The sequence below is a fragment of the Narcine bancroftii genome, chromosome 3, assembly GCF_036971445.1.
Source record: "Narcine bancroftii isolate sNarBan1 chromosome 3, sNarBan1.hap1, whole genome shotgun sequence".
In the NCBI taxonomy this organism is placed as follows: domain Eukaryota; kingdom Metazoa; phylum Chordata; class Chondrichthyes; order Torpediniformes; family Narcinidae; genus Narcine; species Narcine bancroftii.
This window is the reverse complement of record NC_091471.1, coordinates 347,265,772-347,326,719: the sequence shown is the minus strand read 5'-3', so window position 1 is coordinate 347,326,719 and position 60,948 is coordinate 347,265,772. Positions and strand designations below refer to the sequence as shown.

The following is a 60,948-nucleotide window of genomic DNA, read 5'->3' as shown; positions in this document are numbered from 1 at the left end:
GCATTGTCCTGCCTTTTGTAAATGACTTTTCTGCACTCGTCGTGTATGTATTCCATTCCTTGCGCACATGGCCTTTGAATGGCTTGTTCTAGCAGACATCAAGAGGTTGCAATAAAGACTCCAAACCACCTGGGATAGCCGCCATGTAAGAGTTATTTTCTCCTAATCTAGTTTAAGTGTTCTCAGTTAAGTGACATATCCCAGACCATCACTGTTCCTTGCACAAACTGCCTGGTTGCCTGTTCCACACATTGTCTATCCATAGTTCTACACCATTTTCATCTATCCATCCTTTTTTCATGAAAATGTACAAAAAAATACCTGCTGGGAATTTTAGGTTGAATTTTGCATTTGAAGATTTCCATGGGCCCTAACTTTTGGGGGTCGACTTGTAGGCCGACAAATGCCCAACATCTGAGGCGTCGTGATTTTTGGACGTAGACCTGTATGCCCAATATATGATAAGATTCTTAAAATGAGGTTGAAAAAGTGTGTGTGTGTTTTGGGGTGGGGTGGGGTGGGGGGGGGGAGGGTCGAAATATACGGTATTTCTTTTCTGCGATGTTTTTTGCTGCTTGCTTGAGGCTGCCAGTTGCTTGAACTCCCGAAAATGGGGATTTTACTGTGCAACTTGTTTTTTTTACCAATTCGTGATTTTAAATATTGACTCTGTCTTTCCTTCAGTTGCTGCTTTACCTGCATTGTGCTCAGATATCATCCATCAAAACAGGACAAACAGCCTTCTGTAATGTGGTAGGGGTCGGTTTATTCTTCCTACTATGTTTTAATATTATAGCTATGGTGAAGGAAAGGATGTTAACGTAAATAAAGAATTGTTCCCGTTTCAATCTTTAGTTTATGTCATTAAAATCAATCCTGAAGAGTTGCCGCATTGGTACTTTTGCTCACTAGATGTCAGTGCATTGACAAAACTACTGTTGCTGCCATTAATCTTCTTCTTCTTCTTTGGCTTGGCTTCGCGGACGAAGATTTATGGAGGGGGTAAAAAGTCCATGTCAGCTGCAGGCTCGTTTGTGGCTGACAAGTCCGAGGCGGGACAGGCAGACACGGTTGCAGCGGCTGCAGGGGAAAATTGGTTGGTTGGGGTTGGGTGTTGGGTTTTTCCTCCTTTGACTTTTGTCAGTGAGGTGGGCTCTGCGGTCTTCTTCAAAGGAGGTTGCTGCCCGCCAAACTGTGAGGCGCCAAGATGTACGGTTTGAGGCGATATCAGCCCATTGGCGGTGGTCAATGTGGCAGGCACCAAGAGATTTCTTTAGGCAGTCCTTCTTTGGTGCACCTCTGTCACGGTGGCCAGTGGAGAGCTCGCCATGACAAAAATACTGTTGCTGCCATTAATAGTAACTGACAAATCAGGTTTACGGAGTGCAGCGTGAGAGCTCAGGTCCAAAAGTAAAATGTTTCAAATAATTAAAATCTGAAATGAAATTATGAATATTTTATTTGGCCAGGCACCATCTGTCAATAAAAATTCTAGAACTGGGAAAAGCTGTAAAATGCTAATATGAATGCTGCATGACCTGCTGAGTTTCTCCAACACATTTGTGTGTTGCACATGCCCTAGTGTGTACAGACTTGCTTATTTAATTTGCTTCCAACAGTTCTCAGTTCTGAGGATGTTCATCAAAAGGAAACCAACTTATTGTTTTCTTCCATTCCTGTTGTTTCGCCTGCTCAGTAAGAGCTGGCATTGATATATGGCTGACTCTTTGTAAGAATGCCATTTATCACAGCAGCAAGAAGAAAAGGCATGTCAGAAGGGCGATGTTATGGTAGTCATGGGGGATTTTAACAAGCAAGTAGATTGGGAAAACTACATTGAGACTGGATCACGAGAGAGAATTTGTAGAAAGCCCACGCGATTACTTTTTAGACCAAATTTTTAGAGCCTACGAGGGGATTGAGTGTATAACATTGGGTGTTGTGTAATGCACCAGAGAGGATGAGAGTTTAGAGTAGAGGAACCATTGTGGGACCGTGTTCACAATGTGATTGTGTTCAACTTGAGGTTTAACAAGGAGTAACTGAAGTCAGAGGTGTAAAGGGAATTACTGTGGCATGAGAGAGGAAATGGCGAAAGTAGATGGGAAGGAGGCACTAGTAGGGAAGATAGCAGATCAGCAATGGTTGGAGTTTCTGCAAGAAATGAAGTGCAGGATGAATACATATCGAAAAAAATGGAAAAACATCACACTGTGGCTGACGAGGGAAGTCAAACCCAATGTAAAAACAAAATTAGTGGGAAGATGGGGGATTGGGAAGCTTTTTTTAAAAAAAAAATGTTGCAGAAGGTTATGGGAAAAACTCATGAAGAGGGAAGAGATTATGTATGAAAGTTAGCTAGCAAATAATATCAAACAGGATACGAAAAAAGCTTCTTAAATTATATAAAGAGTAAAAGGGAGGTGGGAGTAGAAACAAGACCACTAGAAAGTTATGCTAGAGAAATAATAATGGGAGACAAGGAGATGTCAGAGAAACTTCACTGTGGATGTCAAAGGGTTTCAGGGAAGGAAAGTGAGTGCGTTACTATTTCAAGGGAGAAGGTATTTGGAAAGCTGAATGGTCTAAGGGTGAATAAGTCTCCTGCAACAGATGGATTTGTACCCTTGGGTTCTGACAGAAGTAGAGGTGGAGTTTGTGGAGGCATGGGTCATGCACTTCCAGGAATCAATAGATTCCGGAGGACCATAAAATCATAATGTCACCCTACTATTCAAGAAGGGGGAAGGAGACAACAGAAAAGCAATTATAGACCAGTTAGCCTGATGTCAGTGGTTGGGAAGATGCTGCAGTCAATTGTCAAGCATGATGTTACAGAATACCTGGAGGCACATGAAAGGAAAATCTTGCTTGACACACCTATTAGAATTCTTTGAAGAAGGGGCAAGATAAGAGAAGCAGTGAATGATGTGTATTTTGATTTTCAGAAGGCCTTTGACAAGGTGCTACACATAAGGCTATGTAACAGGATAAGAGCCCATGATATAACAGGAAACATATTCGCGTGGGTAGAGCATTGGCTGATTGACAGGAAGCAGAGTGTTGGAATACAGGGATCATACTCTGGTTGGCTGCCAGTTTCCGCAGGGGTCGGTGTTGGGGCAGCTTCCTTTTATGTTACATATTAATGATTTGGATGATGGAATGAATGGCTTTGTGGCCAAGTTTGCAGATGTTATGAAAGTTGGTGGATGAGCAGGTAGTGATGCAGAAGGACTTAGACAAACTAGGAGAGTGGGCGGAGAAGTGGCAAATGGAGTACAATGCCAGAAAGTGGATGGTCATGCACTTTGGTAGAAGAAATAAGCGAACAGATTATATTTTATATGGGGAAAGAAAATTGAAAATACCCAGATGCAAAGGGACCTGGGAGTCTTCATACAAGAAGAAGGCATTCATTTCAAGAGGAATAGAATATAAATGCAAGGATGTGATGTTGAGGCTTTATAAGACACTGGGGAGACCTCACTTGGAGGATTGTGAGCAGTTCTGGGGTTCTCATTTAAGAAAGGATGTGCTGACATTGGAGAGAGTTCAGAGGATGTTCACAAGGAATTTGGGAATGGAACGGTTATCATTATGAGGAGCAATTGACAGTTCTTTTTTGTACTTGTTGAAATTTAGGAAAATGAGAGGGATTGCGTTGAAAAACATTGAATGTTGAAAGGCATTGACAGAGTAGATATAGAAAGGCTGTTTTCCAGAAATAAAACACAAAAGACTTGCAGCCACTATAGATGAAAACACCATGTTGGAGAAACTCAGCTGGCTAGCCAGTGTACTTCGTGCAGCATTCATACCTTGATGAAGGGCTCAAGCCTGAAATGCTTTGCTACATAAAGTACACTGGTTGACCAGCTGAGTTTCTCCAGCGTCGTGCTTTTACTGTTTCCCATGGTGGGAGAGTCTAGGCCAAGAGGGGACAACTTCAGGATTGAAGGGCATCTGCAGAGAACTCAGATTTGTTGAAATTTCTTCACCCAGTGGGTGGTAAATCAGTGGAATTTGTTGCTTCAGACGGTTGTGGAAACATATTACAATAGTAATATTGTAAATTCAATAGAACACCGAACATTACAGTACAATGCAATATTGTCAATTAAAATGACAATGGAACTTGCTATCAAGTCCCTTCCTTTCTGGTTTTTCCTTCACAAGCTCTACTTAATCCAGAAGTCCATCTTATTGCTTCTGCACTTCAGATGCCAAGATTCTAATTTTGAGCTCAACTCCAAATCCTAATCACTGAGGTGGCAATTCTTTGTGTCATTGTGCAAGGCCTTGACATTTAGGATTGGAATGAATCAAAATTTGTTGTCATTGATCGTCTCACAAAATTGGATACTTTATGGAAGCAGTGCAGTGCAAATATTGCTAAGTTGCATTTAAAAATAAATAAATAGTGCAAGAAAATAGGATAAAGTGAGGTAGTTCCTGTGATTAATCTGATGGCAAAGGGGAAGAAACTGTCCTTGCGCTGCTGGGTGCTTGTTTTCAGGCTTCTGTACCTTTTTTCCTGATGGTAGCAGTGTGGGTGGTGGGGGTCCTTGAGGATTGAGGCTGCTTTCTTAAGTTACCACCTCTTGTAGATGTCCTCGATGGAGTGAAGACAAGATGTCGCCTGCTGAGTTAACAACTCTCTGGTGTATTTTCCTGTCATGTGCATGCAATCAGCCAGAATGCTCTCCACGGTACACCTGTAGAAATTTTCAAGAGTCTTTGGTGATATACCAAATCTTCTCAAACTCTGCACAAAATGTAGCTGCTGGTGAGCCTTCTTCGGGATTGCATTGACGTGGAGGTCCCAGAACAGATCCTCAGAGATGTTGACACCTAGGAATTTGATGTTCTTGACCCTCTCCACTGCTGACCCCTTGAGGAGAATTGGTTTGGGTTCACCTGATTTCCACAATCAGCTCCTTGATTTTGCTAACGTTAATTGCAAGGGTGTTGTTGTGACACCTCTCAACTAACTGATCTATCTCCCTCCTGTATGCTTCCTCATTGCTGTCTGAGCTTCTGCCAACAACTGTCGTGTCATCAGCAAATTTGTAGACGGCATTTGTATTGTGCCTGGCCACACAGTCATGGGTTTAGAGTGACTAGAGCAGTGGGCAGAGCATGCATCTTTGAGGTGCACCTGTGTTGATTGTCAGTGAGGAGGAGAAGTTGTTTCCAATTCGTACTGACTGTGGTTTTCCGACGAGGAAGGATCCCGTTGCTGGGTGGGTGGGGGTGGTGGTACAGAGGCCCAGGGTTTGGAGCTTGTTGCCCAATACTGAGGGAATGGAGTTGTTGAAGACTGAGCTGTAGTCGAATGACTGGTGAATCTGGAAAAAAAAGTCACCACAAAGCTTTCCTTGAATGTGTATGGATTATAGCTGATGTTAAATTCTAATCTATTGTCTTGCTCATTCCCCTGAAACTTATTAAGCATCTATTGGTTGTATTGTGTTTTAGCTCTTCCTGTAAACTTTGTACCTACCAATCCCCAGTGCCTAATATCCTGTTGATCCCTTGACTCCATAAAGTCCTGTTAGATGCTTTTCTCAAGGATTGGCACACGATAAATGCAATGATATTGGACATAACAAACTGTTAAAATTATTAAACAAACACATTGCCAACCTGTTGAAAGCAAGAAAGAAAAGGTGAGAAAATCTTGTTGGTGTTGAAAATAATGGAAAGCAACCTCAAATGGTTTAGCCCTGTTTGAAACATTTGACAACCCTTTGATTGACATAACATGAAAGGGAACATGCTACTACTGGAAAGGGGAAATGAGAGGCTGTGATGAGGATAAGTAAAAGGTTCAGAAGAAATGGTAACATGAGAAACATTGGATGAAAGAACAGACTTCATAGGAGCCATTGGACTTTGAGGCAATTGTTGGCTTGGTCTGATATCAATGGGTGGTGGAGTGGGCTCTGATGTTCTACCATGTCAATGACCTCCACAACATTGTTTACTATTTTTTTTTCTCTGCAGTTTCCTGCAACTGTGGAGACTTCTGGGTAAGAGGCCTGTGTTGATAATGTTGGCAAATGTCAGGTTTGACATTTGAGGGTGGTGAGTTCTTCAGGTGATGTGGGCATTGAGCATGCTGCCCTTGAGGATGTTTAGCAAAGAGAGGGAGTTGAGGGCTACACCAGCAGAAGGAAGGGGAACATCTTGGACTTCGATGGACCGTCCTGGTAATATGGAGCCTTTGAACTCTTAGGCATGCTGACCCCTCAGGATAAGTGTTCTTGCAGGTTTGGAGGGAGGATTTTGCTCTGTATTACCGCTATTACTTTCCATCTTCAGCTTAGATCTGAACTTGACTGTCCACGTCCCAAATGTTGAACATGCCAATTTAGAAGGTACTGCAATAGGAGCTTGGCTTTATTTCAGGAGATTTAAAGGCACAGTGTTCCTTCAAGTAACGATTAGGCAACAGTGCTGTCCAGGGAAAGTTGAGTGAATGATTAAATAATTCCATCCCTCCTGGGTTCAGATGGCTTTCCTTGCATTTTACCCCGCTTCAGGCAGCCACCTCAGCAGAAATGCATGAACCAACATCATACTCCACACGTTTAAACGTGAAGCAATGCCCCAGCTGGAGGTTTCATGTCATGGGGCACTACTTTAGATGCTTAGGTCAGTGGGTGTTTTTTCCTCCTCTCTAAAACCATTTGCGATTCTGAATATAAAAGGTGATGAAAATCGTGGCCCAAGCGACTTGCAAATGAGCAGAATGAAACTGATGCTTGGCGGTGACCATCAGTGGAGGGAACAGCACAGCCGACCATTCGATTTGCAATTTCTATCAAAAAGATATTTTTAAACTGGAGAACAGAATCGTTGCCAAGAAACCCTTCCCTAAGCGACAACGCCGTCAGAATCCAGCAGGTGTCTCTGAAAGTCGGCTCGGTGCGTCCACCTCCCTGGGCAATTTCCGAACTCCACACTCAGACCGGTCCAGCCCTCGGGCTGGGGCTTGGGGGGGGGGGGGGGGCGGCTGCTGCTCGGCCACTGAAGTGAAGCAACGGGGAGAAGGGTCGCCTGCCGGAATCCCGAAGGGTGCTGACCCGTAACAAGGCGCAAGGGTTGGAGTGGGGGGCAGAAAGTGCAAGTGCGGTGCTGTTTTAAAATTTACTGAATCATGGAGAATGAAAAACCATGCGCAAAACATTACGGATCTCTGGGATCAACTACGTGGAGTGCAGACGCTGGAAAAGGTAAATGAAAAGACCAATTCGAGCCTGGCAGCTCTGCACCCAGGTTGGAACGATGTTCAAGTCACCGCGGGAGGGGCTTCATTGGGTTTGGTGGCAACGTGAACACTGGGGCTTCTTGCAATTTATTTGAGGTTATTTATTGCAAGCGTTTGTGCTGCATTTAAAAAAATTGCTGCAGGACACCAAACCTTGAGTGTCGGGATGCAGGTGAGTTAATCTCCTTCATCGTTACTTGAAGGAACACTGAGCCTTGAAATCTCCTGGAACAAAGCCAAGCTCCTATTGCAGTACCTTCGAAATGGGCATGTTCAACATTTGGGACGTGGACAGTCCCCTTCGGAGCGGGCATCCGAAGCCCAGAGTCGCCCAGGTGTGCGGAAGAAGCCGCCTGTCACCCTCCGGACTGCGCGGATGGGTTGGCGGGGCTGAGCGGCCGCGTCCATCATTGCCAACCTGGCACGTCGACGGAGCTTCCCGGGTCTCTCAAGGCGGTCGGAGAAGGAGAGAGGTCGAACCCTCGAACAAGGGCTGAAATCCCTGCTTGCTGCTCAGTGGCGTCAACTCCTGGCGTCCCCTCCCGAGCCAGAATCTTTCCTCCTGGTTTTTGTACTAATGCTACTGGTAACCATATACAGCACAGAACAGGCCAGTTCGGCCCTACTAGTCCATGCCAGAACAAATCCCCACCCTCCTCCTCCCACTGACCAGCACCTGGTCCATACCCCTCCAATCCTCTCCCCTCCATGTAATTATCCAGTCTTTCCTTAAATGTAAATAACGACCTCCGCAGGAAGCTTATTCCACATCCCAACCACCCTCTGCGTGAAGAAATTTCCCCTCATGTTCCCCTTATAATTTTCCCCCTTCAATCTCAAATCATGGCCCCTGGTTTGAATATCCCCCCCCCCCCCCACTCTTAATTGAAAAAGCCTATCCACGTTGACTCTGTCCCTTTTAAAAGCTTGAACACCTCCATCAAATCCCCCCTTCAATCTTCTACGCTCCAGAGAAAAAAAAGCCCCAGGCTGCTCAACCTCTCTCTGTAACTCAAACCCTGACATCCTGTCAACATTCTGGTGTGAGTCGTAATTCCCGTCTATCACTAAATGTAATGACAATATTAGTGAGAGCTGTGGCGGATTAACTACCCCCTCCCCATTGAATAGAATAAAATGACTTTAAATAACTTGTATTAGAGATTCTCGCGGGGGGGGGGGGGTCATTCAGACTATCCAAGGGGTCGATAGAATATTAGATTCAGAGGTTCCTGCTCCTGCTGCCCCTCTCTTTGTGCCCCCCCCCCCCCACTTAAATCTACTCATGGTTAATCTGCCACTGAGTGAGATAAATAACTGGCAAAATTAAAATCACACCTTTAAATATCATAAGCTCAGCCTAAATGTATTTATATTTACACAGTTGTATGCAGTTAAAGTGAAAATTTGGTAAGAAGATGATAGAATTCAAAATAAAAATGTTTAATTGCGACTTAATTCTCAAAAAAGTTATTGGCATGCATTCACGAATACTGATGACCACAATATTGTAGCTAAAACACCAGAAAAATTTGTTGAAAGCAGCGACTATAAAAACACCAGCAACAACAAAAACAACCACGCGTGCTCGTTGCGCGTGCAGACAAAACCACATGATTTGAAGCACCATTGTAATTGGGTAATGATGACAGCTCTGACCGGAGCGCATTCGAGGTTCAGAAAGTAAATTATCATCGAGTTTTAGCCTTTTAGGTATATTGATACATGTAAACTAGCTTTACAAAAAAAATGTTTTTGCCATTGTGGGATATTTTCATAAAAAATAATAAATTTCTGCTGAAAACTGAACAAAAATTTTATAGACAGTCATTTTGGTGTCAGCCTCCTCTGATGGTGTCACCCAGTGCGGTCCACACCCCCCTAGTGACACCAGTGCTGTTACTCAACCTTGATTCAAATTAGCTGTTAAGTTCCAAGATGTATATAAAAGTAATTTTTTTTTCGGTATCAATTTGCTAGTCACATTGCTTTTATAATTGTAGAAATTTTGGAAATGGTTGTTCACAGAATGAGAACTGGGTGCTTGGATCAAGGGCGTTTTCAATGTGGGAGCAACAAGATATCTGCACTTGGCATTGAACTTCATCTGTTTGTCGTCTATATTTTTTGGCAGGAAGTGGATTGGATTTGAGTTTCAGAGGAGCTTTTGAGATCTTGTGTGACAATATCTATTGGTAAGGGAAAATACTGAACACCACAACAAATTTCACATTCTCACTTAAGGGTCCCTTTGTAAGGATGAAGCTTGACTGCATGCCTGGCTCAGCTCGAACCAATCTGGTTTCTCCTGAGATGTACTTGCTTCATGCCACCGTGGTACCATCTTAAAGTTTGATGATGCAAGAAAATGAATTTAATTGTAAATTCACTAAATTAGATCGATCCTTGGAAATCATTGCCCTTGAATACATGTCATAGGCCTGCTTCATGCATTGTTGATTGATTATGTTATCAGGAATTTATTTCCAAATATTTTTAACATTGAAAAACATACAGAATTGCTCCTATATATAAATGCTTTTTTAAAATCTGATTGCAATCTGCTTCTATCCTGATTTGCAGGACCATCAACTGCATCATATCCAATACAAGTGATAAAATCATAAACAGCATTTAATTCAGTAAAATCAACGATCAGGATTGAGCAACAGAATACTATCTATTGAAACTATCGTTCAAAAGGCTCACTGTCTTCATTTGGCTGTAAACATTCTCTGGAGGAGTGAACATCCTCTTGATCATAACCAATGCATTGACATAACGTAGATAGCCTTTTGCACCTCGATGCACTGACTAACCTAATTTTAGTTTACTCGTTGAGTTAATCAGACTCTAATTTGCAATATGAATGTTTTTACTTTAAAAAAAAAACTTTGTAAATTTTAAATGAAAATCTGTATGTCAATTTATGTTAAATTTAAAAAAAATATAATTTTACCTCTGGTCTCCAATAAAACAGATATTCCATAAAATTATTTTGACCAACTGCCATAGAATGAGTCAGGTCAACACATATTAGTTCGATCTCTATTTCATGACTTAAAAAAAACCTTGCCCCCAGGATCACTTGAAGTAGCTACGTGATTTGGTTCTCAAATTAATGTTCAGTGTATGAGAGATGGAAAGAAAGGTGCAAACAATTGGATGAGGTTGATGGATTAATTTAAAAGAGCTTTGAATTATATTCTTCTAACTGTGACTATTGACAGGTTGGATTGAACAAGTGGGATTTTTGGCTGTGAAGATTCATTGGAGATTTGATTGGTATGCTTAAAACCACCAAGGGTAAATAAGGAAAAACTGTTTCCAGTGAGTAAGCAAAACGCGTAAATGTGAAGTCATAGCCAAAAGCCCCAGTGAGAACGTGATTTTTTTAAAAAATGAATGCACGTTGAAACTGCAAAGCACCACCAGAAAGTGTTGGAAGCAGATTCGATAAACTTCCAGAAGGGAACAAGATCTATATTTGAAGAATAATGCAGTGGTGGGATGTGTGTCTGTCAGCTGACATGGGAATGATGAATTGACTGGCCTTTCATCTGTTCTCAATGACTCAGTGAAAATATAAAGAAAACAACACTAGCAAGCTTGAGCAATCTACTAAAAATATTTGCTTTTGCGTGCATTCTTTAGAAAGGATAGACCAGTACTCATTCATTATGATAAAACTGATCCACATTTGTAACATCAGTCAGTTTGTGAGAGGAAAACAGAGTACTGAAAGAGAGAAAAAGAAAACTTATGTTTTCTGAAAGGAACTGTCCGTTTCAGTTCTCTAGACTTGAGTATATTTGTATGATTTGTTTTCACCAGTGATATCTGCACAATTCAAGAAGATCTGATCAAAAATAACTGTCACAAAACATTCTAGATTTTTGATGAAGCATATTATTATACAAGAAACTTGAATTGTGGTAGAACCCACTTAATTGTATCACATTTTGAAAACAATCTCTCAGTTAGGCTCAAAATATAAAATGTGCACCCAATTCCTTGTATTAAGCTATTCCGTTGAATTCATTACCTCAAGAATAACACACCACTAAACTACCTCAGCATTTACCAGCACCTAACCTGTCAAACCATTAAAAAAATTTGCAAATTGCTTAACTTATACTTTTCTATCATTTTGCTTTTCTGCTGTCCATAATGAGCAGAATAAAAATATTGTTGAATTTTCATGATATAAGTTCAAAGTTTGGATTTATTGGCATTCACCCTGGGATTCTTTGTCCTGCAGGTGAGGCAGAATTACCATTTATTGGTAGTGTAAAAAAAAACTGACCTCGAGAAGATATATACACATGTAAATAAATAAAGAAATGGAAACAAATGTTGCAATGCAGAGAGAGAGAGAGAGAGAAAAAGCATTTTCTTTCACTTTTCTCTAAACTTCCTTTCTTCTGTCCCTATTGTTACCTGCTGTATTCCATGTGACCCTTACTTCTGAGAGAAACTGACTTGGTGAGCCACTATTGATGCCAGGACTTGATGGTTTAATATCAACACATTGGGTACCAGTTATTTTTTTCCTTTTGACTTACCCACGGGATGCATTTTAATTGTGGCATTACATCACCGCATACCAGTTTCAAATCGACACCTGCAGCTCGATAATAATGTTTGGCACTTCTGTTTTCCTTCAAAATATATTTTATTTTCTGTGGTGATGTTGAGAAATTACTTATTTGTTTTCAGAGGATTAATGTGTCAAATTAGATCATTAAAATATCTACCATTTAAAAATATATTGGGAGAGAACATCCTTTTAATATTTTGTTTCAATAGTTTTTCCTTCCCATTTCTTGCCCTCTTGCCATTCATTTATCTTTCCTATAACTATCTTCCCTTTATGAAAAATTCATTTTGGTTTAAAGGTAAAATCATTCTATTTACTATTGCATATGCTTTGTCTGTCTTCTTGGGGCAAGCGGGGAGGGGGGTTATAATTCCTTCCATACCCAGTCTCTCCTAACAGTTTTTTGATGCTCGGTTTGGATACTGACAGACCACTGAAAAGCAAAAAAAAATAGGAGCATTGTTTTATCCAGCTGCTTGCACAGTCCGATTAAAATATAGACTCTCCCCAACATTGTGAGTCACAGAAGAGAAGTGAATAATGACGGCAACCCCTTTTAAAATAGGAAAAGTTTATGAATTTATAGGCAAGATTTTAATTAGCTGATCTTGCATTGATTTGGCAAGTGTTGTTCCAACTGTCCATAGTGGAGAAAAGCCAAAGGTGGATTATTTATTTTGTTAGAATTGAGATCATAATCTTATTCAGGTTGGTACATTGGTGGGATTTATCTTGGGATACTAGAAGAAAGAGTTGATGAAAGACATGATGGTTATCTAAAGAGCTGTTGAACCATGGGAAAGTGCCAGCAAATTGGAAATGGCCCTATCTGATGTGATGGAGTAGATGTTGGCAGTTAAAGAATTTGCAAGTCTCAAGTGTCTCTTAATTGAATTAGTTATTGGAAATAAAGTTTAGGATTATTTTAAGGTAATATCATTCAGGAACTGAGTTAGAAGATCCTACATGGGGTACACAAATATTATCCTAATAGTATGTGTTTGAAAAGCTGAATTACATTGAGCAATTCCTTTACCACCCCTCTCTCGTATTCCAACCTCTCCTCTTCAGAACAGTCTGTTATCCGCCACAATCCCAGCCTCACCATCAAACCTGCAGTCATGGGTGGTGAAGTTATGATCTGGCACACTGACCTCTACCCTGATCTCAAACTCACCTGGTTCATCTCTGATAACACTTTTCCCTTCCTGGCTCTCTCTGTTTCCATCTCAGGCGACAAGATTTCCACTGACATAAGCTACTAACCCTCCACAACTACCTTGACTAAACTTCCTCACACCCTGTCCCCTGCAAGGGTTCTATCCCCTTCTCTCAATTTCTCTGTCTCCGACGCATCTGTTCCCAAGGTGAGGTATTCTAGTCCAGATCTTCCAAAATGTCTGCCTTCTTCCACAAACATAACTTCCCCTTCACCACCATCAACTCAGCCCTCACCCACATCTCCTCCATTTGCTCCTCATCTTTCCTGGCTCCCAGACTCAAGCAACATAGAATCCTCCTCATCCTCACCTACAACTCCACCAGCTTCTGCATTCATTATCTACCAAAATTCCCACCACCAGACACATTTTTTCTCCTCCTCCCCTCTCGGCCTTCCGCAGGGACCCTTCCCTCCGTGATTCCCTCGTGCACTCATCCCTCCCCACCCTTCGCACCCCCGACACCTTCCCCTGTGTCCACAGGAGGTGCAACACTTGCATCCATATCTCTTCCTCACCTCGGTCCGGGGCCCCAAAAAGGCCTTTCACGTGAAGCAACACTTCACTTGTCCAGTTCTGGCCACCTAACTACAGGAAGGATATCAGTAAGATTGAAAGGGTGCAGAGAAGATTTACTTGGATGTTGCCAGGTCTTCAGGAGTTGAGTTGCAGGCAAAGATTAAACAGGTTAGGACTTTATTCCTTGGAGCGTATAAGAATGAGGGGAGATTTGATAGAGGTTTACAAAATTATGAGGGGTATAGACAAAGAATAGGCTCTTTATACTTAGGTTAAGAGAGATAAATACAAAAGGACATGGCTTTAAGATAAAGGGAAATTAGGGGGAACATAGAGTGGTGGGAGTGTGGAACAAGCTGCCATCTGATGTGGTAAATGCAGGCTCAGTCTTAAAAGATTTAAGAATATATTGATGGGAGAGGTCTGAAGGGTTATGGAATGGGTGCAGGTCAGTGGGACAAGTGGAATGATATTTTGGCACAGACTAGAAGGGCTGAAAGGCCTGTTTTCTGTGCTGTAGTGTTTTATGGTGAAGCGGTGAATGACTTGTTCTTCTAATTGTTTTCAGTGCACACAATGTCTAGTCTGCATTGGTAAAGCCATATATAGATTGAGTGTGCAATTCCCAGAACCTCTCCCCTTTAATTCTCCATCCCAGTCCTACTCTGACCTCTCTTTTCCAATCACCGACACTCAAAAAAAAAAAGCCCCAAAGCATGTGTGAAGAATATAATTTTAATCTTCATATAGGATTGGCATGGGGGGCATGGTTAGCGTAACAGCATAGCTATTACATCGCCGGCGACCCAGGTCCGAATCCGGCGCTGTCTCCAAGAAGTTTGTATGTTCTCTCATGTTGTGTGGGTTTCCTCTGGGCGCAATGCTTTCCTCCCACTGTTTAAATGTACCGAGGTTGTAGGTTAATTGGGGTATTGTGGCAGTTCTCCGGACACCATATCGTTTTTCAGTGAACCATGCTTTCCAGTTTCTGTCGCAGCTGAGCTGCTGGGTTTTTTGCAGCATTCACTTTTCATTCATTTTTCCAACAACTGCAGATATTATAATCCATGATTCCAGCATTGTTTCTCTCTCATGTTATTTGTTTCTTCCTCCACAGTCAGTGGCCAAGCTCCCGGAATGTTTTCAGCAGTTTTAGTCATTATTTCAATTCCTTTGATACCTTCCTTTGTATTGCAGAGACAGATATAATATCAATGGCAGATTCTACCATAACTGTGGATGACATTGAGGATGAACTATTTAAAATTGAAAGGATAAGAGATATACTGGTTCGAAGAGAATCTGAACTTCGATATATGTGAGTAGAAGAGATTTACTTGATTTTAACATTCACCGCAGGGACAGCACATGTCATGGTTATTACAGAGCCAGTGACCCAGATTTGAATCTGGCATTCTCTGTAAGGAGTTTGTATGTTCACCCCATGTGCACGTGGTCCAAAGATAGACAAGGTCAGAAGGCTAATTGCTTACATGGTTGTATTTGGGCTTGTGCGCCAGAAGGGCCTGCGACCCTGCTGCATCTCTGAATTAAAATTTTTAAAATCATTGTTGGATGCATTAAAAATGTTGGAGCACATGAGGTTTCCTCTTTACCTTTGCAGTTATTCTAACTGAAGAAGTAACAATGGGAGATAGTAATGTCTACCTCTTCTTTCCTTCTTGTACACATACTCTGTCAAAATTTCAAGGTAAATGATTGAGGCCTTGAAATTCCACCTCACATGAGATGTGATGAAACGGCATTGGGTCATGGAATTGTACCGGTCTCCTCCAGGTCCACTGCTTCAAGTGATTTTTTTTTTATTGTGTGTGCACGTCATGTCTATTTTGTGTTCCTGCTGACATGACAAACAAACAGAAGTGGAACAATGATCAGAACATTGAAGATAAATGACTGAAAAGAGTTAGCTGGTCAAGGACATTCTGTGGTACACTCAGTTCAAAAGGAACTCTGCCTGTTGAAAAGGAAATAAATCCATTGAAGTGCGCGTCTAAAGAACCAAAGACTTGTTGATCCAAACCAAGGCTTTTATTAACTAAAAGACTGGAGCATATCACAAGTAGGTCGACCAGTCCAGAATGACCTGGTCTGGCTAGGAGCAATCTTTTAAGACCTGCCAGTAGGTGTGGCTACACTCTCAGCCAATCACAGTCATCCTACACTTCCATCTGTACATGTACACATTGGTGATAGAATCTGTACTATCATATCCATACAAACCATCAATTATGTATGAAGAATACCTTGAAGAAGGGCTCAGGCCTGACGTTGGTTATATATTTTTACCTCATGAGGGCGCACTTCTGCGTTTTTTACTATAATCACAGCACCTGCAGATTTTCGTGTTTCATTCATATATATAATATAAAATGTTAAATTTTTACCTATGTATGCAAAGCTCTAAAGTAAACCGGATATTGAAGGCCCTCCATATTGTTTAGGACAGAGACATGTTTTTCATTTATTTGCCCCTGGGCTCCACAGTTTTAAATTTGTAATCAAACAATTCACATGTAATTAAAATGTACTGGTGAGCTCAGTAATTGCAAAGGGCCTGGTATTCCAAGGAAGACCTCCACTACTGATAACAGAAGAATTCTCATCAAAATGAAGAAAAATCAGACAGATCAGAAACATGCTTCAGGAGCCAGGTGCTGTTAACTAGCAGGAGAAAATATTTCATTCCAATAAAAGCAATCATCTTGTGCCCTTTGGAAAAATGGGTAGCTACAGTATGAATCCTGCCACCGATGTCCTGAACTCAATGTTCTGATCATTTCTAGGCCAGTTCACATTGAATCTGACCGCTCTGTCCTTGTAGTAGTTCCCATATACAGAGGGTTCAGACCCAAAACGTTGATGACTATTTCTAACTGCAGATGCTGTCTGACCTGCTGAGTTCCTCCAGCAATTCTTTTACTGCTCAAGATTCCAGCACCTGTTTCTCTATTACCGGAGTAACATTTTTAAAAATTTTGCATTTTCAATTTAGAGATGTTCGAACCTGTGCCGCCAAATTTCACCCAATTGGCCTACAACCCTGATATGTTTTTGAGGGTTGGGGGAGGGGGGGAAACTGGAGCACCCAGAGAAAACCCATGCAGACACTTTATGAAGGTGAGGATTAATCCTTTCCACTGAAAGACGAAGCTTAATGTTGCGATAGAGAAATGTGTCCTGAAATTTTCCACAGTGTGGTTGTAGGATCACAGGTAGTCATTTGGCCCATTGACACTATGGACACACATAACTGAGCAATTCATTAGTTCTGTTTGCTGGCTCTCTCCAAAATTCTCTATGAAATCTCCATGCAATTTCTTTTTGAAACTATTGATTGTTTCCACAGTGCCTTTTGGGAGTGAAATTTAGATTGTAACTATCATAAAATGTTTTTCTCTCATTCTCATTTGTCTTTTGCCCAAATTTTTGTCTTTGGTCTTTGAACCATGGGAACAGTTTCCTTCTACAGACTTGCCTGATGCATTATTAATCTTGTACTGTTCTAACAAAAATTCTTGCTCCAAATAAAACAACTTGCATTCTCTAAACTAACCTGATTGTTGAAGATCCTCATTGCTGGAACCATCTCTTTTGTGAATCCTCTTCAGTATTTTGCATCCTTTCTAAAATTGGGGGTCCAGAACTTGACATAATCTCGATTTGTGGCCAAACCAGTTTTAATGCAGGTTCAATGCAATGCTCATCCTGTTAAGACTTTGTGTATCTCAATCTCTTATTGACCACTATTAACCCGCTCTGCTACAGGATTTACAAAAAACTTGGCTTTCTGTTCGTACCCTTGTAAGCTACTTTATTTGAACTTCATTGTCTCTTTATTATTTCTCTCATAAAATAATTTCCTCATTTATTCTAAATTCTAGTTGCCACTTGTTTATTATTTATTCAACCTATTTTGTCTTCTTGCAGCCTGTTGTTATTAGTCACCCTCTATCTAATATTCAGTTGTTGAAATTCATGAGACAATTCCCTTTGAATGCGCTGACATGCCACAAACCCTTCTCTGATTCCATCAGACTTTCTATGATCATTATGTTATTGATTTAGTTAACTCTACATCATGGGAGTTTCAAGTAAGCTATATGCTGCTATAAAATGTATTATATGTCACTGGGCTTGGAAAGCACAATGCCCCCGAGAAAGATTTTGTTACACAGTTGCACTATCTCGCCCCTGAAGCTGACCTAATTCCTGCCCACGTTACCAATTCCAGGCATGGTTCATTCACCTTTCATGGCCCTATAACACTGGTTTTATTTGGATTAAATTTCCATTTAAAAACTCCATGGAATTCACAATGAGATCCATTGTTTCTGTTAAGTTCTGTCCCCATTGCTGCACCACTAGAAATACTGCCCTTCGTATTTACAAAGAGCGAGGAACTAAGAGCAGGATCTTTAAATCAATGTGATTCCATTTGGAAAAGGATTAGTCACAGATGTTTATCTCTAAATTTGTTGATAGGCCCAGAGAAATTTTGTAAATTTTAGCTCGTACTGTTAAGTTTTTTAATACTTTGAGTGGAGCTATAAATGCATAAAAACCATATGGATGTAATGTGCAACAATTGTAAAAATAGTGGAATGAAATATTTTTTATGAGATAAAAATTCCACAAGTGGAGTTTAGCTCATACAACATTGGTGGAATGTTTACCCATGAAAGTACTTGCAGTTGTCCAAGAATTCCCCAATCAGTTACAAATGTCCCATATTTTTCCTTCACACATTGTAACAAATAAATAGGAAAACAAAATGTTTCATCAGTTCAATTATGCATTCCGTCAATGACAACTTCAAAACCAACGTTCTTCAGTTGCATCCACATGATTTGGCTGCAGACATTTTTCTCCTGGAAATGTAGAGTGGCCTGATTTTTTTGTTTTGTATGAAATTGCCATTACCTTATCACAGTGAAACATTTCATGCACTGGATATCTTGGTGAAATTCAACACGTGACTGAATGCAATATTACTTCTTCCACTCTCTGGTAACTCTTTTGCTCCTAGGAAATGATCAATCAGAATTCCTATTCAGTAACCCTTGGCCAAACTAATAACAGATTAGAGGCAGGTAGATCTTACCTGTTTTCACTCTAAATATGAATCGGTAGAGCCCACGATAGCCTCAGGAAAAACAAGAATGCAGTACGGGTCCTGATATAAGGTCGTGCAGCGCGGATGTGCAGTAATAGAGTGGATACTGGGGTGAAGAAAGGAATGTAAAAGCCCTTTTCCTTCATGACTAATTGCCTGAGGAGTGCAGTGGAACAGAGGGATCTGGGAATACAAGGTTTTCAACTAGGACCATAAAAATCCCAAAAAAGTGTTTACATTTCCTGAACAAATATTTTGTGAAATGTTTTTGCGTTGTATATTGTTCAGTTTCAGTCCAATTAAATTTAGTTCAAGAATTTCCTTCAGCTGCCTGTGACGTCCTTCTGGAACTGTGTATACAGATTCTAAGATCATAGTGAATGAAAACACCCATCCTAAATGAATTTTTGTTGTTGGTTTCATTATCCTCTTTTGAAAATTGTTTCCAAAAATACGAGATGGTTTCAGCAATGCACTTGCTCATTTTCATGCTAAAAAGTTAATGAAACTGACAATTATCATCTGTCTAACTATTGAATCATTACTAACAATTATTGGGAAAGCTCCATTGACCACATTGTCAACAGTGTGATTTCATAATGTAATCTTTCAATTGAGCTATGTCAGCACATTTGCAAGACATCAACATGTTGCCGGTGTTTTTCAAGCATTGTGTGATTGATATTTCTATTTGAAATGTAATTTGCAACTTCACCACACTTATCCACACTAATTCGGTTAGATAAATTTTTACATGATAGAGGAATTAGGGGATATGGGGAGAAGGCAGGTAGGTGGAGTTAGGTCATAAATTAGATCAGCCATGATCGTATTGAATGGTGGAGCAGGCTCGATGGGCCATTTTTGGCCTACTCCTGTTCCTACTTTCTATTTTCCTATCTAGGATGGATACCTGCTCGTTATCCTTCTCAGCTGAGGCAATGCTTCATGGCATTGCTAAATGGGACATTCCACTACATTTTATATCAGTGTTGGGCCTCAACAATTTGTCTTTTAAAGCTCATAAAGAGAGCTTGAAGGGATGGTTGAGAATCACTGCTCTAGACCAATTGTTACTGAAATATTTTGCTTGAGAAAAATTGTCATTGGCTCATTTCCTTTGGAGGTATGAAACGGTGCACATAACGAGTCAATGAGGTATGATTAAAACAGTGGTTTTCAAACTTTTTTTATTTTCACTCCTAATAATCCCTTACTAATCACAGAGCACTTATGGCATAGAGATTGCTTAAGGTGTATTGTGAGTTTAGGGGGCAGTTTGAAAACCATTGATTTAAATAATAGAATCATAGATTTAAATGAACCAAGACTAAATTATCCTAGTGCAAGAGATTTGGGGGTTCCTTGTAGTTGAACTAATTAAGAAGCTTATAAAATGTTGACCTCTATTGCAAGGGGCATGGAATATAAAAGCCATGATGTTTTATGGAACTATTGGTGGGGGGCATTGGTGAGACCATACGTGGAATCTAATGTACAGTTTTGTTCTCCATATTTAAGGAGGTACTTAAGCCAATTCAGAAAAGGTTTACTTGGGTGATTCGTGGGATAAAGGGAGCAACCAGTTTTGGGCCTATATTCATGTGAATGCAAGGTGATCTTATTTAAATGTTTAAAATTATGAAAGGCATAGATAACATAGAGGTAGATAAGTTGTTTCCATTGGTGGGGAGACTAGAACCAGGGAACATAGCCTCAAGATTAAGGGTAGTAGATTTATGATGGAGATGAGGTGGAACTACTTTTCTCAGTGGATGATGAATCTGTGTAAATTGCTGCCCAGTAGATATATTTAAGACCAGGATGGATAGATTTTTCCATAGTAGGGGAAGTAAGAGAATATGGGGAAAAGGCAGGTTGGGAGAGATGAGCCTACATCAGATTAGCCATGATCACATTGAATGGTGGATCAGGCTTGATGGGCCAGATGGCCAACTCCTGTTCTTATGTTCTAAATGTATAACCTTCTGGGGATCAATTTCAAGATTATTGTCATGTAATTAAAAACAGTGTCATATTAGTGACACGGTCGGCATAGCGGTTAGCATAAGGCCTTCACAGCACTAGCAATTGAGACTGGGGTTTGAATCCCGTGCTGAGTGAAAGGAGTTTGTATGTCTGCATGGGCTTTTTCCGGGGCTCTGGTTTCCTCCCACTGTTTAAAAATGTACCGGAGGTGTTGGTTAACTGGGTGTAAATTGGAGACACAGACTTGTGAGAAGAGGCCTGTTACTGTGCTCTTTGACTAAATTTAAAAAAAAATTAAATTACATGAAATTGCCTTTTGTCTGCTTCAGGCAGACAGATTCGCCATCGGAAGAAATTCCCTGAAGTGCCTCTTGCAGTTAAGGCAAGAGATGCAAAAGGGAGTTCCCCCAGAATCATGAGTGATTGTGGATTCACCTCCAGCGCTCCTGCACTCTCCACAACACAAAGAGTCTATTCCAAACCATCGGCAACCTGAGTTCCAGATCCGAAAATCTGATAGAATTAGAACCATTCAGCACCCTCTCAAATCCCAGTTGTAATACCTGCTACCCCTTCAGCCAGTTTCAAGCCAGTCTCCAGCAGCCCGCAGCCTGCATGGGTTCTTCTCCTTGAGTCACCAACAGCCCCACCGCCTGTGTGGGTCCTTCAGCCGCAGAAACCCTCACTGGTCCGCTGCTGCAGTCACCATCCTGTGTGTCATCTCCTCTGCTTCTCCTTCTCAGAGGGGGAGGGGGGGGGGAGGCAGTCTTCCTGTTTTCTGGTGCCCTGCGCCAATCCTCTGCTTCCCTGGAGTCTGCAACCCCTCGTGACCGCTGCCGATCAGAGGCACCCCCAACTTGGATCCAGACCCAGCAGTCGCGGAATTTAAAGTAAAACTACCGTCGGCTCCTTAACCGGCTGGTTAAAGGATGGACGAAGCTGAAGGCAGTTGGATTGGGTGGTTAGACCTGCGGGAGCATGGTGTCTCCACGTCCTGCTCTCCAAGGGTTTGCACCAGCGGCAGCGCTGTCTTTACACCAGTTCCACTGTTTTGCTAGTCTCAATGGAATGGGATATCATTGAAGGGGTATCTAGAACCAATGAACATGATTTCAGAATAAAGGATTGCCATTTCAGATGGAGAAGAGGAGGAATGGCTTTCTCAGAGGGATGTAAGACTTATCCGTTCTCCGAGAGCAGTGGAGCAAGAGTCATTGTATATATTCATGGTGGATATTGGCAGAGATTTAAACCCGATGGGTCAAGGGGAATGGGAAGAAAGTGGTGTCAAAACCTACTGTGAAACAGCCATGATCTTTTTATAAGGCAGAGTAGATACAAGGGGCTTAACTGGCTGACTGTTCCTCACTCCTTTATGGTAACTGGAGCTTGTCTCTTTTGAGCAAACTAATTAATTTTTTGATTTTTGAAAAGAACATTGTGCATTTACAACCCAGAGGGGATGCCAAATGTACAATTGTCCGTTGTACACCATATCTTTAAAATCAGCCTTCTTTTTTTAAAATTTAGATGTACAGATTTCGATTGATTGTTAGAGAGCATATGTGACATCACTACAAACCTGTGATTCCTTTTTCCCCAGGCGCATAAGAATTTTATTGGTAGCGCAAAAAAAACTACACAACATAAACATATAAACGAGTGAAAGAACTGTAAACAGATTATGAATACAGAGAGAACAAAGTAAAATCAATAACATGCACAAGTAAGAGTCCTTAAATGAGTCTCTTGAGTTTGTCGTTGAGGAGTCTGATAGTGGAGGGGCAGCAGCTGTTCCTGAACCCAGTGGTGGGAGTCTTGTGGCACCTATACCTCTTTCCTGATGAGAACAGAGCGTGTTTGATAATTACTGCTGCCCTCTGTCGGCAGCGTTCTGTGTAGGTGTACTCAATAGAGGGGAGAGTTTTGTCTGTGATGTCCTGGGCAGTGTCCACTACCTTTTGGAGGGCTTTACACTCAGGGGTATTGATGTTCCCATACCAGACCATGATGCAGCTGGTCAGCACATTTTCTACCACACCTCTGTTGAAATTTGCCAGGGTTTCTGGTGTCATTCCAAACTTCTGCTAATTCCTGAGGAAATAGAGGTGCTGATTGGCTTTCTTCATGATGCCACTGGTGTATAGGGTCCAGGAAAGACCTTCTGAGATGTTGACTCCCAAGAACTAAAGCTTGCTCACCCTGTCCACCTCTGATCCCACAAGTATCACTGGATTGTAAATCTCTGGCTTTCCTTGCAGCAAGGTAACAGGCCGTTTCAGCTCATGTGTCTGTGCCACCCAATTAACCTACACCCCTGGTATGTTTCGAATGGTGGGATGAAACCGGAACCCCCAGGGAAACTGCAGCCATGGGGAGAATGTAAAAACTTCTTACAAACAGCGAAGGATTCAAACTCCAGTCCCAATTGCTGGCACTGTAAAGGCATTACACTAACCACTATGCCATTTTGAATCTATTGTACAAAAATTGAATCAAATCCATGCTCATAAAATAATGAAAAATATAATTACTTTGGTGAAAGGTCATTTCCTGAATATAATGAAATATAAAGCATTACATTAATTTACAAAGTAAAACATGAAAATCTGCAGACACCATGGTTGGAGTAAAAATACACAATGCTGGAGGAGTTCAGCAGGTCAAACAGTGTTCTTTATATAGCAAAGGTAAAAATATATAACTGACTTTTCAGGCTTCAGCCCTTCATCAAGGCTTGATTATCTTTCATTGTAAATTTAACATGAAAGGCACTGAACGCAAGTTATTTTGCACATCATCTTTACATGCTAGAATGACTTTCAGTGGTTCTCAACCTTTTTCTTTCCACTCACAGACCACTTTAAGTATTCCCTAAGCCATAGATGCTCTGTGATTAGTAGGGAATTGCTTAAGGTGGTCTGTGAGTGGAAAGAAAAAAAGTTGAAAATCACTGTTTTAATTGTACCTAATTGACTCATTATGTGCATGGTTTCATAACTCCAAAGGAAATGGGCCATTGATAATTTTCTCAAGCAAAATAGTTCAGTAACAATTGTGTCTAGAGCAGTGATTCTCAACCTTCTCTTTCTGCTCACAGACCACCTTAAGCAATCCCTTACTAATCACAGAGCACTTAAGGCAGAGGGATTACTTAAAGTGGTCTGTGAGTGGAAAGAAAAAGGTTGAGAACCACTAACTTATCTGATTAATGATGAGGAATAAACTTCATGTTCTTTATGTCCTTCCCTGATTTAAAATAAAATCTCTCATTCCACAAATTTCAACTTCTGCAGAAGGGCTGGGACCTAAAATGTTTTCGGCCTTTTAATTTCCGTGGATGCTGCGTGACCAGCTGAGTTTCTCGAGCATTTTGTATACTGTCATATATTTCAAAATTGATTCCACATTTACTTTCTGAGTGGACCTGCCTATTTTCAAGATTAATCACCCTGATTTTGTAGTGCCTTCTACCTTTTTAGCATTGACCAGATTTTTGTTTTGTTCAATCATCCCTTCATCCCTCATCCTTCGAAGCTCAAGAACACAAAACAAGCCCACTTTTTTGTTCAAGTGCATGTCCACTTTTAACTCATATCTCAGGCCTGAAACATTGGTTCCCCTTTTGGTCCGAAGGATGGTGCATTACCTGCTGAGTTTCTCACACACTTTTGTGTAGAGCTGATGACTAAATTTAGCCCTTTAAGTATCTTGTTATTCTGGTCAAATTGTATTCTCCCTAACCAAGGCCATAATGCCTTTCAGAGATTTGATATTACATCCTCTGTGAACTAAAAGGCAATGTTCCTGATGTGAGAATATTTCACAGCAAAAACATTCTTCATGCTAGCTTTATTATATTGACTCTCTGTCAAAAATAAGAACAGACCAATATCCTTTGCTTTAAAATCATATTTATCCTTATAACATCAAGGGATCATTCAGGCCTATGAAAAAGAAGCAGGAGCAGGTTACTTGCATTATCAATCAGTAAGATGACGGCTGCTCTTTTGCCTCAGTACCCCTTTTAAAAAAAATTCTGGCTCCATCTCCTTTGACGCCCTTAATATCGAAAAACATCCACCATTCTTCCTCTTCACTTTGTGATGGAACTTTAACTGACTCACTGGACAGAAAATTTTAATGTTGCATTAACAGCTCGGGAAAGAAATTTCATGAAAGCTGCCTCATTCAGACTGTGAGGCTCCAATTCCAGACACTCTCGATCAGGAAAATATTTCAATTACATCTACCTTGTCAAGTCTGATTAAAAGTTTACATATTTCAGTGAAGACATCTCTTAAATTTTGAAACACTAGTCTAGTCTGCTTAATATTTCCAGAAAGGACTACTGTGTTGAATCTCCGCTCTACAAAGTCATCTTTACTAATATTGCAATACAAGTCAAAGTACCATTTGTCTTCCTAATTACATCTTCAAATAATCCATATTCCATGACACTTGGCTCCATCTGGACATGGGAAGTTCAGACACTGCAGATACTGGAAATCGGAAATAAAAATAGAAAATTCTGGAAATAATTAGCAGTTCAAGCAGATTCTTTGAGGAGAGAAACGGAGTTAAGCTTTTAGAATTTAATTTTTATTTTTAATTTAGACACACAGCACAGCAACAGGCCCTTTTGGCCCATGAGCCTGTGCCGCCCCATTATACCTCATTCACCTACACCTCTGGTATGTTTTGAAGGGTGTTTCCATTCCATTTTGTTTCCAAGTTGTCAAAGAATAAAAGCTGTTTACAGAGAGAAGCAGTTCGAATTTTCAAGTAATTTAAAAGAATATATATTTTTAATATTGCTGAAGCCACAAATTTATGGTGCAGGTCCTTATCCCTTTATCAGTGATATTGAAAACTGAATTTTTTTTTTACTACATGTACAGTATATTTTCAGGTGTTTTAGAGAGAGCAAGGAGAGAATGTGGTTCGGGCAGTGAGAGAGCGAGGAGGGAAGAGAGTGAGGAGAGAAGGCAGCCCAAAGAGCATGGAGGCCCAGCGGGGGAAAGGAGAGTTGGAGCTCGCTGAGCTGCCAGGGCCAGAGGACAAAGGGACCCAGATACTGAGCTCCATGGCCCGGGAGGAAAGAAGTAAGCTGGCGCTGAAAAGAAGGTGGTGCCAGAGGGAGAAAAGCAGAGGGGACACCTGGGAATGGCCGAGCCTGAGCAGCAGGAAGAGCTGGGCGCGAGGGAGGAGAAGATGATGGGCACACCCCCCCCCCCCCCAACACATCAGCCGAGCCGGTGCAGAGGGACCAGATGATGGGAAGCAGCCTGGTTGGAAGTAGACAGACAAGAGCGCGGCGGAGCCTGGCTGGGTGAAACTCTTTGTTGTAATGTGGGATCAATGGCCGACTTCGATACCCCAAGTAGCTGGAACTACTCTGCATTTCCCAGAGCGGTTCCAGCTGTGTGGGGGATTATGGGTAATGAAGACGGCCATTGCTCATTGAGCCAGCTTCATAAAAAGGTCTATAAATTATAATCATAGAGCATGGAAGCACGTCCTTTAGCCCAACTCATTCATGATGACCAACTTGTCCCATGTTTCTGCAAACTAGTGCTTTGTTCTGCACTATTTACCGCCATTTTTATTTCATAATCCGGAATAATTTGAGAAATGTCCGGTCCCAAACGTCTTGGACAAAAAGATAAGCACCTATAATGTGTTAGAAAGGAATTAACAAAGATCTGTATCCAAAGATGATGTTTTATTAAATATTACATATACAAATCAAATATTTTGAAAGGACCACAAGCAAACAGAAGAAAATCAAGGCAGAATATTGACGGAAACATGGGAAGGATGAGATTGCACTGGAGAGAGTGCAGAGGCCTTTTATCAGAACTATGAAGAGTTAGAAACTCTTGTTTTAAGTCGTGGGGATGCCCAAGCTGAGATGAACGGAGTTTTGATTGGCCCATTGATGGATGAAGCTTCCTTATTGGTAAATAGTGCAGAACAAAGCACTAGTTTGCAGACACATGGGACAAGTTGGTCATCATGAATGAGTTGGGCTAAAGGACTTGCTTCCATGCTCTATAATTATAATTTATAGTGAAGTTTTTATAATGAAGACCGTTTGCAGAAACTTCAATTTGACAACATCTACTTGGGACAATTTAGACAGACCATTATGGGAGACAAACACAAATGCGCAGTGACAAACTGACGAGATGCGCTCCTCCACACTCACCCAACCCTTCCTGTAGACACTGTGGAACTCGGCAGGTCTTACAGCACCCATAGTAGGTAAAGATCAGTAATATTACTGATGTTTCGGGCCTGAGCCCTTCCTCTCGTATAAGGAAAAGCAGGCAGGGGCCTCTATTAAAAGACTGGAGAAACTGGTGGAAGAATGGGAGGGGGGAGGAGTACAGGCCAACAGACAAAAGGTCTGAATTGGATAGGATTATTATTGTTTGAACAGGAATTTCAGGTCTTATTAATACAGTGATGAAGCTCAATAACTGAAGTAGAAGAAAAGGCACCCTGTCAGGAAGTGGTTAAAGGAAAACAGATAAAATAGATATTTTTTCAATGGCTGGATCCCTATTTTGTTTATGACTTGAGGGGAGATTTTTTGCTTTGATGCGCCCCAGAGGCGCTTACTGAGTAACTGTATTTGTTCATTCCAAAAGAAAACTTAACTTCTTCCCTCCTCTATCTTCAAGTGGCAATATGACAATGGTTTGACGATCCTTCATGCTTGGTGTGCACTGACAGATTCCAAACATTCATGGTTAAGTAAATATTTTATGGTCATTTCCAAAATCACTCAGTCCTACCTTTTCTGTAGTTGTCATGTCAGATTGAAAAGCTCAAGTGAATCCACTCTCAGCCATAATTTTATTTTGCTATTTATATATAAAACATTCTTTCTTAGTGTTATTTCTCTGTTATCATTGTTTGCTGGTTCACAAGCTATATAATTGCTGTATAAATTGTGTTCTGTTAATTGATTTAATGTTGCATAACCAGAAATGTTTTTTGTTAAAATAATATCAACATGAAGATCGTTATGGCATATAGGCATCCTAATTGGAAAAACTACACACTTAGTGTTATAAATGATTTATTTCTATTTAAAATATTTTATTAGTTTGATTTTAAAGCAAAAAAACAAAAATACAGAAAGCGATTGTGGAGTGTAAAGTTAAAATAACAGATTAAATTATTTTTTTAAATTACAGAGAAATATTGACAAAGGTCAAATATTATTAAAGATTAAGAAAATAACTCATAAATGGTCCTCACAACATTTGAAATCTTATACCCAAATTATCAATTGAATGACGAATCTTTTCTAAGTTCAAACAGGATATAATGTCTCTTGGCCATTGGGCATGAGTGGGAGGGGCAGCATCCTTCCATCTAAGTAATATCGCTCACTTCGCCGAAGCAAAGGATAGAGTTTGAGATTTAATTGAAGTCAAGAGAACATCATCCTTTCCTGTTGTTATAAAAAGAGCAACTAAAGGATTTGGCTCTAAATTCAAGTCAGGAATTAATATGGAAGCCATCTCTCCAGTATTTTTCCAGACCAGGGCATGTCCAGAACATATGAATTAAAGAAGCCACTCCTTTCTTACATCGATCATAGCAACAATTTATATCTCGATTAAAAACAAGATAATTTGGACATATGTGCCCAATGTACAACTTTAAATTGTCGTATGACAGATTGTTATAGAGAGAGAGAGATTTTTTAAAGGAAATAAATTGTTGCAGGTTTTTTTGGTATAGGTCACAAACAAACACTTCAAAACAGATCTCATTTAAAATACCAGACTGTCCACGATCTAGGTGCTTTTGCAAAAACTTTGAAGGATGCCTATAAGGACTTCACAAGTAGGTGTTAATTGGACGTGCTGTGGAGTAATGGATTATTGTTTTGGAAAGCAACAGATGAATGAACTCAGAATATTAGGTCTGGAGCCGCAGTCTGTCTGAATGCAGTTGGCTGTTCTAAGAGGGTCATGTGGTTTTCTCTGAGTGAAAGAGAGAGAATTCAGTTCTACAGTTCAGTAGCAGCAGCTGGGACTGGAACAGGACAAGCTGGAAAGCTTGTAGAAAAACCCCATTTTGAAGATGGGTTGTGAGTTCTTAGTTCAGCTTGGCCAAAGCCCTTGTGGTCCATACAAGAGGAGATGATTGGCTGCATAAGGTTTCACTTGAAATAAGTGAATCAAAAAGGAACTCTGTGGTGACCTGAAAGAAAGAGGTTATCATCTGGAAAACCCTGATGGAGCAAGTTTCTTCAGCAAGACCCTGAAGTGGCTGATCAGAAGGAATCAGTTGTGGGTGTCCAACAAGCAACAAATCTCTCTCTAACAACCTTCCTGAGTGGTAACCATTTACCTTTCAAGCACCAAAGACTGGTGAAATTGATAAATGTTAAATTCTGTGCACAGTTATAAGAATTGCCTGTAACTAGTGAACTTGGAGGAGTGACAAGTGAGATTGGACTGTGAATCAAAGAACTCTTCTGAACTTATACATACTTTACATATACGTGCGTTTAGAGTTAGAAATGGGTTAAGTTAGGTTAGTTAAGTTAATAGTAACAAGTTAAAGTTTGATCCTGTTTTCATGTTTAAAGATAATTAAAAGCAACTTTTGTTGAAGTAACCACTTGTCTTGGTGAATTTCTATTGCTGCTGGGTTTTGGGCTCGTAACTAATAAACAATGATGAACACATAATGATGAGTTATTGACCAACTTAAAAACTGAATCCCAAACTTCATCTGATATTGAAAGGTTTAAATCCCAATCCCAGGCATTTTTAATTTTAAATAATGGGGCCTGTCTTAAACATAGTAACTTATTATCAATAATATTAAACCTTTTTGAGAAGGCTGCAAACCAAAACACTCATCCACAAAGTTCACATCAGGTGCTCCAGATAAATCAGAAATCTGAGATTGAAGAAAATGCCTAATTTGTAAATATCTAAAGAAATGAATATTGGGCAAGTTAAACTTTTCAGAGAGTTGTTTGAATAATTCAAAGGTGTTGTCAATAAAAAGATCTTTATAACATTGAAAACCTGCTCTGTGCCATTCCTGAAAGACAAAGTCAAATAAAGAAGGTTGAAAAAATGATTAGATAAAATAGGACTTGAAAGCGAAAAATTGTAAAATCCAAAATATTTTCTAAACTGTAGCCATATTCTTACAGAATGCTCAACAGTATGATTATCAATTAACTTAGTTAAAGGAAGTGGAAGTGAAGATCCAAGATGTGCTAAATATCTTAGCAGAGTTCAATTCCATTGCTACACATAGTGGATGGTCTTCATGATTATAAAAACGTGGCCAAAATGTAAGACAACATATATTGACTGCCCAATAATAAAATCTGAAATTAGGTAGTGCCATACCTCATTTTTTGCAGATTTACTTTATTTAAATGAGGGTGTTTACTCTTCCATATATAAGACAATATAATTGAATCAAGTGAATAAAAAAATGATTTTGGGATAAACATTGGTATTTATTGAAAAAGATAGAAATTTGGATAAAATATTCATTTTAATGGAATTAATGTGACCAACTAAAGATAGAGACAAAGCAACCACGGCATTAAAGATTGTTTCACTTGCTTTAACAAAGTAAGGAAATTTTCATTAAAAAGATGTTTATGATTCTTTGTAATACCAAGATAAGTGAATTGATTTCTAAAAATCTTAAAAGAAGGACTAGCATTCAGTAATGAAGGTGAGTACAATGGAAAAAGTTAACTTTTATGCAAATTTAATCTAGAACCTGAAAGCTGACAAAATGGTGAAAGTAATGACATCAGGGGGAGGGGGTAAGGAGATATCAGGGCTTGAAATGAAAAGTAAAGGATCATCTGCATAAAGAGAAACTTTATGCTCAATTCCCTTCCTCCATATCCCCAAAATATTCTTACACTCTCAAAATGCAATCGCTCAATAGCCAAATCAAAAAGTAATAAACCTAAAGGGTTTATTATGATGAGTGCCACATTGAAAATTAAAAGGTTGTGTTTGTTGTAAGTTAGTAAGAATTGAAGCAGTAGGGCATAAATACAATAATTTAATCCAGGTCATGAAATCAGTGGCAAAATAATTTTTTTTAAAGATCATGAACAAATACAACCATTCTACCCAATCAAACACTTTTTCTGCATCTATTGAATGAACACATTCAGAAGCCACACCAGAGGGCAAATAAAGAATATTCAATAAGTGACAGATATTAAAATATGAATAATAATTTTTAATAAAACCTGTCTCATCTTCAGAAATAATTGATGGTAAAATATTCTTCATTCTATTGGCGAAAACCTTAGCTAGAATTTTAACATTAACATTCAATAAAGAAATTGGTTTATAGGAGGAGCATTCAGTTTATTTTTATGTTTCTTTGGTATAAGGGATTCACAGGCTTCATTAAATGATTCTGGAAGCTTACCCTACTCGAACGAATAAAACCAAATTGAAATGTCAATGTCTTTTCTGAGGAAGATTATGAAAAATCATTGACATTACAATACTATGGTAATCACAAGAGTGGGTTTGTGGGATTAACTGATTATCAGTAAAAATAATTAATCTGTGAAAAAGTATGATAAACATGTGAGAAAAAAACTCTCTGCTCGTAGAATGGAAAAAAAACCCAAACATCAGAAATCATAATCTGATTTTAAAAAAGAATGAATGAATGAGGTGGACTTACTTAATGTGGCAGGGTTTGAATGATCTAAAACAGGATCTAACGAACAATTAAAATCCCAACCAGAGAGTATAGACTCAAGCCCAGCAAAGAAAAAGTTATAAAAATTCCACATCATCTATATTAGGAGCATAAACATTAGCAAAAACCACCATTTTGTTGCACAATTTTCCTGAAACAATAATGTATTGACTGTAGTACTGATACAACATTGTGCTTAACAAATGGAATGCTTTGATTGATAAATATTGACCCCCCCCCATCTTTAGCTTGAAAGGAAGAATAATAATCCTTTCCCCTCCACTGCAACATGAATTAAGAGTCATCATGACTACAAATATGTGTCTCTTGTAAAAGTGCACTTTTAAATGTATTTTAAATGTGAAAATACTTACCTCCATTTCACCATATGGTTCAGGCCCTTCACATTCCAGATAAGAAAATTAATAGAATTAGCCATACTTTTCCATTTTAAAAAAAGGTGGATTAGTGCAAATACAATTAACATTATAAGTATCAATCCAAAAGTAGGAGCTTGTACCATCAGCAATGTTCAAACACCAGGTGGCAGTTTTGCAGCAAAAATTGAAAAGCATTGCCCAAAACACATACTAATTAAAAATACCACATCAACATAGAACAAATGAAAACAGTCCCTATCCCACCCCCTTCCTCTCCAATCCAAGACCTGAAGGCTGTTAGATAGGCCAACAGCACACTCAGCACAATTAATCTAGCAAATCCAAACATTACTTTTTGCTGGATAAGACTTTCCAGCTCCAATATTGTTTATGAATATCTCCAATGCTTTGAAATACTTCAAGCTGATAGAATTTTAAATAGCATATACAAATACTAACATATTAATTTTTAACCATTTTTAATGCAAGAGTAATTATTCTAATTTATAAAATTAATACAGTAAATTAATTATGAGAACTGCTTATGTAAATACAATCCAAGTGCATCAGATTCCCAATATAATGCATTCTAAACTAAGTAAGACAAAGCAAACAGCCCTTTCCCTGAAAATACTATTAAAAATATTAATACTGTCAAAGAAATAATACTAAATCATCAGCTTTAATCATCCAGTTAAAGAAAAATTTCACACAGGATGAGATGTAGAAGAGTACTTTATAATTTCTTCCTGAGCCACATTGACTAACCCCAGCCATTTCTTTTGCCTGTTAGAAAGAGTTATACAGAAACGAGCAGGATATGGCAGAGAGGGTTTAAGCTTGAGAGTGTATAACTCCAACATCAGTTCTTTATACACAGCATGCTCACTGATAATTTCTGGACAGTAATCTTCAATGACCCTAATCTGCTGACCATGATTAGTCAAGTTTTCCTCTCCAATGGGCTTGATACTGATACAGCCAAATAACAATTGAAAGCGGCTGCTGCCCAGGTGCAGGCTTCAGAAACAATGAACGATGTGCTCTGTTGATTTCTGGGGGAGATGCAACAGCTCCTTTCCAAATACAGCAAGAAGCAGATCCGAGAAAAAAATTGTAAGTTGTACTTTCTCTATAGACTCAGCTAAGTCCAAAATGCGCAAGTTTTGATACTTTTTCCATATCAATGACTTTCATTGTTAACTTGAAGTTATTATATGTTAATGTTGAACAAGTGTCTTCCAAATGCTGAACTCATCCATTTAGATCATTTAAAATAAGTTGCAAAGAAGATAGACACTCACCTTGTTCCTTAACAGAGGGGTAAACTTGATAGAGTTTATGATCAATTAGACTCAGCATTCAATAGTTTGAACTGACCAAGTGCTTTGGAGATACCTAGGATGGATGGGCCAACATTTCTTCCTTCCTTCCAGACTTGCCGCTTCTTGTAGTCATTTCAGAATAATGTTTATGTAAGAAGGGAAGAATATGAAATTGGACACGAGTCAAACGGACGAGTGAAGGAATGTAAGTTGCGCAAGAGCTAGTGACAGAAGCTGTTACTCCATGTCGCAGTCCCCAAAACACTTTATATAAAAAGGCTTATTTAATTGGTAGGTTTTTCCAAGCACAAACCACAAATTAAAACAATTTAAAACAGATTACCCATTTTAATTTAGCTCAATTGTGTAATGAATCCTACTCATTATAACTGAACAACTTTCAGAGAGACCATGGGTAATATTTTGCATGCGTTTCTATTGGCCATGTTTCATTATTGAAACTTGGACTCTTCAAGTGAGGTAGAATTTAGAGATAAGTTATGAGCACTGTTCAACTATTTAGCTAATGTTTTATTTTACTCAAAAGATATGGGCTGACAATTTTATACATTGAGTCCCTCTCTCCCAGGGAAGGAGAATGGAAGGCGGGGCATCAATATTAGAGAATTACCATTATCAATAGAGATTGGTTAGGCTGGGTTTGTTTTCCCTGGAGAGAAGGAGTCTGATGGATGACCTAATCAAAGTATACATAATTAAGGGGGTGATCGATAGGGTAGACAGTAATCTTTTCTCATTGTTGGGGGCGTTGAAAACAAGAGGGCAAAGCAATAAGGTAAGCTCAGAAGGGGATCTCAGTGGGATTTCTTTTCATACAGAGAGAGGATGGAATCCAGAACTCATTGCTTGAGGACTTGCTGTAGGCAGGGACACTCACTACATTTAGAATGCATCTGGACAAACATTTGAATTATCAAAGTCATAGAAAGGCTACAGGCTTAATGCAGGTAAATGGAATTAGTATAGATTTGGATAACAATGGCCATTGTTATGTTGGGCCAAATGGCCTGTCTCTATGCTTTAGACTCCATAACTTTGTTCTCGTACTGTGAAATAATAAAGGTGAGAAGAAAGTTATGAAGAGGTATTGCCCACAGTTGTACTTGCATCTCGTTAATGTACAATTGAACTAATTAGTTAATTATCCATGTATGTATTTGTTTCAAAATACTTCATTTTTTTCACATTTGCTCATTGATGAAATGATCAAATGTCAACCAGTTTAGTGTTATCAACGTTTTATTGTATTTTTATTCACAACGTAAAGCGAATGTTTGTTTTATCATTTTGTGTTCATGTAATTATTTTGACATTTGTTTCTAGGATGGATGACATACAGCTGTGTAAAGAAATAACCCGACTTAAGAAAGAGCTGCAGAAACTGGTGTCAATACCAGGTGAGCATTTGAATTATCTAGCATTTGAGCATCCAACCACTGATGGCTCTATACAGGCCTTAAATGGCCGGTTAAAGGAGCCGACAGTCATCAACAGAAGTGTACCCCAAGGATGAGTGCTTAGCTCACTGCTCTGCTCGTTATACACCCACGACTGTGTGGCCAGGCACAATTCCAATGCTATCTACAAGTTTGTCGATGACACCAAAGCTGTCGACAGAATCACAAATGGCAATGAGGAAGTGTAGAGGAAGAAGATAGATCAGCTTGTTGAATGGTGTAACGACAACAACCTTGCGCTCAATGTCAGCAAAACTGAGAAGATGATTGTGGACATCAGGTGGAAGTCAGGGGAACACGGCCCAGTCCTCATCAAGGGATCAGTGGTGGAGAGGGTCAAGAACTTTAAATTCCTGGGTGTCATCATCTCCGAGGATCTGTCCTGGAGCTTCCACATTGATACAATCACAAAGAAGGCTTGCCAGCAACTATACTTTGTGAGGTGTCTGAGGAGATTCAGATAAGTCATCGAAGACTGTTGAAAACTTCCAAAGGTGTACGCTGGAGAGCATTCTGGCTGGTTTCATCACTGTGTGGTCTGGAGGCGCAAACTCTCAGGTAAAGAATAAACTCCATTGTGGTTGTTAATTCAGCCTGCACCAGACCACTCCATCGAGGACATCTATTGAGGTGGTGTCTTAAAAAAACAGCCTCTAACCTCAAAAATTCCACCACCCAGGCCACGCCCTCTTCACTCTGCAACCATCAGGAGAGAGGTACAGGAGCCTCAAGACGAGCATTCAACGGCACAAGGACAGCTTCTTTCCCGCTGCCATCAGATTCCTGAATAATCAATAATCATTGCCTTATTTTTCATGCACTATTATTTTTTTGATAGTAATGTTTTAAGATGGTTACAGTATGAATTTTTGCCCTATGACGCTGCCGCAAAACACTGTATTTCATGACTTGTTCATGGCAAATTCTGATCGTAATCTTGAATTTTGAGTGGTTAAGTGGAGAAAATAGACCATCTAGCTCTCTTTGGTTCACAAATCACGAACCTAGCATCTATTCCCATGAACATATTGTGATTGAGCTATATGCAAATTATATGTGTAAAGATTTTTTTCCCCCAGCACAGGTAATCCCCAAGTTGCAGATGTTCCTACACATGAACAAACTCCCATAATATTTTTAAATTCCCAAAGTCTGAGAAATGTAGATATATTTGTTCCTTCTAACAGCAGAGCTGTGTTCTCTCCCTTTCTCCCTTCCACTTTTTTTCTAGTAATTGTTCTTCTATTAGGTCTTGTGTGCTTTTTGATGCCATTCATGACATATCATAGTTTCCATATCAAGTGATTTTTGTTCACTTTCCGACCAGACGAAGTTGACATATAGACCTTTGAAAATCTCTACTTACATTACGCTGATATCCGGCCTGAATACTTCAGATTTGGACTGATGGCAACATGATTTTTTTTTTTATCTTTGCTTCTGTATTCCTGATATGGTTATAATCTCAACGCAATGTTTATAAATCCACAGAATTATGGACCGCTTGTGGTAAAAAGAAGTGTCTTTCAAATCTGAACTATTTTCAGCTAAACAGAATATCTGCAACTTTCTGTTAAATTTGGAGCTTTAATATTTGTGTTAACCATCATTTACTTTATTTAGTACCTTGCGGTGGAAAACAAATTAGCAGAAGTGCTCCAGTGTTTGGTTGGATGTTTTTTTTAGTCATTCTATTGTCAGCAGTGATGTTTTAAATAAACCCATTTTACCCTTTGGCATCTCTGAATTGTGCTTCAGTACAGAAGTAAATCAGCTTTTAGAAATAGCGAATCAGATAGCACTGAGTCTACAGGGTTTGTTAAACGGACTAATTCCTTCGGAAAGCGAAACCAAAGTCCATATTTTCCTCACAATATTTAGAAGCTAGAAGCCATTCCACTCCTTTATCAAAGAACCCTTTAATTTACATTTTTAGACATACAGCATGGTAACAGGCCCTTCCAGCTCAGGAGCCCGTGCCACCCAATTACAGCCAATTGACCTTCAGGCCTGTTATGTTTTAAAGGCTGGGAGGAAACCAGAGCCCCTGGGGAAAACCCCATGCAGACACGGAGAGAATGTACAAAGTCCTTACAGAGAGCGTGGGATTTGAACCCAGGTCATTGGTACTGTAATAGCATTGACTTAACTGCTATGCTAACCATACTACCCCAGAATCTTCTATTGGAGCAAACAAAAATAATTTATCTCTTTAGGATTTTTTTCCCCAGTGTTTTTCAATATATTTGCAAAAATGATAGTTTTTCTGAATTTTGAGTCCACAGAATCGGTATCAATTCCTCCTGGGTCAAGTTACCCACACACCAGTTAGCCCCAACAGCGAAGTTGAAATTTTGCACATCTTACCTAATGACCATGTGTAAAATTTCTATGAGCATGCCAACAACTGGATTAAAGCCATTTAAATTAGATTGAAAGTTCAGATTTATTGTCAGAGTACATTCGACCCTGAGATTAATTTTTCTGTGGGCCAGGCAGTTTTTCTACTTATATCAGCTGCGTAAAAATAAACTGTATTCAAGAAAAGATATATATACAAGAAGAAAATGCAATGCAGAAAATAAATATCATAAATAGTGTGTAAAGTAAGAGTTTTTTAAATGAGTCTCTGAGTATGTTGTTTAGGAATCTGATGGTGGAGAGGTGGCAACTGTTTCTAAACCTGGTGGAGAGAGTCTTGTGGCACCTATATTGATGGCCGCAGTGAGATCAGAGCATCGCCTGGGTATTGTGGATCCTTGATGATTGCTGCTGCTCTCCAATGGCAACCTTCCCTGGAGGTGTTCTCGATGGTGGGAATAGTTTTTCTGTTATAATACTAGGCTGTATCCATTCAGAGGTATTGGTGATTTCATCCCAGGTCATGATGCAGCCGGTCAGCACACTTTCCACTACACATCTGTAGAAATTTGCCACAGTTTTCAATGTCATACAAAACCTCTGCAAACTCCTAAGGAAGTAGAGTACTGACATGTTTATTTCACGATGACATTCAAGTGTTGAGTCCAGGAAATGTCCTCTGAAATAGTGACTCCCAGGAATTTAAATTTGATCTAAACACACCAAAATGCTGGAAGAACTTAGCTAGTCTTTTCAGCATCCAAAGGAGACAAAGATATATTGCTGACATTTTGGGCCTGAGCCCTTCTTCAAGGAAAATTTGGAAAATGCAGAAGCAGGATACATCAGAAAGTCTCAGAATTTTCAAACAATGGAGGAGGAATCCAGACCAACAAAAGGTGTTAATTGGATGTGATAAGGGACTAGGTAGAGTTTATCATGTCTGTGCAAAAGGAGACAGGGAATGGAGAGATGACAGAAGGTGGGGGGGGGGCGGAATTTAATGAAAGCCAGGGTAGTTGATATAAATGCCATCTGGGTTTAATGAAAGCCAGGGTTCCCAGTTCGAAGATGAGGTGTTGTTCCTCCAATTTACCCGTGGTCTCAGTCTGGCTGAACATGAGACCATGGACAGACATGTCGGCAAGGGAATGGGATGGAGAATTGAAATGGGTGGTCACTGGGAGATCCACACTATTGCATTGGACAAAGCGATCTCTCTTGCCGACTTACCTGAGTCTGAATGCAGCTTACTTACAAAGAAATAGTCTTCATTAACGCACGGGGAAGTCGCAACAGGGGTCACACACACAGAGTTCAAATGCAGCGCACACAACTAAATAGTGAAAAGATGCTACAGATGCTACAGCTTCATATGCTGGACTTTATGTAACAGCATATGCTGGACTTTATGTAACAGCTACTTGGAGGAGCTGGCTCAGGTCAGGTCTGCCCAAAGTAGGGAAGGTGATTAATGGAGCCAATGGCAAGGTGTGTGTACATTCAAAGGAGCCTACAGCAAGGTGTGCACCTACCTGTGGGCAGGGTAAAATTGTTGACATGGGGAAATGACCTTCCAGGAACAAGCACATAGATTATCCCTTGTTTGGAGCAATTTCATGTCCAACCTGTTCGATAATCCTTTGCATTACAGACAGTGACACAGCTGGTGGAGTTGCTACCTTAAAGTAGCAGAGAGCAGAGCTCAATCCTGTCCTCTTTCTATGTTCTCTTTGTGATTCTGTGGATTTGCTCCTAATTTTTCCTACTACCCTGGGACACTTGGCCACCTATTGTGCAGATGAGTGGTGGATTCTCAAATGAGTTGGTGAGAAGAAGGGTGGAGGGAGGGAGAATAAAATGGGTTTGAGTGGAATTCATTTAAAAATGGGTGCTTGATGGTCAGGGTGCTCGGAGGATCCCACTGTGTATTTTGGATGTCTTCTCTAGGCCATGGAAATATTCATTTTAGCAGGACAAATTGCCACCTCACATCAAGGAAATGTAGTCCAACAAGGGATCAACTTGAGAACATTATTGTTCCATGTGATTTGGGTACCGACTGGAAAACTCGCTGTCATCAGAGATGTGCAGAAATAGGTTTTTTGTATAATTACTCCTTAGCGATTAACACTAATAATCATTCTCATTTACAAATGTAGACAACGACAAATCAAATGAAGATAAGCAAAAGGAAGAAGAATTACTGCAGCAAATCCATAAATTAGTGGAGACGAGAGACTTTCTTGTGGATGATGTTGAATTTGAAAGACTGAGGTACGGTGATTTAAGCAAGTCTTAGGAGTACATTTATACGGCTTGAATTGGCAACAATTCCAGATGCGTTGAATTCATGTACACAGTGATTTTTCCAATTTGATTGTTTTGATCGCAGAGAAAGAGAGGAAGACAAAGAAATGGCTGATTTCTTGCAGACAAAATTATCAAAGGCTCTCTCTAAAAAAACAAGTAGGTGTCTGATCGTCAATTCTCGCCACATTTCACATTGCTGAGAAAAAAAGTAAATAAATAGACTTTGATTTACCAAGGAAAATCAAGAGCTTGGGGAAAAGGGTAGGTAGGTTTCTATTCAGTCAGCAATAGGATTAAATACTGGTTTTATGCCAAATACTGAATGTGAGTCAAATTTCTTGGCGTTTGTATTGATCTATAGCTAGAAATGTATGCAGATCATTATAATGCCTCAATCCCAAGGTAAGGAGCTGTGCAGGAATAATTTTGGACGTAATTGCAATCTAAATGATTTCTTTCCCATTTTCTGACTATCTGTAATTAAACTTGCTTTTTAAAATATATAATTTCCCTCATTGATTCCTGTAATTAATTTTCAGTTTCTTTAAATGTAATTTAATAGAATTTTGTGTGAATTGTATTAAAATTTGAATTGCTTCAACAATTAACTGTTCTGAAGCAAGTTGTATCTAATTTGGTCAAAAGATAGCAAATAGGTCGAGATTCATAAAGTGAATTTTACATTCTTTCTGATTTTTGTTCTTTCCACTTTTTCCCTACTGGTTTTTAATAATTCTGGTATATACGAATGAGATTGGCAGGTATAAATTGATGCGGATCGGCCAATCCAGTTGCTCCACAGCGAAATCTCTTCAAGAGAAGTGTGAATCTGTAGAATGCTCTGCCACAGACGGTGGTAGAGGCAGATTCGCTGATTATGTTCAAAAGAGAGTTAGATAAGACTCTAGTGGACAAAGGAGTTAAGGGTTATGGGGATAAGGCTGGAAAGGGGTACTGATAGTAGTGATCAGCCATGATCTGTAAAATGGCAGTGCTGGCTCGACAGGCCGAAGGGCCTACTCCAGCTCCTATTGTCTATTGTCTATTGTCCTTCCCTGAAGAGGTTCTTCCCCCTCATCACAGTGTTTGCAGACTTTCATGTTTCATGATAATAAACCTATCAACTGGCCCCTCGCTGGAATGTCCAAGTTAAGTTTTGGTTATGTTTTGAAAGGTCTGAAGTGGCAAAAAAAAACTTTTTGCCAATGGTGAAGTGAATGGGATTCAATGCCCAAAGCAGGAAGATTAAAGGAAGCCAAATTAGCTATTTATTGGGAGAGAGGAGGAGCACATGAGAAACTTTCACCAAACTGCCTTGGAAATTGTCTCCAGTGGAGGAAGTAAATCAGATGATGTAAAAATATTTACACTGTTGTGAAGAAATTAGATTGATGTGGAAGTCAGCCCTTTGCTTTCATCTTAATGGAAGTACTGAATGGCCAAAGGGTATTTCTTTCTTCTTCCAGTACAACCTGAATTTGTGACAATTCCCCAGCATAACTGTTGGGGAACAGCTGTGATGGAGAAGGGTAAGTACAACATGATTTACATTTTTTTGAAGTAGTTATGCTTCAATATTTTTAATTTGTTTTAAGATATTTTAAATAATAAATTTTAATTGTAAAATTAACTATTTAGCTGTTGAAGATTTTTTTTTTCAATGTTTAAGGGTAACAATTTGAAGCTTTTGAGGGCTTTGACAGCCATTAAAGCTTTGGAGAGGTCAACTCAGCTTTACCACCTGCCAGAGGTGTCTGCTGTTTAGTGCTTGGAACTTGATCTGTCATTATCTGCAAGGGTTAGGGTTACACCTTGCACAGAGCTGGCAGCAAGTTGTGGCTCTGTGCTTTCAGATGGCTTGGCACTTTGCTGAGATTGAAAATATTCATACTGCCCTTCAAACTGCATGTTTTATGAAAATGAATTCAAGCCTATAAGTGGGGAATTTTCTGGTGCTACTTGGTAGGGTTTAAACTGGAGAGTCAGGGGTCTGGGTGACAGCATAGCAAGTGGAGGAGTTGAGGGGATGGCAGATGCAGGAGCAGGCAGGCCTGCAAGGAAGTACAGGCAAGGACAGGTGGATGGTCACGGCGAGGCTGAGGGGCTGAAGTGAGTTTATTTTAAAGCAAGGAGTATTAGAACCTGGATCGGTATTTGAGTTATAATTGCTGTGGCCATTACTGAGGTGTGGCTGAAACTACAACTGGCACCTCAATGTTCACAGGTCGAAACGTGTTTAGAGAGAGAGGTTTAAAAAGAAGTGGTGGCTTTGCATTGATCTAATCTAGGAGAGTGTCACAGCTGCACTCAGACAGGACCTAATGGTGAGCTCGATTACTGAGGCAGTGTGGGGCGAGACACAGCACTGCTCCAAAGGGTTCATCCACCCAGCCCTAATGCCTGTGGCTCCTTACAGGCTTTAAACAGCCTGTTAAAGGAGCTGACGGTGTTTGTAAGTAAAATCCTGTGACCACAGATGTCCGAGTCCAAGATGGCAGAGTCTGTGCTGGCAGTGACCATGGAGGGTTGCAGACTCCAGAGACAAGCAGACTGGCGCTGGGCACCAAAAATGGAGAGAACCTCCCCCCCCTCCCCATTGAGAAGGAGGAGATGACCCTAAAGTGAAGGTGACCATAGCAGTGGACTAGCAAGGGGTTCAGCAGCTGAGGGAACGATTCAGGCTGTGGGCTGCTGACGACGCAGTCGAAGGACCTACACAGGCTGTTGGGTTGTTGGAGACTGGCTCATGAGGACCAGGTATCAGAACCAGGATTCGAGAGGATGCAGAGGCCAAGAAGGGCTCCCGAAGGGATTTAGGTGCCGAAGACTTCCTGATCGATTTGGATCTGGAACCCGGGTTGCTGATGGATCAGACAGGAGCCTGTGCAGCTGCAGAGGCTGGGGGAGCACTGGAGGTGAATTCCCGGACATGCAATGTCTCTGAAGGGACTCTCTTTTGTTTTTCTTTTTCTCATGCCATACGGGATGCCGGGTGACACCAATTTCATGCATGAGGAGACTCGGTATGTCACCCCAGACTCTTGAAAACTTCTACAGGTATACAGTGGAGAGCCTCTGCCTGGTTGCATCACTCTCCGGTATGGAGGCACCAAATCTCAGGACAAGAAAAAACTCCAGAGTGTTGTTAACTCGGCCTGCGACGTCACAGGCTCCAGACCTCACTCCATCGAGGACATTTACATGAGGCGGAGTCTTAAAAAAGCAGCCTCCATCCTCAAAGCCCCCCCACCACACAGCCTATGTCCTCTTCACTCTGCTACCATCAGGGAGATGGTGCAGGACCCTAAGAACGAGCCCTCAGTGGCACAAGGACTGCTTCTTCCCCATTGCCATCTGATTCCTGAATAATCAATGAACCAAAGACACTACCTTACTTTTCGTGCACTATTATTTTAATTTTTTAAAAATATATTATTGTTGTAAGATGTTTCATAATATGAACATTTCCTCTGTGACGCTGCCGCAAAACACCGAATTTCATGACTTGTTCACAACAATAAATTCTGGTTCTATTTACATTAAAAAAAACAATAGGATAACTGGGGAGAGGATAGGATCACTCAAGGGTAATTTATGGTTGGATTCTGAGGAAGTGGGCAAGATACTAAATGAATTCATTGCATCAGTATTTACCAAGAAGGACATGGACAGTGATAAGGAGCATGATGTGGAGAGTATTCATTGTTAGGACATTTCGAGCCCAGGAAAGAAGTGGTGTTGGTCTGTTTAAGGGGCATACAGTGGGTAGGAAACCTGGGCCTCGTGGCATATTATCTCTGGTTATTGAAAGAGGCAAATGAAGAGATTGTTGGAGCCTTGACAAAGGTCTTTGCATCCTCACTAGTAACAGGAGAGGTCCCAGAGGACTGGAGAGAAGCTTGTGTTGTAACTTTGTTGAATAAGGGAAAAGGAATAATCTGGGAAATTATAGGCCACTAAAGCCTTGCATCAGGGTAGGGAAACTAGGGGAAAGGATAGACAGTACTACTCCGATTATCCAAAATGGTCGGGACCAGACCTATTTTGATAACTGAATTTTTCGTATAACTGGTCATTTTTAAAATATAACTGACAGTAGCAACAGCAAATCACTTGTAACAGTGTTGAAGCAACAAGGGAAGGGCTTTTAAAGCATTAAAATGTTTAATTCTCACCAAAAAATACTGATCCCCGACATGTCCCCAATGCCGCCGCCGATCACCAAGACCTCCCAACCATCGCCGCCAATCCCCGACATGTCCACACCACTGCTGGGGCGGCTTCCCATACTGGTGGATTGTACTAGGGGTTGAGGCCGGCAATCCCCGGCGTGAGATGATGTCATCTGCTGCGGGCGTTGAGCAGATTTTGCTTTCACACTTGCCGCTTTAAAGGCCGATTGGCGTTCAGTTCCTGGGATCACTGCAGACGCTGGCGTTGAGATCAGGCAAGTGTGAAACGAGCAGCAACATTGCAGGCACTTCCTATTTAAAGGTAGAACAGACCAAATGCCGGGGATAATCCCTTGTAAGTGTGAAAAGCGTTCAGTGTCCCAGTTAGGAGTGGCCTAGTGTGAAAGGCCAAACCCCCATTCTTATCCCGGGACACTGAACAGCCGATTTACTGGGATGCAAGTGTGAAAGGGGCTTCATTTAGACATATAGCATGGTAACTGGCCCATAAGCCCTTGCTGCCCAATTACACCCAATTGACCAACAACTCAGATACATTTTTAAATGGTGGGAGGAAACTGGAGAATCCAGAGGAAACACACAGGGATAATGTACAAACTCCTTACAGCAGCATCAGATACAAACCCCGGTTGCCAGCACTGTAACTGCAGTTGTGCTAACCATAGCACTCAGGTAATACAATAGTAATAAATGGCACGGGGAGTCGACTGGCTAGAATGTTTTTCCTCCCTTTAAGTTTCTAATTAAAACTTTTCACTTTGACTAAGCTTTTGCTCAATATTTCTTGATTTGATGCTGATATCACTGGTCTTTTTTAAACATTTAGTGCCAGCTGCTTTGTGGCAGTTTTATTTGTTTTGGGATCCGGTGCTTTCATATTGCATATGCATGAATTTTACCCCCAATAAAAGGCCTCTCAGAGTTGTATGTGATTTCATGCATGAACGGTACAGTTGGCAAAGCAATTAGTGCTACACCTTTACAGCGCCACCGATTGGGACCAAGGTGTTCAAATCCTGCGCTGTCTGTAAGGAGTTTGCACATTCTCCCCATGCCCGTATAGGATTTCCCCAGGAGCTCTGGTTTCCTCCCATCATTCGAAACATCGTGGGAGCATAGGTCAATTGGGTGTGAATTGGGCGGCACAAGCTCATGGGCCGAAATGGCCTGTTACCGTGCAGTGTGTCTTTTTAATTTTAAAATTTATGCTGACAATAAATCTAAACTTTGAACAATAATGTCACACACTATCCAGAGGTATTCAGAGTGAAATGATGTTATTAGCATTATAAACATTGCAAAACCTGAATTAAAAAAAATGAAACCTGAATCTAAAACTAGAAATTTATATGAGGTGCTGCTGAAGACATTTAAGTACATCATTCTGTAAATGTCATTTGTGTAAAATCATCTTCAAACTGCAGAAACAAAGCTCGTGTTAAAACTGGTGATAAAAAAGATGCATTGCTTTGGTTTAAAGGACTAAACATAATTGAATTGGATCTACAAGATGTGCAGGAGCTTTTCATTTGACAAAATTGTCCAGGGCTGGGGAAATCCTTATGCCACGGATTATTTGAAACTAATAGAGACTTAATTTTAGAAGTCTTGTCCACATCTCTCAGGCTGGTGCCTCGGTCAGACAGTTGGAACTTAATCTGCATTAATTTTTATCACATCTTGCAACTCATTTTATGGTCTTCAATTGATTAGAAAAATTATACATCAAAGAGGAAAGAGAAATCTTCAAATCAGTAAACATGGATTAAATTTGAACTTTCATTTATTATCAATTCTATCCATTGCACGTCTTTATGATGGGGGAATTGCAAAATCAAATCATTTTGTGACTATTCCATTTATTGATATGGAAAATAATTTAAAATCTTGTCCGATCGCAGATGTTGCAAAGGAAAGAAAAATGACATCCAGAGCACAGCAGACGTCGAAACCTTTCGTGGCAAAGACTGGGCTCACCCTCCTCAAAGAATGCTGCGGATTCACCTGTTCAATCATGTAAAGGTTGAATGTTTTCAAAACTACATTTGCAAGGGTCCTTTGCAGAAAGATTCTGTGGGATTATAAATATTTTAGTGTTATATCATCCAAAACTGATAACAATTGTGTAAAATTGGGTCTCATTCATATCCTGCAGTGTGCGTTATTCATGGGACTCGCAGCCAGTGACCAGCATACTGCGGGACATCATTCAGGTCTCTGAAATCTTAGTGTTCTGGTCGATGATGGTGCGTCTAAACCTTAACTTTAATTACCTGCCTGTGGTTCATTTCTTTTGAAGCTCTCAAAAGAAATCTGTGAATCCTCCTTGTGAAATGTCCAATTGACTCACCATTCACTACCCTTTGGAAACAAAAATTTCAGATTTCCCACTACACATTGTGTGAAGTGCTTTCTGATCTGTGACCCAAATTCTCAGCTTGCCAACGACTCTGAACTTCCTCATGAGGGGAAATTGTGCTCGATTGAATTCTGGTATGATTTTAATAACCTCAATTAGATTACCTCAGCCTTCCAAATACTAGAGAATGCAAGCCTCGTTTATGCAATCCGTTCTCACATTTTAACTCTTTAATCTCCGCTATCATTAGGGTGAATTCCATTTAAGAATAATGTGCTGTGGGGTGCAGTGATCCCAGTGAGGTATGATCACTGCATTTAAAAATTAGTATTGCATTTGTAATTTCTTTATGTGGTTTTGTACGAGTCTTCAGTGAGTTGTCTACCCAGGGTCCCAAATCCATTTGCTCTTCAATAGTTCCTAATAGAATAAAATTATTTCAGATTGATTATTTTTCCTGCAAAATCACCTCACATTTTGTCACATTGACTCATCTGCCCTTTAACTCATCTCACTTCCTCTAAATTAAAGGAGTTCCTGCATGGGTTCCAGCTACGCCTTCCTGGGGTTTTTGGAGCAATCCATGCTGCAATCCTACATGGGCAAGACCCCTTTTCATCCGGTCTATCGACGACGACATCGGGGCTGCCTCATGCTCCCGCAATGAGCTTGTAAACTTCATCCATTTTGCGTCCAACTTCCACCCCAATCTCAAACTCATCTGGTTCCATCTCCGATAACACTCTCCCCTCCCTGAATCTCTCTGTCTCCATCTCAGGAGACAAACTTTCCAGCGACTTGCGTTACAAACTCTCTAACTCCCACAACTACCCTGACTACATTTCCTCACACCCTGCCCCCTGCAAGGATTTCATCCCTTTCTTTCAATTTCTCCGTATCTACTGCATCTGTTCCCAAGATAAGGACTTCCAGTCCAGTCCAGATCTTCCAAAATGTCTGCCTTCTTCCACAATCCATCTTCTTCCCCTCCACCGCTATCAACTCAGCCCTCACCCGCATTTCCTCCATTTCCCACTCATCTGCCCTGGCCCCATCTTCCCCCAGATGTAACAAACATAGAATTATCCGCCAGGAGTTCTGGCACATATTACAGGGTCCCACTACCAGACACAGTTTTCCTCGGCCTTTTGAAGGGACCGCTTCCTCCGTGATTCCCTCATTAGCTCATCCCTCTCCACCTATCGCTCCCCTGGCACCTTCCCCTGTGGCCACTTACGCCCACACCTCCTTCCTCCCCACAAGCCTTTCAAGTGAAGCAACACTTCACTTGTGTATCCACAGGTCTGATTTACTGCATCTGGTGCTCCCTTTGTGGCTTTCTCTACATTAGAGAGACCAGTCGCAGATTGGGAGATTGCTTTGCTCAGCACCTCTACTTCATCTGCCACAACAGAGACCTCTCAGTAGCCAACCATTTAAATTCTGAGTCACACTCCCACACTCACATGTCTGTCCATGGCCTTGTGTACTATCCCACCTTGACCAACCGCAGTTTGGACGAACAACACCTTATTTTCCATCTGGGCACTCTGCATCCAGATGGCATTAACATCGACTTCTCTGTTTTCTGCTAACTTGCTCACCTTTTCTTTCCCCTTCCCTTTTCCAGTTTTTCCAGTTTCCCCCCTCCCTTTCTGGCACTGGCAGAGTAGTTCCAGCTGTGTGGGGGATTATGGGTAGGGAAGATGGCCATTTTGCCCAATTGATCCCTCATATAGGTGCCGCTTACATGCTGGAACGGTCCTGAAGTGGCCCGATGAGATGCCGGCATGGAGCAGCGCTACAGGCCACTCAAGTAAGTGGGATGGAATCTGTTTTGGGCTTGCCCGGCTAGGGTCTTGGTAATTGGGCCAGCAAACGAGCTTGGATATTGGGCTGGCAAGGCCAAAAGAGTGGTGCCCCCCTGCAAGTGGCACCCAGGGTATGTCCTCTAGTTGCCATACCCTAGGTACGCTTATGAGTCTGGTGGCCTCTGATGTCACAGGCCAAGTTAACAACTCTCTTTTTTCTTTTCCTGAGCACTGGCACCTCCGCAACAGACAGTGATGCAACCAGCCAGAATGCTCTCCACGGTACACCTGCAGAAGTTTTAGAGGTGACGTACCGAATCTCCTCAAACATCTCACAAAGTACAGCCGTCGGCGAGCCTTCTTCGTGATTGCATCTTGCAGAAACACATGAGAGGAATCGAGAAGATAAGAGGCAGGAAAGTTGTTTCCATTGGTAGGTGACTTGAATGAGGGTACATAGCCTCATAATTCAGGGAAGTTAACATGAAGATGAGGAGGATCTCCTTTTCCCAGAAAATAGAGAATCTGAGGAATTCTTTGCCTCTGCAAGCAGCAGAGACTGTCTCACTAAATATATTCAAGACAGATAGGTTTGTGTATAGTGGGGGAATTGAGGCAGGTAGGGGAGCTGGGTCCATGGCTACATCAGCCATTATTATTGAAAGACGGAGCAGACTCCACAGTCCAGATAGCCTCCAACTGCTCCTGTTAAGGATTTTAATTTGTTAAAGTCTATTCTCTCCTTTCAGATTACAATCACTTGTTTCAAATCTTGGGCTGATTGAAGGCTGTAATTTCTTCTTGGTGCCTCACATGCATTCCATTTGCATCTTCGGGCACACAGCAGAAGCCTCAGCATTCACTGTGGACTCCAGCAGGACATTAGGGCAGGTTAAAACAGGGTTAGTGTGGCACGAGTCAGTGCTATAGCTATCCCACCAGTAAATATCAGAGATTGAAGTGAACCAAAGACACCACAATTTACTCACTGATTTCAAGCTGTTTTTCTTTAATAGAAAGAGGTGATAGGATAATATAGCACCTGTTGAATCTTATGCCAAATGTTTTTTAAGATCAGATAGCCTACAACAGTGGGGCTCTCAACCTTTTTCTTTCCACTCACATACCACTTTAAGTAATCCCTATGCCGTAGGCATCAGGTGGTATGTGAGTGGAAAGAAAAAGTTTGAAAACCACCGTTTTAATTGTACCTCATTGACTTGTTATGTGCATGGTTTCATAACTCCAAAGGAAATGGGCCAATGACAATTTTTCTCAAGCAAAGTATTTCAGTAACAATTGGGTCTAGTGTGATTGGGTCGAAGTATGGCAAAAGAGTAAAATTCTAGACCAGTGGTTCTCAACCTTTACCTTTCCACTCACAGACCACTGTAAGGAATCCCTATGCCATCGGTGCTCTGTGATTAGTCAGGGATTGCTTACGGTGGTCTGTGAGTGGGAAAGAAAGGTTGAGAACCACTGGTCTAGAATTTTACTCTTTTCCCATACCTGTATCCTTTCTGCTTCATTTTCACCATTTCCCTTTTGCAGGACACCCATAGGAATGTCACATCATATTCTGGCTTGGTGCTAGACTGCTCCTTGCACCAGTGATGCAAAGAACTTGTTCCAGAATATCAGTAACTTTTTAAAACTACAATTATTGTTTATCTTTCATTTTGTTCACAATGTATATCTCTCAACTTGGGGGAGGACCAAAGGGGTGAAAGTTAAGGTTTCATGATATATCTTTTCAATATATTCATGTGTACTTTAATGGTAATATGGAAAGGAATATCTTGCTTAAAAATCAAACTGGGAAACAAGCTAAATAATTCCAAAGAATTAGAATGATTATATTAGCCACTGCAGGGAAGAAAATTACTTCAGACCATCCTATAGGGACTCTTCAGCTTTATTGCTGGGTTCATTGTGAAGAATCTGCTGTAGTTCTCATTAATTTACAGAGGGAGATCATTCAACTCAGAGTGGTCTTTCACTTCATTCTTCCACTCCACTTATTTCACTGTAACGTCTTTTCTCTGTCATGCTCATTAACTCCCCTCTGATTTTCCTACTACTGATCTCTGCCGATTAATAGCCGATTAGCCAACCAACATGCACCTTCTTTGGGATGTGGATAGAAACCAGAGAACCCAAGTGAATCCACGCATTCACGTGGAGAATGTCAGAACTCCACACAGATAGCCAGGTTCAAACCCAGGTTGATGGAGCTACAACAAAAAAGTATTTATAAATTTTAGAAGTATAAATAATTTTTTTATTTATGTAATAAATCCAATTGCAAAAAGTACAATGCAGTAAAACCCTGGAATCTCACACCTATGGGGATTGATAGATGCCAGATAAGTGAATTTTCTGGTTGCTTGAGATTACGTGATTGGCAAAGTGACAGCAAGACCCATCAATTTTAACCTTCTGTACTTTTTTTTAACCTACCCGTATATTTCGGCATATAAGTTGAGACGTGAAACCCTAAAAAAAATTCTCAAGAAAAGGGGTGAGGGGTATACTTTTGAGATCTTAAATTCACCACAAAAAAACAGATTGACATCAATCCGGCGTATAAATTGATGCTGGAAACAATTCCCCACCGCCGGTGCTGCCGCTCCCCAACCACTTGGCGCCATAACTGCTCCTATCTGGGACCCTGAGGTCACCGTTACCGCTCATGCCTGGTAAGCCGAGGTCGCTGCTCCAGCGATGTCACCGCTCTTGCCTGGTAGGCCGAGGTTCCTGCCCCTGCCAAGAGCACGATGTTACTGCTTCAGCTCTGTGGGCCATCGCTGGTCTTGTCTGGTAGGCCGAGGTTCCTGCCCCTGCCAAGAGCACGATGTTCCGCTCCAGCTCTGTGGGCCGTCGCTGGTCTTGTCTGGTAGGCCGAGGTTCCTGCCCCTGCCAAGAGCACGATGTTCCGCTCCAGCTCTGTGGGCTGTCGCTGCTCCTGCCTAGTAGGCCAAGGTTTTTTACTTAATTTACAGCTTTGTTACTTGCTATTGGGGTATTTTTAAACAAGAAATTTGGGTTGTTCCTGGGAGACCCAGACAGCCCAAAAAATGGAGGTTGACTTATAAGCCAGATATACCTTAAAACCCTTAAAAATGAGGGTATCTGCCAGTCGACTTATACACCGAAATATGCATTATTTATTTTCTGCGGTTTTTTTTTCCGGTTACTTGAGGCTACCGGTTGCTTGAATTCCAGAAAAAAGGGATTTGACTGTATTTTAATTGTCCTCTTTTTGTCATTCCTGGTTGAACTGATGATCCATCTCTGAACTGTGAAGCACTAAAAGCATTTGGGCACAAATTATGACAATAATTTAAATAATGGGAGTAATTTAAAAAAAAAACTTCTGCAACCATAATGTTTATTGAAGGAGTTTAATTCCACCCATGTACAAGGCTTATACCCAGACAGTATAGGCCTAACCAGGAGATGTATGTTGGAAATGGTGGGTATATTTTTTGATAGCATTGATAATCTTGCAATCATAGATACTCATTGGGTGTTCTAGTCACTAATAATACAGTTGTTAGTTGTTGAACTTAACAAACCACAATGTTGTGCATTCACATGAATCTTGTAGTGTATGAAATATTTGATCCTTTGACTCTTAGCCTAAGTAAAAGTTCCTACCCCCACTCCATGTCTTCAAACCCCTTCTCATCTCTTCAAATCTTTTGCTCATGCTTCAATCTCTATTACTCCTTGTTAATAGAGAGAAATTGAATAAATTACAAGTTAGGCGGCATCCAGAATTCAGCCGTGTACCAGCAAATCCTATGAAGTCGCGATCTTTAAAAAACACAATAATATAATCCTCATGTAATAAATGAAATAGAAAGTCCACAAAAGATGAGTCATTTATTACTCATGGCTCTTATGAGGTTGAAAACCACTGGTTTCCTGGAGAAGCAGACCCCACTATCAGTTCAACACGTAATCTCAACCTATTGATTGAATATCTGTTTATTAGAAGTAATATAACTATTATCAACAGCATGTTTAACAGCTGTCTCGTCCATATAGATGTCCAAGATTATAATATCAAGTAAAAGTTGTTCTTTCTGTGTTTTAACTGTGAGCACTTGGTGAAACAGTACCTCAAGCAGTTTTGCATCATTAGTCATGCCCAATTGCTAACATTTTTGTTCCATCATTCATCTTGTTTCAGTTTGCTCCTGAGTTATATAAAAATGTATTTTGCATATAATGCTTCAGAATATTCATGCAATTGTAAATTCTGCCGTTCATTGTCTTCCAACTTCATGGGTTGCTAGATGTATCTTGTATTCTGGTTTCATGCAAGCTATGCGATGCATCCTTATGGTAGATGTCGTTTAATGTTATACTCAGTACAACTAAGTCAAAAGCAGATTGATGCAGCAGTATTTCCTTATAAATGTTCTTAGCATTTTCAGTGTTCAGAAGCTTGCAAGACATTAGAGTGTGCTTGCTCTATACAGCTTTACCTTGTCCCAAATAATAGGCGTGTTTCCCAAGGCTGAGAACTGCAGCTGGAGAAATCCAGTGGTGCTTTGCATCGATCAATTGCTAAGTGTTTGAAATAATGTGTATTGTTGAAATTAATTTACAGAGTGTTATAATGTGATAGTGCCTTGATATTGCCATGAGGTCATGCAAAATACATAAACTGCTTTTCTATAGGAGTGAATTGCTATATCGATGGAAATTATTGGAAAGAATAAATGGCAGGTTCAGTTTTCATATTTCCTCACTACACAGGAGGCAGCTATTTGGCCCTGAGTTTACTGATGTCCTCAGAGCATACCCATCACTCCCGCTTCCCCACTTATTTTCCTGTTATCTGTTCTCTCCCACATGCCTGATTCCCCTGCCTCTCAAGGATAAATAACCTACCAGCACATCTTTGGGCTGTGGGAAGAAACCAGAGCACCTGAGCATACAGATCCCACACAGTTATCTCAGGAGATCAGGATCAAGACCAGCTCATTAGAGCTGAGGTGAGGCATGATTTTGGAGTTACCTTAATTCAGTGGTTTTCAAACTGAAATATTTTGCTTGAGAAAAATTGTCATTGGCCCATTTCCTTTGGAGTTCTGAAACCATGCACATAATGAGTCCATTAAAAGAGTGGTTTTCAAACTTTCTTTCCACTTACATATCACCTTAAGCAATCCCTATGACATAAGTGCTCTGTGATTAGTAAGGGATTGTTGGTTTGTGAATGGCAAGTAAGTTTGAAAACCACTGTTTTAATTGTACCTAATAGACTCGTTATGTGCACGGTTTCAGAACTCCATAGGAAATGGGCCAATGACAAATTTTCTCAAGCAAAATATTTCAATAATAACTGGGTCTAGAGCAGTGGTTCTCAGCCTTCTCTTCCCACCGACATACCACCTTAAACAATCCCTTACCAACCACAGAGCACTTATGGCATAGGGATTGCTTAAGGCGGAGTGTGAGTTTAGAGGGGCAATTTGAAAACCACTGCTTAATTCCTTCTTTGCTTGTAATTCTTTGCCATGCCACTAGTGGACTTTATCTTGTTCCTATTGGATTAGACTTTACTGTTGCTTTTTCATCATCTTTAAACCCTTGAGAAGAGGTTCAGAATCTCACAACATTGAACTGAAAATACAAATAAAGGCAAGACCAGGCAGAACATCAGATCAATTCCAAAGGTGAATTACAAAAGAAATGTTTCTCTGTAAATTTAAAGAAATATACAAGGGATTTCCAATGAGGAGCAAAGAGTTAACATCTGTGCAATAAATTCGATATTGATTTAGCAGCTGGTTCTCAATGCATAATATTTTTGAGACTGTATTTTCAATATGCTGAGGTAGTCTTGCATCAGATAAATTATAAAGTCATATATTGACAAGAGATTGATTTATACCCAGCTATCTGCACAGGACACACTCTCTTTTGATGCATATTTGTTTCTCAGATGGCACAATGCTTGGATGGTGGGACCAATCAGAATCACTCTCTCTCCTGGGCCTTCCAAATTAAGAAGCACCACTGGAATCTTAAGATTTATTTCTCCTTTGCAGAGAATAATCAGTGAACATCCATCACCAATCATGACCATGTGCTTATCTTCATTCTGTTATCTTAGCTTCCAACTCCACTCTGACCACATGGAGTCTGGGTTGAAGGCCAACTTATGTAGTGTACATCTTAAAATGGGTTTATTATCCACCCAAGCCCTCTCCAACATTGAAACATGAGATGGCAGTGCTGGGAACATCAGCCCTGTCTGATTGTAATGTCCCAGATCTGGATGTGGAACCCTTTTCCTGTTGGGGAAATATGAAGAGGACACATGCCTGGCATTGCTGCTCCCTGTCCTGGTTTTCTACACTTTGTTCCTGACAAGTTACATTTCTCAGAACACCAGAGGGACTAAGAAAATCAGCTCTATTATCTTTCCCCAAAATATTTATGATGAACGTTTCAGTAACTGTGCAACATCCAAGAGGAGCAGTTATGTGTTTGACCTCTGACATTAATTATAACTGTTAATAATGAAGAATAAATAGTTTTGAATTAAAACCTCTATGCTTGATTATTTCCAAATAAACGGTGTGGAAATTCATTGTAATGCCCTAGCACATCTGAGACACGTGTGAATCTACTTCATGAGAATAGGGTGAAAGTTTTCTATCAAATACATGGATCTTAAGGAAAGTAATTATGACAGGTTTAACCTTACTGAGACAGGTCGTAAATTTTATTCTGGAAATAAAACCATTGAAGGCTAAACTAGTTTTATGCCATTTATCCTGATAAACTGGAGTAGAAATTCTCGAATTGTGCCCCCTCCATGAGCAATGTTTTGACTTCTGCTGGGAATAAGTCGGCAAAGTATGAAATTTATTTTATTCTTTGTTTCAAGAGTATGAATTTTATTGTTTTTCTACCAATTTAATGTAATAATGCAAGCTTCAAAGGTGGTAACAGCAACTTCTCCAGTTTCTGATAACCTACTCTTCATTCTCCCACCCTTCCCCTATCCCCTTGTCTTCTTTCCCTTAGCTCTCCACCCCCTTCCCTCTCTATTCACCGAGCCATCCCTCATCCCCCTACTTGTTGCTGTATCCTCCTTCCCTTATCCACCTATTACCTCCTGCCTTTGGGAATGTTCTCCTCCTCCCCACCCCCCCACCATTTTGTCAGAATTTTCTGCTTTTCTCAATTCCCTCCATTACAACAGAGTTTGCACTTTATTGGCTGCAAGGCACTTTAGGATTTTCTAAATGCTTAGTAAAAGGTGCTATGTAAATACAATTTGCTTCTATTTATCTTTGAAATGAATGGTTTTTACAGGCCTTTTCAGAGGACAGTTGAACCAGGAGTCAAAAGAAGCCAGGCCATGAAAGGACAGACTTCTTCATTTTTACCGTGACCAAATCGAGTCAAGTTTATTGGCATCTGATTGTACAGGTACAATCCGATGAAATAATGTCCTCCAGTCCTCACTGCAAAACTTGCAGGCACATAACTAGATGTAACACACATACAGATAAATACACATTCAGGACAAGCATTTTTATTTATAAAAATAAATATTTAAATATTGCTTTGTATAAATGAAAGTCTCGAATGATTAGTGTGAGCAGATACTTTGGTCAATTGAAGTTCTCATTGCCCGTGGGGATAAAGCTGTTCGTCAGCCTGCTGGTTCTGGCTCTGATACTCCTGTTTCTCTTGCCCGGCAGGAGCAGCTGACAGATGCTGTGTGCAGGGTGGAAGGGGTCCTCAGTGAAAGTGCCAGGCAACAACTATCTTTAAAACAGATTATCTGGACATTCAAAAGCATTGTCATCGCTGAATTCCACCGCCTCGACAAGCTGAGGATCATCGTTACCTGGAAATTTAACTGGATGAGCCACTTAAATACTGTGGCTACAACAGCAGGGAGAGTGACACACCTTCTGGCACTGCAAAGCCTGCCACCATCTCAAAGGCACAACTTAGGGCTGCAATGGAATACTGTGGTCTTGAGCTCTACCAACTCTCAGGAAACTTGACACAATCTAGGCAAACAGTTTGCGTGCTTAGCACACCATTCAACACCCTAGACCTTCATACAGATTGGATTCAATGTGCATGTCTGCACACACTGCTGTTTCCTATCAAGTTATTTTGAGAAATCTTCAGAACCAACAAGCTGATGAAAGGTACACCCCCCCCCCCCCACCCCCCGGCCTCCCCCACCAATCCTGTCACGGACTAAATCTTGGAACACCCTGATCAAAAGAACTGTGTGAGTATCCACACTCCAATCTCTACAGCAGTTCAAGAAGATTGCTTTCAACTGTTACAACCATCTTCTCAAGACCAATTAGATATTGGCAATGCCAGAAAATGTTGTAAGTAAGCTTAAAACTTTAGATTTATTAGGAACATTATTCCTCAGATCCTGTGGTAGGATTTGAATTTCTATCTCAGATTATAATTGAAATTTATGCATTATTAATATAGAGGCATAAACTTCATTCTACCATCTATCTATCCACTAAACACAGAATGGAAGTATTGAATATGATAAATATTTGTACTTTAAAAAAAACTATTTATTCATTCAAAAAACAAATAATATATAACACCATGTAATCTGTTCTCCCTTCTGCCATCTGGTAGGGGGGAAACTAGTGGAGTTGTTCAAGTGAACCGGTGCGGACTCGAAGGGCCGATATGGCCTGTTTTGGCGCTGTAAACTGTTATGGTTATATACAGCAATTAAACATAAACATGAACATTTTTATATAGAAAAAAAAGAACCCCACCCCTTCAGCCAACTCTCCTAAGGAGAGCCTTAAAGAAAGAAAAAAGAAAGAATATTAAAGAAAAAATTAAATATACATATTAAAATCTAATCAATATAAATTGAAATGTAAATATTCTGAGTATAACAACCACTTATTAATAAAAAATTATAATTATCACATGAAACATACGTAATTTTTTCCATTATTAAACAATATTTCATATCATTATGCCATCTATTAATATCAATCATATTTGTATCTTTCCACGTACTAGCAATACATTTTTTCGCTATGGATAAAGCTAAATATACAAAAGCAAGCTGGAACTTATCTAATCCTAAACCTTTCAGAAGTTGCAAACATCCCAATAAAAATACTGTTGGATCTAAAACTATTTTAATCTTATACAGGTATTCTAAAAACGATTGAATTTTCTTCCAAAAAGATTGTATATGTATACATAACTAAACAACATGAAAAAAAATTCCAACCGTATCACCACATCTAAAACACAAATCTGATTCATTAAAACCATATTTTCTTAATTTTTCAGGTGTCAAATATAATTGATGTAAAAAATTGTAATTAATCATTGCATAACATGCATTTATCAATCTAGTTACACTATCATAACAGATATCTAACCAATCCTCTTCAGAAAAAAAAACAATATCCGCTTCCCATTTACTTTTAGATCTATCCCAACCCTTTTTATCCATACCATCCTGTAACATTTGATACCTAGATGAAATATAACCCTTCTCTGGTAACTTCATAAGAAAAGTCTCAAATTTAGTCATTTTAGGTAAAATTATATCTCTGCCAAACATACATTTTACCAAAGATTGAATTTGATAATAAAGAAATAAAGAGTTCTTATCAATACCAAAACCTTCCTCATCTGATTAAAAGATAAAAACTTACCCTCTTTAAAACAATGTCCCAAATTTTTCACACCTTTAAATCTCCAATGCAGTAAACTTTGATTGTGTATTGAAAAAGAAATAAATTGATTATTATACAACGGAGTCAAAGCCGATAATTTAGCCCTGGAGCCTGTCATTTTATTTTTCTTTATCCATAACTTCATTAAATGTTTTAGTATAGGCACATTATATTGTTGTAACAAATTTATATTCCATCTAAACAAAAATTGATGTATTTCAAATTCAGAAATACTTGCCATCTCAATTTTAGCCCAACTAGGAGGCCGTACCAAATCCATCAATGAACTAATAAATTTAAGTTGGGCTGTTTCATAATAATTTTGAAAATGTGGTAAATGTAGTCCCCCTAACTCATATTTCCAAGTTAATTTATTCAAAGTACTCTCGAAAATTTACCCCTCCATAAAAACTCCCTAACCATTTTATTCAAATCTCGAAAAAAATTTTTATCAAGTAAATACGGAATAGATTGAAACAAATATTGTATACGCGGAAAGATATTAATCTTAATTGTATTTATCCTATCCATTAAATTAATAGGTAAATCTTTCCATTTAATCAAATCAGTTTTAATTATTTTCATTAACGGAGCAAAATTTAATTTATATAAAGATTGATAATTAACATTCAAAATTATACCCAGATATTTAATTCGATCAGTCCACTTCAAATTAATAATATTCTTATAAACTGAATAATCTCCTTCACTTACCGGTAATATTTCACTTTTTTCCCAATTAACTTTATATCCAGAAAGACGTCCATATTGTATTAAACATTCCTTCAAGTGCAAAAGTGACTGAGCTGGGTTTCTTTGTCCTTTGGCTTGGCTTCGCGGACGAAGATTTATGGAGGGGGTAAAAGTCCACGTCAGCTGCAGGCTCGTTTGTGGCTGACAAGTCCGATGCGGGACAGGCAGACATGGTTGCAGCGGCTGCAGGGGAAAATTGGTTGGTTGGGGTTGGGTGTTGGGTTTTTCCTCCTTTGCCTTTTGTCAGTGAGGTGGGCTCTGCGGTCTTCTTCAAAGGAGGTTGCTGCCCGCCAAACTGTGAGGCGCCAAGATGCACGGTTTGATTAAATACACAAATACATCATCAGCAAATAAATTAATTTTATACTCATCATCTAAAACTTTCATAACCAGTATCTGTGTATTTTGTCTTATCAACTGTGCTAAAGGTTCAATCACTAATGCAAACAAAGCTGGTGATAAAGGACAACCTTGACGAGTTGATCAAGTTAACTTAAAGGATTCTGAAATCAAACCATTCGTCAATACTCTAGCTACTGGTTTACTATATAGAGCCCTAATCCAACCAATAAAAAAAGGATCAAACTTAAATTTCTCCAAAACTTTAAACAAAAAATTCCATTCAACTCTATCAAATGCTTTTTCTGCATTTAAGGATATCACCATCGGGTGCTCTGAAGATTGTCGAAATCTATTAATCAAACTAATCACGTGCAAAATGTTATCTGAAGCATATCTATTCTTTATAAAACCTGTTTGATCCATATGAATCAACTTGGGTAAAAATTTAGCCAATCTATTCGCTAATATTTTAGCTATTATTTTATAATCTACATTTAACAACAAAATTGGTCTATATGAAGCTACTTTCAAAGGATCTCTATCTTTTTAGGAATTACTGTAATTAAAGCACTAGAACAAGACTCAGGTAATTCATAATGTTCTCCAACTTGACATAATACATCCCCAAACACTGTAGATAAATCATCAAAAATTTTTTTATAAAATTCAACCGAAAATCCATCATCACCAGGTGATTTACCGTTTGGCATTTCCAGCATAGCCATTTCAATTTCCGAATCAGTAAATGGTTCTTCTAACTCCTGTATATCTGCATCCTCTAATATCGGTAAATTCAATTGTGATAAAAAAAATCAATCGATCCAGTTTCTTGTTTTCCTTCAGATATATATAACTTTTTATAAAATGAATCATTAATCTCACGAGGTTTATGTAATAAGAGAATTCCGTCTAACAGCATTAATAATCCTTGAAATCTTTCTTTAATTGCCATGCCAATACCTTATGTGCTTTCTCTCCCCATTCGTAATACCATTGTTTAGTCCTATTAATCACACATTCAAATTGATAAGATTGCAAAGTATTATATTCCAATTTCAACCGAGATAATTCTATTTTCTGATCTTCTGTAGCATCTTTCTGAAATTCCTTTTCTAACTCATCAATCTGTTTCTCTAATTCAAGACTCTGATTTAATTGATTCTTTTTGATTTTAGAAGTATAACTAATTATTTGTCCTCTCAAATAGGCTTTCAAACCATCCCATAATTACTTACTTTGAACAGAATTAGAATTTTCTTTCAAAAAAAATTAGTTTGTTTTTTCAAAAAATCAATAAATTCCATATTTTTAACAACATTGTATTAAACCTCCAACGATAGGCCACTTGAATTTTCTCAGAAGTTGCATATGTAAAATATAACAAAGAGTGATCTGAAATCACCCTACTTTTATATTCCGCTTGTTGTATTTTCCCTTGTAAATGTGCCGATACTAAAAAGAAGTCAATCCTTGAAAATGATTCATGTCTAAATGAATAAAAGGAGAAATCTTTCTCTGTCAGATTAAGACGTCTCCAAATATCTACTAAATTAAAATCTTTCATCAATGCTTGGACCTGAATTGCCATCTTGGATTTCTTAACTTTCTTCAGAGATTTATCTAATAAAGGTTCCAAAACACAATTAAAATCACCACCAACTAAAATATTATTATTAGCCTGACCCAAACGTAAAAATACATCTGAAATAAATATTTCATCATCTGCATTTAGGGCATAAATATTAAGTAAAGTCCAAAATTCACTAAAAATCTTACAATTTAATTTAAGAATACATCCTGCCTTTTCCTCCATTGATTGTAATTCAAAAGATAAATTCTTATGTATCAAAATTGCTACACCTTTAGCCCTAGAATTAAATGAAGAAGAATTTACATGCCCAACCCAGTCCCTCTTTAATTTCATGCTTTCCTTCACATTCAAATGTGTTTCTTGTAAAAAAGCAATATCAATTTTCATTTTCTTAATATACACCAAGACTCGCTTACGCTTAATTGGACTGTTTAATCCTCGAACATTAAAAGTAGCAAACCTCACCTTTGACATACCTACTATTATTACTAAGTACCAATAATATCTTTATATAAAAACTCAAATCAATGTATATAGGTCCTCCAATAGAAAAAAAAATCACAAATTAAAAACTAAGTAAAATGAAAATAAAAAAAATAATTAAAAAAAAAGAAAATCCCCCCCTCCCCAAAAAAAACTACCAAAAGGTAGTAATCCCCTAAACAAAAATTGGGTGTGGGACTAGTAAAGAACTTAGTGCAAATCTCTCCCTCCCTAGCCAAACAATGAATAACATCAAAATATCATAATAACAAAAAAAAATAAGAAAATTCTTCTTTTCATCCAAAAGATTCCAATCTCGGGGATCCCATTTCAGAAGGAGGTAGACT

The 60,948-nt window shown here is 39.6% G+C and overlaps 1 protein-coding gene across 6 annotated transcripts; it reads left to right on the top strand.

Annotated features, from left to right (window-relative positions):
* The first annotated feature begins 681 nt into the window (after nucleotides 1–681).
* Nucleotides 682–56,137, top strand: LOC138759355 (bMERB domain-containing protein 1-like). Of its 6 annotated transcripts, none has more exons than XM_069929586.1 (9): nucleotides 7,111–7,241; nucleotides 14,813–14,933; nucleotides 34,528–34,601; nucleotides 39,185–39,299; nucleotides 39,418–39,491; nucleotides 40,802–40,864; nucleotides 45,430–48,131; nucleotides 55,043–55,159; nucleotides 55,435–56,137. In XM_069929586.1, exons 1-7 carry the CDS (start codon nucleotides 7,166–7,168, stop codon nucleotides 45,546–45,548), a joined length of 642 nt encoding a protein of 213 aa, XP_069785687.1. In that variant the 5' UTR covers nucleotides 7,111–7,165; the 3' UTR covers nucleotides 45,549–48,131; nucleotides 55,043–55,159; nucleotides 55,435–56,137. The 6 variants fall into 6 exon arrangements, with proteins under 6 accessions (XP_069785688.1, XP_069785687.1, XP_069785684.1 ...); XM_069929583.1 differs by lacking the exons at nucleotides 55,043–55,159; nucleotides 55,435–56,137 and adding an exon at nucleotides 52,590–54,268 and having other exon boundaries at nucleotides 45,430–45,550; nucleotides 45,684–48,131; XM_069929584.1 differs by lacking the exons at nucleotides 55,043–55,159; nucleotides 55,435–56,137 and adding exons at nucleotides 52,590–52,707; nucleotides 53,661–54,268.
* The last annotated feature ends 4,811 nt before the right edge of the window (nucleotides 56,138–60,948 follow it).

Excerpts from the sequence above, each read along its gene's own strand:
- LOC138759355 (XM_069929586.1), top strand. The coding sequence starts at position 7,166 with ATGGAGAATGAAAAACCATGCGCAAAACATTACGGATCTCTGGGATCA. Across the intron at positions 14,934-34,527 it reads GAATCTGAACTTCGATATAT|GATGGATGACATACAGCTGT; the intron begins GTGAGTAGAAGA and ends ATTTGTTTCTAG. Across the intron at positions 34,602-39,184 it reads GAAACTGGTGTCAATACCAG|ACAACGACAAATCAAATGAA; the intron begins GTGAGCATTTGA and ends TTACAAATGTAG.